This window comes from Nelumbo nucifera, chromosome 2 (assembly GCF_055504915.1).
Source record: "Nelumbo nucifera cultivar China Antique chromosome 2, China Antique-T2T, whole genome shotgun sequence".
Lineage (NCBI taxonomy): Eukaryota > Viridiplantae > Streptophyta > Magnoliopsida > Proteales > Nelumbonaceae > Nelumbo > Nelumbo nucifera.
Genome location: NC_142650.1, coordinates 11,419,800 through 11,480,747, shown reverse-complemented (window position 1 = coordinate 11,480,747; position 60,948 = coordinate 11,419,800). Strand labels below are relative to the sequence as shown.

At 37.6% G+C, this 60,948-nt stretch overlaps 5 protein-coding genes across 8 annotated transcripts in view; 4 read left to right on the top strand and 1 right to left on the bottom strand.

The window, feature by feature from the left end:
• The first annotated feature begins 1,763 nt into the window (after nucleotides 1–1,763).
• On the top strand, nucleotides 1,764–23,214 carry LOC104597286 (protein FLX-like 1). 3 transcript variants are annotated; one of them, XR_016082130.1, is made up of 5 exons: nucleotides 1,764–2,567; nucleotides 3,449–3,621; nucleotides 3,736–3,818; nucleotides 21,408–21,617; nucleotides 21,870–23,214. XR_016082130.1 is itself a non-coding variant. In XM_088897201.1 (4 exons), the coding sequence occupies exons 1-4, from the start codon at nucleotides 1,978–1,980 to the stop codon at nucleotides 21,513–21,515; spliced, it is 954 nt and encodes a 317-aa protein (XP_088753327.1). In that variant the 5' UTR covers nucleotides 1,764–1,977; the 3' UTR covers nucleotides 21,516–23,214. The 3 variants fall into 3 exon arrangements, 2 of the variants coding, with proteins under 2 accessions (XP_088753327.1, XP_010257048.1); XM_088897201.1 differs by having other exon boundaries at nucleotides 21,408–23,214; XM_010258746.2 differs by lacking the exons at nucleotides 21,408–21,617; nucleotides 21,870–23,214 and adding an exon at nucleotides 16,295–16,736 and having other exon boundaries at nucleotides 1,766–2,567.
• On the bottom strand, nucleotides 21,772–29,675 carry LOC104597287 (O-Glycosyl hydrolases family 17 protein). The gene is made up of 2 exons (XM_010258748.3): nucleotides 29,172–29,675; nucleotides 21,772–23,139 (listed from the first exon to the last, which is right to left on the bottom strand). Exons 1-2 carry the CDS (start codon nucleotides 29,510–29,512, stop codon nucleotides 22,023–22,025), a joined length of 1,458 nt encoding a protein of 485 aa, XP_010257050.1. The 5' UTR covers nucleotides 29,513–29,675; the 3' UTR covers nucleotides 21,772–22,022.
• A 12,265-nt stretch (nucleotides 29,676–41,940) lies between these two features.
• On the top strand, nucleotides 41,941–45,056 carry LOC104597288 (ferritin-3, chloroplastic). Its single transcript, XM_010258749.3, has 8 exons — nucleotides 41,941–42,541; nucleotides 43,064–43,147; nucleotides 43,242–43,302; nucleotides 43,494–43,581; nucleotides 44,035–44,096; nucleotides 44,445–44,510; nucleotides 44,627–44,690; nucleotides 44,834–45,056. Exons 1-8 carry the CDS (start codon nucleotides 42,234–42,236, stop codon nucleotides 44,881–44,883), a joined length of 783 nt encoding a protein of 260 aa, XP_010257051.1. The 5' UTR covers nucleotides 41,941–42,233; the 3' UTR covers nucleotides 44,884–45,056.
• Nucleotides 45,057–45,195: 139 nt separating this feature from the next.
• On the top strand, nucleotides 45,196–54,726 carry LOC104597289 (mitochondrial import inner membrane translocase subunit TIM22-4-like). The gene is made up of 5 exons (XM_088897202.1): nucleotides 45,196–46,871; nucleotides 47,021–47,645; nucleotides 47,972–48,174; nucleotides 48,250–48,322; nucleotides 54,242–54,726. The coding sequence occupies exons 2-5, from the start codon at nucleotides 47,474–47,476 to the stop codon at nucleotides 54,325–54,327; spliced, it is 534 nt and encodes a 177-aa protein (XP_088753328.1). The 5' UTR covers nucleotides 45,196–46,871; nucleotides 47,021–47,473; the 3' UTR covers nucleotides 54,328–54,726.
• Nucleotides 54,727–60,701: 5,975 nt separating this feature from the next.
• Nucleotides 60,702–60,948, top strand: part of LOC104597290 (NAD(P)-binding Rossmann-fold superfamily protein) — a 6,298-nt gene continuing 6,051 nt past the window's right edge. The window contains exon 1 of one of the 2 annotated variants that reach the window (XM_010258751.3): nucleotides 60,702–60,948. This exon is cut by the window's right edge and continues 49 nt beyond it. In XM_010258751.3, coding sequence (XP_010257053.1) covers nucleotides 60,871–60,948 — 78 coding nt within the window. In that variant the 5' untranslated portion in view covers nucleotides 60,702–60,870. The other variant, XM_088897200.1, reaches the window with a different exon arrangement.

The window sequence follows — 60,948 nt, the reverse complement described above, 5'->3', positions numbered from 1 at the left end:
TTCGAATTCGATTAATTAATTATTTTAGATAATTAATAAATATATAAAATAAATATTTGATTGATATAAAGTATATAAATATATAAATTATTTATATAACTTAATTATTATATATATTATATAAAATATTTTATATATCATATATAAGAATTAAATAATCGGTCGAATTAAGATATTTATCGAATCGAATCAGGTCATATCTGAATTCGACCAATTAGATATTCGAATTATCCAAATTCGATTCGATTTTGTCGAATATCGAATTCGAAATCGGATTTTCGAATACCGTTGACACTTCTAATTATATTATATACTTGGTGATGCTTGGTGATAGGGGTGGCAATTTTTAACCCAACCTGCTAAACCCACTCAACCCACCTAGTATCTAACCCACCCAACCCGCCCATTTACTTGGCGGGTTGTGTGATCAATCCATCACCCAACCCACCCACTTAAATGGGGTGGGTTGTGGATAACCATTGGGTTAACCATTATAGACATAAGTATTAATTCCTTAGCAATTTTTTTTTTAATTTTCTTCATTTGTATTAATAATTTATAATTAATGCATTAATTTTCTATTAATAATTGACTAAATTTAGTTTTGTCTTGAATCAATACACTTCACCCAACATAAATCCAAATCAAATTGACTTGAGTCTGGACCAGTTCAACGCGGTCCAACCCCGATCCAGCATATACTGATCCAGGTCGACCCGAATTCGAAATAGACTATGAGTGGGATGGTTCGGTGCCGCTTGCTCTATCCAATTTGGGCCATCCGGTCCAACCAATATTCACACGCTCCGACTCGACTCGGTACAAGTCGATCCAAGTCGAGCCGAATCCGAAACGGTTTTGGGTGGGATGATTCGGCCTCTGCGTGTTTTGCCCAAATTGGACAATCCTTCTGACCGATATCCACACGACCCAAACCGGATATGGACCGACCCGATTTTAGTTACATGGACCCGGTTCGAGTTAGCCAGTCCAGTCCAGAACCCGTGCACAAACCTGCTATGGCCTGGTCCAAGCCAATCCACCATTGCCTAAACTGGTCCGATCCGACCGAATTGATCCAAATCTAAATAGTTCAACCACCCTTGAACCTAAGTAGTTTAAGTTGGTTTGGACCTAAATGGTTCGGTTAAACCCAAAATCCGAACATTCAAATGGCTTCGTCACTTATGTAAAAATAACATGCATATAATGTGATTTAAACCTTTACCACTTATGTAAATAATAACTACAATAACCACCAAGCTACAACCAACTTATTTATTAAGAGAGAGAATTTGTTTTTTAAGTTTATAAATATAAGATTAATGGATTTAGGCGGGTCAAATTGGGTTAAAGCGGGTTTGGGTTAATCCAATCCATTTAATTTTATATAAGTGGGTCATTAATAAATTGACGGATTAGATGATTTGATTGAAAGTCAACCCAAACCCAACCCGCCCAACCCCCAGGTGATTCGAATTCGATCTGGTTATTGGGCGTTAAGAAAGTGATCCATTTAATTGAATATGGGTTCATACTTAAATTATATTATATACCTAGTAAAATTCGTATAAAATACTAAATAAAAGCAAATTCGGATCTGCCTGTACCTGTTGGCTGTTTCGATTCGATCCGTTTGCGGCCTATTACGTATTTGTGAAGGATGTACGGGGACCGATTGGGGGGAGGGGTGGTTTTGGAATAAAAATCTCCATTCAATTTTGTCGTTTAATGTATAAAGAAGAGATGCGCGCATTGCATAGCAATTCGCAATTTAGCATCCTCATTCCCAATCCCTTGATTCCCTTCCCCGTTCTGGGTCCCGGTTGGTAATATGAAATGAACCAGAAGCTACGAGTCCCGATAGCTTCCTCTTTCTGATTGGTGGCAGGCTGCCGCTTAAAGGACACGAGTGACGCAGAAGAAACTAGGGACTGAAGGAGTGAGGGAGGGACTAAAGGAACGAAGCCGTCGGACATGGCCGGAAGAAATCGGCTCCCGCCAAATGCCCTAAAACTTCGAGAAGCGCCGCTCGCGATGGGGGGCCACCTCCCTCCCCATCCTGCCCTAATCGAAGATCCTCTCTTGCCTTTACCCATCCACCGCGTCCCTTTGCCATTACCTGGCGCTGCTGCTCGCCCCCACCCTGTCATCATCGAAGAGCGCCTTGTCGCTCAGCACCGGGAGATCCAATCCCTTCTCCTTGACAATCAACGGCTTGCAGCTACTCACGTGGCCCTCAAGCAGGAGCTTGCCGTCGCTCAGCAAGATCTCCGCCACTTATCGGCTGCTGCGGCCGATGTTAAGGCCGAGAGAGACGCTCAGGTCAGAGAAGTCTACGAGCGGTCGTTGAAGATGGAGGCCGAGGTCCGGTCGATCGACACTCTGAATGCCGAGTTGGCTCAGGTCAGGGCTGATGTACAGAAGTTGACTGTGGCCAGGCAGGATCTCACTGCCCAGTTGCAGGCCCTCAACAGCGACTTTACACGGTCCCGGGCCGAGTTGCAGCAAGTTCCGGCTATCCAGGCCGAGATTGAAACCATGCACCAGGAGCTCCAAAGAGGAAGGTTTGCCGCATCTTATTTTATTTTTCAATTGTTCTCTTTACGCCATAGAAAATGGGTAGTTCTGTACTCTCTGGTATTTGATGTCATTCCCATTATCTCATGATATTAATACGATCAAGCAAGACTGGTAGCTAATGCAAATTCCTGTTTGTCATTGATGATTAACTAGTTGGTTTAGTCATAGGATGAAAACCAGCACCACATCTTATCTGGGAAAGAAATGTATTGAAGAAAACATGTAGACGGTGCCAAGTATTCATCCAAGCAAAGAGTCTTTCTTTTTTATCGTTACCAACTAGATGATTTATGCAATTAGTGGCCAAATCTTTGGTCTTTGGAAATTTCCCTAGAACATTGGGTCTTTGGAAGGTTTATTCTTATTCCGTATAGTGCTATGTTTGGACTTTGAAATCCATGTTTGTTATCCTTTTTATCCAACTATTTAAAACCATGGAGGTCGCAATTATAATTCCTCCGAACAACTAACCCTTATAATTTTCCGCCTCCACATCTGTGCACCTTCCCATCCAAAATAAATATCTTCCAACTGACAGTTTGATTAGTCTGGGATAATAGTTTTGTTGATTTGAAATTCTTTATAATAAAAATTGGTATATGGTCTCACGTGCTTTACACTTTGTTTTTCTTTCTCATTAAAGAGACATTGGAATACTTGCTTGATTGCAGCAGGCGATAATTTGATCCTTTCCCTGAGTGTTTACCATCTAGCTATCCCATATTTTATTGCATTGTCAGAAAATGTGAGATATTTTGCTTCTGATATGCATGTTCAATTTGTTTAGCTTAGGTATTTTTGTTGTTGTTGATTATGTTGGTTTCTTTTGGTCAATGTTACACTTTAATTACTCTATTTTGATTAGGGCTGCTGTTGAATATGAGAAAAAGGCGCATGCTGATAACCTTGAACACAGTCAAGCAATGGAGAAAAATATGATTTCCATGGCTCGTGAGGTTGAAAAGTTGCGGGCTGAGCTCGCTAATGCAGAGAAGAGAGCACGAGCAGCTGCAGCAGCAGCAGCAGCAGCTAACCCAGGTATTAACTTCTTATTGTTCTCTAGAAAATTCCAACTGTCTGCTACCTTCAAACATGTGCAGATCATGACCACTTGAATGCTTCTCAATCTTAATATATGTTTTTCCTCTCTAGTTTCTGGATATGCTGGAAGTTATGGAAACCCTGAGATGGGATATGGAGGAAATTATTATTCTGATCCTTATGCCATGCATCAGGTATTTATTTAACTATCCAAGTTTTTTCTTCTAGATCTATTTTCTTCTGATGTAATCATTATAAAGTCTTTACTATACATGTTATGGGAATGCCAGAATGTACATCTCTTTGGCAGAAGACTCTTTCTGTGCCTTGAAACTGTTAAGGAAACTAAACTTGGTATGCTGATAGCCTAGCAAATAAATTGTACCATGGAGGTAGTGCCTTTTTTATGCATTATATAATTATACTGGTTAGATGACTCTCTAAATGTTATATTGAGGAATGGTGAAACAGGATTCATGTGGCCAACTGCAAATGGTTAGGAGTTGGGACAAGGCTTAGATGATGATGATATCTAGGAAAATTTTGAATGATTGTCATTAGTTCTCTTTCATGCTTCAATGTGGCAAACAAATTTTTGGCCTGCCAATTAGAAGAAATATACTTGGAGCTGCAAACCCATATTGGAAAATTTTGAATGATTGTCATTAGTTCTCCACATTCAATCTGATTATTAATTGGATGCAACTTCTAACATCCAAATCCAGGGTAATCAGATTAGGAGTTGGAATTATTAAGTGGAATAGTTGATTCCACTTTTTTTCTAGAAGTGCTAACTTCTTCAGACATGTGGCTACCTATAAAAAAACCACTTCAAAAGATGTGGGAGCTATATTAATGTGTTCAATTCAATTTTCTAATTCAAATAAAAGACTCATTATGATAAAATTTTTCAATGGTTTGGTCCCTTTCTTTTAGATAAAATAGGTTCTCAATTACAAATTAAACCCAATTTATTTATTTTTAACAAGGAACTCAAATTAAATATACCATATAAATAGTAAATCTCAAACACACAATGATATATAGGTGTAGTTGCCCTTGTACTCAGTATGGGGTCATTCTTTAGTTTTTATTCATTGGGGAGTGGGAGAGTTTGTTTCTGGATTTGATTCAAGAAACATTGGCATTGACCATTTCCAACTACAAATCACTGCTGTTGAGAAGATTTTCCAAGGTTGAAGGGACAATACCATTTAGATTTGAAATTATGTGGATTGGGCACCCTCTATTTCTAGAATTTGTTGAAAGTAAATGGAAGAGGTATAAAATACAAAGAAGAGCTGGTTTTAAAATGATGAGAAGCTGCAGCTCTTGAAATTTGAAAAAAAGGAGGATCTCGACATTTGAAGTTATACAACTTTTGGTGGTTTAGAATCAAGAAAAAAGGAGTTCATAGGGAAATTGGCAAGATTGGATAGGTTGGAGGATGAGAATAACTTGACAAGGGAGGGGAGAGTTGAAAAAGAAGCATTTGTTGAGAAGCAGCCCAAGATGCTATTTTCCCCATAGATTCTTCACCACTGTTTCCTCTGTTTCTTAAGGCTGCGTTTGGAATCGGAGTAAAAAAAGGGAGAAATGAAGGAAAGCTTTGTGGAGGCAGGTCGGTGGAGAAGAAATCTGAAAGTTGAAGCTAAGGATGCCCTGTTTTAGGAAGAGAAAGGTAGAGGAAAGCCGAGTCTGAAGATAAGGGAAGCAAGGAGGGCTATGGTTCTGTTGACTGGGATGGAAGTAGTGGAATGGCTGCAGAAGTTTGTGGAAGGGGCAAGATGCAAGATTGAAAGGTAAGCAAAGCAACGGGCAAGAGATTGCAGCTGAAGAAGGTAAGAAATATATAGTTGAAAGCAGAATGAATGCAAAGGGTTGCTACATATCTCTGGCTGAGTTTTTTGGTGGAGGAAAGAAACAACTGGTTTGTTTCCCAGCAGTAAGACAAAGTCAAGGTTGGAGGGAAGTGAGTAGTGTGCTTGAGGAAGTTTTGCTCCATGGAGTAAGAGTAACAAAGGGGAGTCCAGGGAGGGAAGAGGGGGTGTATCAGAGGTCCAGTATGTCTGGAAACATGGAGCAAGAGCCAGTGATTGTAGCAAAAGCCAATGGACAGTGCAGGTTGATGGAGCATTCAAAGAAGGAAAAATGGATTAGTAAGTTCATAATAGAGGTAGGGTTGGAATCTGTTGACTGGAGGAGTGTTGCAGATTACTTGATCTTGAATCTGAAGCTGGAGACTGAGTTTATTGTAACTCTCTTTGATAAATGTAAAGCTCTAGTTGATTTTGGGGAGAACAGAGTAAACTTCTTAGCAGTTAATTTTCAGACTGATCTAGGAACTATTACAATCTTCAGATGGAATCCCCTCTCTAATGCCAAAAAACTTCTCTATTGAAGATGGGGTTTTGGTACGGATAATCGGATTGCCTTTCTATCTTTGGAAGCAAGAAGTAGCAGATGTCATTGCACTGATGTGTGGAGGGAGACTGAATGCTGCTTACTGGGGAGACTTCCATTCTGCGGCTATTCTCCTGAGCGAAGTGAGGCCTGAAGATATACCAAGGAAGGTGGAAATAAGAGTGGAGGGTGTTTTCGTTTCAATCTGGCTGGCTTCCTCCATTGAAGCAGGCTTGTGGAAGGAAGCTAGAATGGAGGGAGGTGAGGAGTTTGAGGAAAAGCTGTACGTGGAAGAAGCATATTGGAGGGTTCGAAAAAGACTGGAAGTTATACTAAAATGGGCCAACAACTTTTGGGGAGCCAAAAAGACTTGGGGCATATGGAAAGTCAGAGGCTTAAAACACAAGAAACCCCTTTGACGCATAGCATAACCTTTGCATAGGTGGTTGGCAACACTGCCACCACAAACTTTAATGTTGAAGAGGGTAGTAAAGAGGTGACAAGTGTTAGAAAGCAAGTTGAAGTAAGAAACAAGGTGGTTGAACCGGGAGTTGAGGTGGGTCGAGTTGGTGGGTTAAGTAGTATTGTGGGGTCGGTTAAGAGCACTGAAACCATGGACCCTATTATTTTTCCTGGGCAAGGGTGAGAGGAAATCTTAATTCTCTTGGACCCAATTTTAAGCCCATAGCTATTAAGGATAAGGTTAAGTCATGTGCTCACTTAAAACAACACATGACTGGAGTTGGAGGGGTTCAGTCACATGCTCACTTAAAACAACACGTGACTGAAGTTGGGGGACTCAGTCACATACTCACTTAAACCTTTACTTGACTGAAATTGGGGGGGGGATCAGTTGATGGACAATTCTAATTGTCTATCTTCTTCCTCCTCGAGTTTAGAAAGCAGGGCAAAGTGTGCATTCTAGTAGCTCTTTTTAGTGGATCCTGATGAAGGGTGATTTGGCACGACCTAATAAGTAAAGGTCACGTGGACGCGATTTGCCCGAAGGATGACAACTCAACAAAAGGAACCTAGTCAACAGAATTTAGAGTTCGGGTGTTCAGTCATCTCGGCATAAAGGCACCTCGGCATAAAGTCACCTCGGTACCTAATCCAGTTAGCCCAAGAACCAAAGTAACACGTAATCGACTCTAAACCTCACGGGATCACACCGCGTAAACGGCTGGCATTATCCTCTCCCTGCCTGGATCGAGCGGAGATGATAGACTTCATTAACTAACACGCTACTCCCTGACTAAAGCGGAAACGGATCTCATCCACTCAGGCCGAAGACCCCAAAACTGTTTTCATGGGGTCCATAGCAGTTCAGCTATATAAGGGCATCAACCCCTCCGGGTCCCAGGTACACGCGATTATCTGCTTACTAGTACACTTATCATTCAACTTTCAGCTCGCAATACTAACTTAAGCATCGGAGCGACCTAGCTGGGTTAGCCACCCCGGGTTCTCTGAGCTTCATTGTTTTGTAGACCAGACCAGCTTGCCGCGCAGCCAAGTTCTAGATCATCCTCCAGCTAGGAGCATCCAGATTGCGCACCATTAGATCCCAACTAAGAGTTTGGATTGGTTGTCGCATGAGAGGTGGAATCCTAGATGTGTCAAGCGCATTGATTTAGAAAAGCTAGATTCTGCAGTTTGGCTTGGAGATGAAAGCAATTAAGCAACAACGATGATGACTATGAGTCAAATGGAGCTTCAAGTTTGGGTAGCCCCGGCTTGCAAGCTAAACAAAATCTGATTGAAACAGGGAGCCTAAATACAGAGGTGTTGTACTTAGAAGAAGAAAGGACTACTGCAGATTTTCTCAAGGAAGAACAAAGGGTAGGAGGTGCTGTGTTTGTTGGACAGATTCCACTATCCCATAATGAGGTAGCCAACGAAAAGTCTCAGGGCATACAGGACTTAAATGTAAGAGAACAATTCTCTCTTGTGAGCATGGATAAGGGTGAACTAGGAAGGGGAGTACTGGGATTGGATTTTCAAGAGGGTAGGCTAGATAGTGGTGCTTACTCTACCATGCCTATTCCACAGAAGTCTCCCTGTAAGGAAACGACACCAATTTCAGTTGGATTTGGCAAACAGTCTAGTCCTAGCGTTCCTTGTGCTATCCCTATCCAACCAGGGTACGGATGTCAATTTGTTTTTGATTGCTAACTAGTGTATTATGCCTGAAACAGAGGAACCAACATCCCACCCAGAAGGTAGAACAAGGGTACGATTGGAGGTGGAAGGTGGGGAGGTAGATAAAATTTGGGGACTGATTTGTACAGAGTTTGAGAGTCTCAAACAAAAGGAGGGATATGTGGACGGGTTCAGTGAAATGGTGATGGATAGGGGAAAGGAAGGGGTTGTTTATGATAAAGGAGGACTTCAGAGTTCAGTTTTGGAAGCTATTGGTGAGGGAGGTCAGGCCGAAGAGAGGGTTGAAAGGAAAGGACAGGTGCAAACTTATAATAAAAAGTGTGAGGCAAAAAGGAAAAAGGAAAAGAAGAAATGTTCTGAAGTGGAAAGATTAATTGGTGACATCAAAGGTAATATAGAGTTTAGTGGTAGAGGTGATAGGAGAAAGGGTATGAAGTAAGGATTTGTGCCTATGAGAATAGTTAGCTGGAATGTTAGGGGATTAGGGAGTGCAAGGAAAAGGAGGGTGATAAAGGATTTACTTAGAAAGGAAAGGCCTGACATTGTTATATTACAAGAAACAAAGTTGTTAGAGTTGGATAGAAGATGGGTGAGGAGTGTGTGGAGGTCAAGAGGAGTAAGGTGGACCTCAACGCCTTGTGCGCGTGCGTGCCTTTTTAAGAAAGGCGCAAAATTACAAAAAAAAGCTAAAAATAAAAAAGTCAAAAAATTTAAAAAAATGCAAAAATTTCAAAAAATATTAAACATAATGTTAATAAAAAACATAAACTTAAATTTTAAAATAAATGTTTTAAAAAACCTATTATCTAAAATTAAAATACGTAAACATAACATGTAAAGCGTATTCAAATGAAAAATTAAAAATAAAAGCAAACATATAAAGCATTTTCAAGCATGTAAAACCCACAATCTCTTTTTCTCCTTAATTGCATTGCTTCAAGTAGCTAATGTGATGCAAAACATATTGCATTCTTGATTCTATGAGTCGCCTTTGTACCACACCCCTCGAGGCAAGCTTGAACAAGTCTATGTTAGGGTTTGAAATTCTTATTTCTCACATAAAAAATAATGATTTTATAACTTTCATTGCCTTTTGAAAGGGGTGCGCCTAGGACATGAGTGAGGCACATACCCCAAAATGCGCCTCGCTTGTGCTACTAGGCGCGCCTTCTAAATCATTGGGAGGGATTGTCACATTATGGAAGGAGGATGTAGTAGAAGCTGTGGAGGAGTTAATAGGGAGGTTCTCGGTTTCCATCAAATTCAAGAATGTAGAGGATGACTTCACTTGGGTGTTAACCAATATCTATGGTCCTAATAACTATAGAGAAAGGAATGACATGTGGAGGAGTTGTATGCAATTCAGGGTCTATGGGAAGGTCCATGGTGTTTGGGAGGGGACTTCAATGTAATACGTTTTTTTTGAAGAAACTAATAACTCTCAACAAACCATCACAACTAGCATGAGAAAGTTTAATAGCTTTATTGCTGATTGTGAGTTAAAGGAGATTCTGTTGTTACAAGCTAGATTTACTCGGTCTAACCTATAGGAAACTCCCTTGTGGTTGAAGTTGGCCAGGTTTATTTATAATGTTGATTGGGAGAACTATTGGGAAAACTTGGTGTCTAGAGCTTTGCCTAGGGTAACCTCGGATCACTGTCCTAGAATAGGTATGGAAGATTTTACAGGTGGACCTAGGCCGTTTAGGTTTGAGAACATGTGGCTAACCCACTCGGATTTTGTGAATAAATAGCTTTATTGCTGATTGTGAGTTAAAGGAGATTCCGTTATTACAAGCTAGATTTACTCGGTCTAACCTATAGGAAACTCCCTTGTGGTTGAAGTTGGCCAGGTTTATTTATAATGTTGATTGGGAGAACTATTGGGAAAACTTGGTGTCTAGAGCTTTGCCTAGGGTAACCTCGGATCACTGTCCTAGAATAGGTGTGGAAGATTTTATAGGTGGACCTAGGCCGTTTAGGTTTGAGAACATGTGGCTAACCCACTCGGACTTTGTGAATAAAGTTAAATTATGGTGGAATGAGGAATTGATGGGGATAAAATGGAAAGGGGTAAGATTTCATAAGAAACTGCAAAGGCTGAGATCCAAAATAAAACAATGGTATAGGGATCACTTTGGAAGAATTGAGGAGCAAAAAGTGAATCTAATCTCTAGGATAGAAGAGCTGGATGAAAGAAAAGCTCAAGCTAGATTGGAGGAGGGTGACAGAGACATGGGGAAACAATTGAAGAAGGATTTAGAAGATGTCTTATTGAGAGAAGAAATAAGTTGGAGGCAAAAATCGAGGCATAGGTAGATCAAGGAAGGTGATGGAAATACAAAGTTTTTTCATGATGTGGCAAATGGAAGGAGGAGAAAGTACTTTGTGTCTAAGCTAGAGGTATGGGGGGTGGGGGGTTTTCACTAATCAGGATGATATTGCTAGGAAGTTTGTTGATCACTTTAAATTGATTTATAGAAGACCCTTCCAGGCGCAGATGGTTTTACAATGGCCTTTTACCAAGATTGTTGGGATGTGATAAAAATGATCTTTGTGAGGTTTTTAATGAGTTTGCAGATAAGCATATAGTCAATCGAGGCACTAGTGCTACTTTCTTGGCTCTAATTCCAAAGAAATCTGATGCCATCCATCATTTCATCCTAAAGACTTTAGGCCAATTAGTTTGGTGACTAGTATCTATAAAATCTTGGCAAAGATGTTGTCTTTGAGGATTAAAGAAATCCTTCCCTCCATTATTAGTCAGACCCAAGGGGCATTCATCCAAGGACGACAAATAATTGATCAGATCCTAGTTGCCAACGAATGTGTGGCGGAGATGAAGAGGTCTAAGCAAAGAGGCTTTGTATGTAAACTCGATCTTGAGAAAGCCTATGGTTTGGTGGATTGTTAGTTCCTAGTAGAGGTTTTGAGGAAGTGTGGGTTCGGGGAAAGATGGTGTGGTTGGATGTTTGGTTGTGTCAGCTCTCGTCACTACTCCATCTTAGTAAGTGGGGTGGTAAGGGATTTTTTTTTTCTAGCTAGTAGGGGTATTAGACAAGGGGATCCACTTTCACCTTTCCTCTTTACCTTGGTAGCTGATGTGTTCAGTTGAATTATCACAAGGGCTGATAGGAAAGATGTGATAAAGGGATGGGGAATAGGCACAAACCAAATTCCATTAACTCATTTACAGTTTGCAGATGACTTGATGATCTTATGTGGTGGTGGTGGTTTTAGTGAGAAGGTGGTAAACTTGAAAGAATTGATTAAAGCCTTTGAAGGAATGTCCAATTTGAAAATCAATTTAGAAAAGAGCTGCATTGCTGGAGTCAATATGGACTTTGAGGAGGTTGAGGCTATTGCAGATTGTCTTCAGTGCTCCATTTCTACTTGGCCTTTGTCCTATTTAGGGCTGTTGTTAGGGGCAAACTTTAGGGAGAGTAGGTTCTGGTATCCCAGTTATAGAGAAGTTTGAAAAGAGATTAGCTGTGTGGAAGAAAAATTACATCTCTTTGGGTGGGAGGATCACTTTGATAAGAGCTACCCTTGCAAACCTACCTACTTACTAGTTACTACCTCTCTGTCTTTAGGATACCATCTAGGGAAGCGAAGAAACTGGAAAAATTAAAGAGAGATTTTATTTGGGAACCAGGAGTAGGTAAAAAAGACCACTTAATCAGTTGGGAGGTTGTGGGTAGAAGCAAAGAGGAAGGAGGATTAAGGCTTATGAATGTGCTTAAGAAGAATTCAGCTTTGTTAGGGAAGTGGTTGTGGAGGTGGCCTATGGAGCGAGATAGGTTGTGGCATGGAGTGGTGAAGAGTATTCATGGATGCTCAGAGAGTGGATGGGATGCTACCCTTTCTATGTATTTCTCCAAACTGGTGCTCTCTTTGTAGATCTCATGGTGAGGACTGTTATCACTTATTTTATCTTGTAGTGTCACTGCAAAGCTTTGGGTTTGGTTTCTATCATTGTTTGGGTGTAGATGGGATATGCCAACAGAAGTACAATCTTTAACCGTTCTATGTTCTATTGACCCTATAAAAGAGGAAGGAAAATGTGGAGGTGTGCATGAGCAGCCTTGTTATGGACAGTTTGGGAAGAAAGGAATGCCAGGATCTTCCAAGAAAAGGGGAGAAGCAGTCAGGCCTTGAAGGACTGCATTTTGATGGAAGTAGCAAGTTGTTCCTTCCATTATTGACTGTTGGAGGGATTGCTTGATCACTCTGGATTTGTTTGATCACTTCTCCTTTATTGACTGTTGGAGGGATTGTTTGGTCACTCTGGATTTGTTTGATCACTTCTCCTTTATTGACTGTCGGAGGGATTGGTTATCAGTAGCAAGTTGTTCCTCCTCAAAGATAAAGGTAATGACAAACTGGGTTCCCCCTCCTCATGCTTCTTTGAAGCTGAATTTTGATGGAAGTAGCCGTGGCAACCCGGGTCCCTCTGGTTTGGGAGGTGTACTAAGGAATGAGGCTGGAGAGGTTGTCTTATTATACTCTGGCCCTTTAGGTGTTGGTAACTCTATTCGGGCAGAGCTGTTAGCTGCAATACAATGAATAATTCTTGCAAAAGAAATGGGTGTGGAGCAGATTTTGGTTGAAGGGGACTCTAAGACAGTGGTGAACTGGTTAAATAATCCGGAGAATGCATTTTTTTTTTTATCAATAACACTAGCTTCATTAAATTAAGAGAAAAGAGGGAGTATGTATACAAGAGGGGAGATAAAATATCTTAGCTCCCCAAATACAAAATACAGAGAGAAAAAATAAAAAACCAGCCCAAAATACAAACTCCCTATTCACTCCTTGCTTGGCCAACCCATCCGCAAATGAGTTGGCACTCCTCTTCACCCAACTGTATTGGATCTCAATGTCCCTACACATCCATAAGAACTGCTTCTTTTCATTGTTAAAGTTCCACAAACCACTGTCCTCTTTCTTCAACCAGTTAACCACCACTTTCGAATCACCTTCCAGGATCAATTGGTTGGCATTTAATTCCTTTGCTTTTCGAATTCCTTCAAGCGCTGCAAGGATCTTAGCCCTAAGAGAGCAATAACAACCCCTTCCTCATTCCTGAAAACTCCTTCAATCCCCGAGGGTCTTGGATTCCTTGCACTGCTGCCATCAAAGTTCAACTTAACGAAACCCGAGGGGGGAGGGGACCAAGAGGGACAAAGAGTCCTCTTGCATCTAGCAGTGGAAGCAATCTCTTTCCAGTTTCTTAGCAAGTCATCGACAGGAAAGTCTGAAAACAACTCCAAAGATTTCAGCTAGTGGGCAGCCCTTAAAAGGATTAGGTCTAACAGTTCTTCCAGGGTTCTTTCCTTGTCTAAAAAAATACGTGAATTTCTTTCTTCCCACAATGACCAGCACACTACTGCCCTAATACTCTTCCATATAGTCTTCCATTGCTTCTTAGGCCATCTGAAAAAAGGAGAGAACAACCTTTGGACACTCTCTGGAGGAAACCAAGAACACCCAATGCAGGAGAAAACCCACTCCCAAACAGTTTTAGCAACCTTACAAGAGACCATGAGGTGGTAGCTGGGTTCCCCATCGACTTTACAAAGAGTACATCTATTAGGAACTAGGCAATAGTTGGGTCTCTTTCTTTGAAGTAAGTCAAATGTGTTAATTCTTTCGAAGAAATTTCCCAACAAAAAAAGCCAACCCAAGGAGGAATAGGCCTGTTCCAAATTTCTTTAGCTAGAAATGACAACCCAAAGGGGACAGGAGGCTGAGTTAAGGTTTCAAAAAACAAGGCACAAGAAAAAGTACCAAAACTAGGAGTCCAAAATCTGGTTTCTTCCTTAGCAAGATTTAGGAAAACATTCTCAAGGGAGGCAAGCAAAGATACCAAGCTATCCGAGTCTGTATCCCTAATTGCCCTACGTAGGTCTAGGTTCCACCCAAAGCTAGAAGCGGAGTTTGAAGGAACCAAGAAAGAAGAGATAGGTTCATTTTTCAAATCTGATAGAGCATACAAGGAAGGAAATTGGTCCTTCAGAGGAGAATCCCCAACCCAAAGTTGTTCCCAGAATTTTATTCGGTTACCAAAGTTTAGACCATACCTTATCCAAGGGGAGAAGACGGGAAGTAGATTGTGAATGGATTTCTAAGGAGAAGCAGCTGTAGCCCTTGCCATGATTCCAAGACCCCAACCACTGTCTTCCATCCCATGTATGCTAGCCACAATCTCAGTCCACAATTTATCCCTTTCCACTGAAAACCTCCACAACCATTTCCCTAGCAGAGCCATATTACTTTTCTTGAAGCTACCAATCCCAAGACCTCCTAGTTTTTTACACCTAGTAACCCAGAGAATGCATTTGCTGATGCCTTGGCAAAACTAGGGACAAACAGGGAAACATTGCTTTGGGTGCAACTGTAATTTGTGTCTTTTGTAACAGTCATGCACTTTTTGATGTAGTTTTTGTGTTTTCTGTATGGAAGGCCGCACCTCGCGCCTAAGGGGATTTTCATGTAACTGATCTTTGAATTAATGGAATATGACTCTTTACTTATCAAAAAAAGAAGGGTTAAGAATGGAAATGGAGAGACTAATACATTTTGAGGAGGAATTGTGGAGGAAAAAAACTAGGGTATTATGGCTTAGGTCGTGTGATAAGAACACATCCTTTTTCTATGCATTTACTAGAGGAGAAGAAAATATAACAGCATAATAAGATTGGAAGAAGGGGACAGAATTTTGGAGGATCAAAAGGAAATAGAGGAATTGATTTGGGAATTCAAATTTTATACAAGATTGGATAGAGTTTGAAGATGAAGTGTGGGAGGTTGTGAAAGCTATGAATAGGGATAAGGTGCCAGGCCCGAATGGCTTCAATTTATCCTTTTACCCAGGATTCAAAAAATACGATTGGATTGATAGAACAACTTTTGCTGATATTGGATTGATAGAAGTGGGCTGGACTGGCAGGGGAACAGCATGGACAATGTGTCTTTACCCTAAAGGGTGAAGTGCCCCACAAGGGCTTGGAACCCATTTTGAGATGTTCAGGTGGTATTTCAGAAATGAGTTTAAAATTTTAAAAAGATTTTCAAAAGACATGCTGGTGGTTATGCAGTGGGCTCCTAGATCAGCAAACTGCATTGCTGATCATTTAGCTAAGCAAGGGGTTAATAGAGGGAATTGCTTTTGGGCTTCTTTGTGAGATTAGAAAAATTTTCCGATATTGTTCTAATTCTAAGATGTTCTGGGGTAGCCGAGGCTACTAAAGATGTTGTAAATTTTTCTTCTAATTAATAAAGCTATGTTTTCTGTTGCTGATAAAAAAATATTTCTCAACTAATATATCTGTTAGTTGACAGTTACAGAATTCTGGGGAGGTTTCCGTGTATCATGGTTGTTTTAACCTTGAATTAATAAAAAAATAAAAAAAAAGATTGTTTTAACCATGATGTGTCAGTTTTGAAATATCCAACATAAAATGGAATTCACAAGGTTTTCCTGAACCTATGGTCTTGAGAAAGGTCAGTTCTGGGTTATTATCACTCCAAAGATTTGCTTGACACAGGGAATGACCTAAAGCCCCTCTTTTTTTCCTGATCAGCAAAGGAACTTTATTAAATTATAAATGAGGTAAAATACAACAGGTTGGAACACCAACCACCCAATTGTACAAGGACTAGTGACCTAAAGCCCCTCTTGAGTGAGGAATATGGGAACTCAGACCAAAACCTCCACCGTTCTTCAAATACGAAGTCATTTCTAAACAATCAATGGTTTAGGTTTCATTTGTTTACTCCAATTGAACCTGGACTAAAGAAGAGCACTTTGAGCAGATTGGTATGCCAGGTCAAGAAGGCCTACCCTTGTAATTTGTAATGTAAAAAGCACTTAAGGAGTTTCAAGCTAAGGTTGCAGAGAGTAAATGAAATATTAGTAATATATTTGTTAGACAAATATTCCATTTAGGTTACAAGGTTCATAAATACTACTTTTCTCAGAGCAAGATATATAAATAAAAGCTTTACCATGCTCCATGTTGTTGGAGATGTTTCAGTTCAACTTCTAGAAAGGATGGATATCCTTGATATATATCTTAATGTTACATATTATGCCTTTCAGGTTCAAGGTGGAGCTGATGCTGGTTCTCAATATGGATCTGGAGCAATTTCACACAGTCCATATGACATGCAACGAGCTCACATACATAGATGAGCTGGTTATTGGTGTTACCACCTAATTTCAAAGTTTTTTCTTTGTTTTTTTGGTTTTGGGGCACTTAGGATCTCTTGTAGCTCCACCAGGCCTTTAAGTTCTATCGGAGGCATTTTATTATTAGCAACAGTGTTCATGGGTGTTCTGATGTCCAAAGTTTTGTTTCCATTTTTGGATGGACGGATATTTGATGATCAGCCACCTATATATGAATTACAACAACCTGATGATGGCCTTCGCTTTTGGTTTTCAATTTATGATTTTGTGCTTCTATTCCAGTACTCTATGTATTAATATGTACATTACTTATGTTCATGTGAAATGTGACTGTGATTGGTTTAAAGATTAATCCTCTTTTATAGAGTTAAGTTTTCTTTATCAATTGCAATAAAGCTTACTAATGCAAAAATTTTACAATATTAACTTGCTTTATATTTACTCTTAGAATTTACCTAATTAACACTCAACACATTTATTCAGCTAATAGTTCTCCAAGATGAAACCTATTCATTTTCCATGTGATTGTCCTTCAACTTTTATCTTAGGTAAGGTTTTCAACCTTGTTTCTGTCTAAGCGTCGGTTCATGTAAAAGTGGAATTAATTTGATGCTCACAGAAATATCATAAATTTGTAGAAACTATGAAAATATCAGAAATTTATGATAAACATTTAGAAAAGATAGAATAAATCTTAAATTGCATGGCGCAATGGTGTAACATTACCAATAAAAAATGGTGAAGTCTTAGGTTGACATGTGTGAGAGCATGGGGTTTGAGTTTGAGAGTGGTCACTTTGTGCATAAAGTGCCAAATCTTAGATCCCTATCCTGTCCACCCTCCCAAAACCCCAGATAGCAAGGGGCAATATTAGGTTATGGATCTTTTAGAATAAATATTAATAGACACTTAGATTCATCTTAGAACCAAGACCATCATATTTTTTCTTTTGATCAGCAACAAAAACATTTATTAATCATGAATTAAAAAATGCAATTCCAAAAAAATGGTGAATAAAATAATTAACCTGAGAGGAGATGAGGGGCAAATAACTGATCAAATCTGATTGTCAAATGGAAGCATCAAGGAGCTGAGGAGATCGGGAAAGAAGGGGTGGGTTTGCAAACTTGATTTGGAAAAAAGCATATGATTTAGTAGATTGGTCCTTTCTAGAAGAGGTGCTTCATCGGTGTGGTTTTGGAGACAAATGGAGAAAGTGGATTAGAGGGTGTCTAAGTCCTGTCATTACTCCATCTTGGTGAATGGGAGTGCCAAGGACTTCTTCCCAGCTAAGAGAGGGCTCAGACAAGGGGACCTAAGACCCTTTATCTTCATTACTCTGATGATCATAGTGATATTCTTAGTAGACTGATATTGAGGATAGATAGATTGGGGCTAGTGGAGGGTGGAGGAACTTGGAACCAGGGGGAATATAAGAAGGCTCATTTGATTAACTAGAGAATGTTTTGTATGGACAAAGATGGTTGAGGATTGAGTTTGGGTAGAGTGACACTGGGAAACACTTCCTTGTTAGGCAAATGGTCGTGGTGGTTTCACATCAACTCGGACAAATTATGGCATGAGGTCATTAAGAACATCCATGACTTAAGTCTAATGGTTGGGATGCAGGCGTAAGCTTGAAAGCTTTTTTTTTTTTCATCTTGTGGAAAGCTATGGCTTCTATTTGTCCCTTGTTCCTATCTTTTATTAGATATGATATAGCCTCTGGGACCAAAACAAAATTTTGGAAGGACTTGTGGTGGGGGAATTGCCACTCAAGGATCAATTTCCCACTATTTTTTCTCTTATAATACAGATTGTTTGGTGTCTAACTGTGATATAATCTCTAACAATGGTTTGATTTGGGATTTGGGTCTACAAGGGATTAGGGATTATGAAACTTTAGATATTGTAGCTCTTCTTGATCTTTTGAATGGTGTTTTTATTGAACCCAATTAATTAATCTGGTTCCAGAAGTTGGATCCCATCTACCTCTAGTTCATTTTTTGGAAGAGACCCTTAGCCTCATTTCTTTCTCTGTGAAAGCCATTTGGAGGGGTCCAGTTCCACCCATAATTATTAAAGTTTTTTGTTGGGAGATGTTCCATGATAAAACTAAGACGTATGGGAACCTACAAAGGTGAAAACCTTTTTGGTTTCTATCACCTCACATTTGCTTTTTCTGCAAAGCAAGTGGTGAGAACTGAGAACACATTCCACTTACTAATTTCCTGTAAATTTGCATCTTTATTTGGAGTTTTTTCCTCTTTGTTTGGTGGCAGGTGGAATCCTCTTGTTTTTCAAAAAATCCTTCTTTTCACTTCCTTAAAAAAAGGGAAAAGTCTTTTGGAGATACACAAGAGCTGCTATTCTTTGGTGTATTTGGGAAGAAAGCAACACTAGATTATTTAATGACATAAAGGCTAACAAAGGAGATGATAGAGAACATAACAATCAAACCGATTCATTGGATCAAGTCTCTAGATTTATCCTCGCCTTGTACAGTAGATGACATTTTGAGAAATTGGAAACAGGCGGTAGATTCCTCAGTTGTTAAAGTTTTGATCAAGGCTGTTTAGACCCCTCCTAATCTCATAAAATTAAACATTGATGGCTGCAGCATTGGGAGACCAGGTCAGTCAGAGATTGGTGGTGTCTTCACCAACGAAGAAGGAAATATTTTGGCATTTATATTCAGGGTTTATATGGAGAGGAAAGTCTGCCAAGGCAGAAGTTTGGGAAGCTCTCCAAGGACTTAGATGGGCCAAATTATTTAACTTGAGTAATGTTGTTGAAGGTGACTCACGTGTGGTAACTGGGTGGCTTAGGGGTAAACAAGGATGGGCTATGGAAATACAGACATATTATAAGAGAATTGCAGAAACTAATTCAAGGGTTGGGAGCAACTATAAATTTGAGCAGATGGTTTAGTATTTGTAGTAGGGCTTGGGTGATCAAAAGGGACATTATTGCAATCTCAATGTATTGGGTGGTTGGCTACTGTCCAACCCTGAATAATGTTTTTGACCTTTTAATTACACGTCCCCCCTCCCCCTGGAAACCATCCCCATTGAAATTGATTTCTGTTCACTCCTTGTCTTGCCAAAACAAAAATTTTAAATGGGTGACATGAAATATAGAATGTGGTGCACATCATTGTGCATGCTTGATATTCTAAAGATCCAGTATACTCAAATTAATAGATTGTAACCATGATCATAAAGTTTATCTTCTGTTACAAAATGTTGGCGTCAATTTCATGATGGGGTACACTTTAGCTTGGCTGAACTCATCGTTTTCTAGTTGTTAAATCAACACCTTCTCAAAGGGAGTCATCAAGGATAATTGAAACAAGTTGTGATGATTGAACTAAGTAAACTGGCTTACAAGCTATCAAAAAAAAAAAAAGAGTAAACTGGCTTAAAGACCTGCAGACAATAAGATTGTGATAGGCTGATACACCATTGTAATTTACAAGGAGAGCAATGAACCACAAACAATGATCTTTTGACACCTGTTAATATGGACGAATTTGTTTGCCAGTACCTGGAATGGACAATGTGGTTTGGAGGTTGTAGAGGCAAATTCTAATGAGGAACTTTGTGAAATAGGACAGCAAGTCATGATTTTCTTTTTATGAGTAAACAATTCATTTCATTGCACAAAAAAAGATCACCCAAAGTTCCCCACAAAAGAGCTTCAGGCGATAAGGGTACAACAACTGATTCAAAACAAAGCAATACAGAAAGACCCAAACTACAAAAGACAGCATTACGGTTTGACTCTCGGGCATGGACATCCCCACACCAGGTGATCCCTTACTGCCCCTACTCTACCTAATGGTTCTGCTACAAAATTTGCACATCTAGAGCTGTTCATCCCGTTGCCTAGGAAATGAGCTTGTCTAAACATGACCTGAAACTCCAAAATGCCTTGCTGTTTCTGCAACCGAAATATCACTACTGTCTTGCAGTCACCCTCCACCTCCACATCCTTCATCCCATGCATACTCATTAACTTCAATCTTTGAATCATGGACATCATTTCTGCCCTTAGGGAGTTCCCTTGTCCTATAGGGCCAGAAAAGTTAAGTACTATGGTGCTGTTATGATATCTCTGAAGTCTGAACTCTAATTACTCCTCCCACTCCAAAGTCCAGAGATCCCCGGATTACCCAAGCTGCTACTGTCAAAATTGAACTTTAGTTTTCCCGTGACTGGGGCAGCTAACCATCCTGTGTTTCTTCACAGCTTGGTAGCCAGCTATTATATTTCATCCCCTTAGCTTGGTATCCAGCTAACCATCATTGAGGGTGAATGGTGATCCCCTTGAAATCTTCGATTGTCATAGCCCAATGGGCAACCCTACACATGGTAAAGTCAATAATTCTCCAGAATCTCCACAACTTCCACTCTGTCTTCAAATATTTTTGCATTTCTTTCATCCTGTACATTCTGAGTTCTGGCCGGCCGAAGGCATCTCCATAAAATTGTCTTTTGAGTTTTACAAGCCATCAAGTCTGTGGAAAAGCCCCACCACTTGGATGGAGCATACCACCTGCAACCAGCACTTGAGAAAAAATAATTCCATAGCTGATAAGCAAATACAGTGACCAATGTGCCGCAGCATCTTGGTAAGTTGGCATTGGCCCAAAATTATCCTCAATGCAGTGATGCACTAACACAAATGGCCATCATGAAAGAAACTTTGTCAAATTCAGCATCTTACTCATCAACCCATAGAGTATAATAGTCTTTTTGCTTTGTGGCTGGCAGTTAAGGCACTACCTGACTGGTGAAACATGGATAATATACCATTAATAATTGCGGAACTTCAGTTCACCATTAATTGGAAGAAAATGGTTAGGTTTGGTGTTATAAAAATTTTTAGGGATTTTTATTGATTCCCCATATAATAAATTTTTATAGATTTGTACGGTTGGAAACATGGAGAACTATCAAAATACAATAGAAATAGCATATGCACAAATACTCATTGAGATTTTTGTTCTTTTGTGATTCAGAGATTCGTGGCAGGCGCGAATCATCATGGTTGCATTGGTCATCTTCCTTTTTTCCGAGATTGTCTCCTAATTTGTAAAAGATTGCCTTGTCTACTCAACTACCATTAAGATGGTGTATTGTATTCCTCCGGTTAGAATTAAAGCTTGAACTTGGGAAAAACTTGGGAGTGGGCTGAGGCCTGAGGTAAGGTGGTATTCATTCAATCCCAGGTCAGTATCTACATTCTCCGAACTTACCAACTCAACCAGAAGGCACCTCATTGATTGATAATTGAGTCATTGAGTGGAAGTTTTTATTTTATTTTTGATTTGGTTCCTTAATATTTCATTAACCTGAGTTTCATCCAAATATAAAATTATAGACTGAGGATGAAATCTTAATTTCCATATAAAATATTATGATTATCTTTTCATTAAAAGAAAAAAAAAGCACAAACCAACCAAGCGTCATTTTTTTTCCAGGAGATGGAATAAAAGGGACCTAAAAACCTTGTACACCACGGTGAGGTCCTACAACAATATACTACTCGTTATCTACCAATAAGGCTACAAATTTTTCAGGGGCCTCTGTACTCGTGCCAAGACAGATTGCTGAATAGCAGTAGCACTTCCCTTCTACCAGGCAAACTCAACCAACCATAATGAAATGTATAGTGCTGTAAGAAGAGCTGTGCGGATAAGAATGGTACTTGGTAGAGAGGTTGAAATCGAAGTCAGTATCTCCACGGCAAATCTACAACTGCCCACAGAAGGATCAACGGTTGTGATCAAGCCCAGGCCACCAAAATCACAGCTATCTGCACTTTGGTCATGTTGCTGGTAGTAGCTGTTAAATGCATAGGATATATTGCCAGGCCAGCTGATATTGAAGCAGGAACCTCCTGGAGATAATGCAGTGCAATCAGCAACAGCACACGCCTGTAGAGAACTGGCAGTGACATTTGACATGTCTTTGTTGTTGTTCACCACACACCATCTGGAGGGAAGGTATTCTACACCCTGTGCATTCACAAGGTTCCTTGAGCCTTGACCTAAATCAATGTGGTACTTTGCCTGGCCGTCGAAAGTGAAGACACCCCAGTGTCTCTCAAAATTTCCAGCGGTTATGCTCCTTTGATCTTCATCTAAAAGGCTGAAGATATAAGTCTCCATGGGAGGTTTCTGGGGTCTAAGTGGGGTTCCCACTTTGCCGTGAAGATGGTCCAGTAGACCTTTCATAAAGGTCTCTGCAATGGAGGAAGAAGCATTTATTGCTCCATCTGTTGGCCATCCAATCTGCCCAACGACAATATCCATGTTCGAAAATCCAGCCTGGGATAATGCTGTGGCCAGAGTATCAAAGCTTACATCAAAACTGTTCTTGTACTCTTTATGGTTGTCTTTACGAGCATGTGCACCTTCTTCAAAAAGAGCGAAATCAAGTGATATATTCTTATTTTGGTGAAGGCTCACAAATGGAGAAATGTTGACAAAGAAAGGGGAGCGATTCTTGCTAAGAAATGTAAGGAGCTGAGTCATGGTTTTGTTGAGATCTGGCCTGAAATGCCCTTTTGACGGCAGACCAGATTCTGACAGGTAGGCATCAGAATTGCATGGAACCACAACTTTCACCTTGTTTTCTAACTTTGCTCCAATCAGAGCTATTTGAATGTTGGTCATCGCACCGATGACAAAAGGCTGGAATTGTCCTCCATAGCTTTGCAGAAATGGCTCATCTCCAACAGCAATGTACCTGGAGACAAATCAGTTACCAATTCATACAGAAGAAAAAAAAAATCAATTTATAAGCAAAACGTAATTCCTTCTACCTATCCATGTATGCAACAACCAATTATTTAATCTGCCCCACCTAATTTATATTGTATGTCAAATAAATCAAATATCAGTTTATTGCAATCCTTAAGTAGATTAGAGAAGCATTAAAAGTTTAAAACCCTTGAAAGTATACCGTGGTGTTTAAAAGGCACACCTAGGTCTAGGTGGATAGACAGGGTGCATTTTAAGGCATGTGTGCAAACCTTTCAAAAGGCATGTGCCTGCTGGTACACTCTGCACCTCAGCCCAAGCAACACTTTTCTTTTAAACATGCCTTCTTTTGTTATTTATTGTAGATTCTTATGTGTTTCACACCTTTGTGATGCTTTATCAATTTCTAAATTTCCATCATTGCTGTTTGTACACTAATAATGGTCTATTAACTTTTAAAATAGACAAAAAACAAAGACATTTCAAATACCTGAAGCCCTAGTTATTGCAAATAGGACCTCAAACAGAAAATTTTCCATTAAAGAAGCAACAATAGTACAATTAATATCTGATTCCTGATCCTAAAATAAAATGAACTGCAACTAAAATTACAAAAGCAACCACTTTACATATAAGGCCATTAGGCCTATTACCCAATGTTGGTTCCAGCTATATGGGGTCTTGGGAGGGGTAGGCTGGATACAGTCCTAACTTTTGGCATTTTTTTGGGCACAAAGTGACTGCTCTCAGACTCTAACTTGCTTTCTTAAGCTTGCCGGCCCGGGATTTTACCATTACACCAAGCAAATGGCCCCTTTAACACCACACTAGCAATTTAAGTAATGCAACTAAGTGATAAATAATTAACAGATTAAAAGTCTCGTATGCTCAAATTGCCAAATGCTTAAAGCACTTGGGTATGATCCATATATGTTTGCTTCTGCTTCCACTTCCACATTTTCACTTTGAATATGGAGAAGGAACAAGTTATGTGCCTGTTCTATAGTCAAATTTATAGTATAACCAAATCCAAAAACATTACACAGATGGCAGAAATGGGAAAGCAGCAATGTGCATGCACAACACACATAACATAAATGTGTGTGTGTGTGTCTGTAAAAATGGGATGTAGAGATTGCAAGCAACATGGATGGGACTAATAAGATAAGATAAGCTTAACCATCTTGAAACCAAGAGCTCACCGTGAATGGAAATATGTAATCAACAGTTCGAGCATGCCCTATTGTCTTATTGAAATTAACTGCATCAAAGGAAAAGATCTCAGGTGCTAAGATGGTTATATTTCAGTTTGATTACATCCAAAACCATGCCCATCAAAAAGTTCTTGGGAACCAGCCAAGAGACCTTAACCAATAATGAGAGCACCAAATATAATCTAGAGTTCTTGGAACTAATAATTTCTCTCCCTCTGCAAGCTCCAATTTCTGTGAACAATGTTAGATGCCTTCTAGCACACCTGTCAAAGCCACAACAACCCATACAACCAATACTGAACCTTCAAGAATGTTTTATGTTTACTCTCAGTGGTTCAAGGAAAGAGCAATGCAGAAAAGGAATTAGGTCGCTGCTTATCCACCTAAGAAGACATCCCAGATGACAAAACTGATCCTAACCTTAGGCATGAGTGTCATCATCTTCTAGAGAAATAACAGGAATGTTATTTACTAGTTTATGCAGGACAGAAAACAGCCCATACTCAAACTAAAGGGCCATATGGTAAGGAAACAACCCAACCCAGAATCAAAGATGATCCCAGGTCTATCATTTTACCTGTGACCTCAGTTGTCTACAACAAAACTTCTAAGATGCTTACTTGGTTAACTAATCAAAACATCTTAAGGTATGGAATTCAAATGTAAAATAAAGGTCATTCTAACATATAAAAAAACAAAACCCATTTGTTTATGATAGAAATATCATGTTTTGGGTTACTTGAGATTGTAAGTTAAGGGTAAATGGTTCTGGTTTATTGTAATAGAAGATATTTAGATGTCATCTTGGCTTTAGGAACTTCACCTGAAGAATGTACTAGGTCTATTAATGTGTTTTGGAACACCTTTCATAACTTAGATATAAAGACAAATAATAATTCAGAATAAGGATTTTGTATTTGGATTTTTGTTACTATGGTGTCTCCATACAACATAGAACCTCAACCTTTTCTGATACTTCATGCTGGTGCAACTCCATCAAGGATTTGATTAAAGAAAATGTGTAACCCGATTCCAATTCTATAAGAAAGGTTTAATTCCTTTAACCTATCTGGTTCCAGTTATTATTCTTGCCATCTTTTTAACTATTCTATGCTTCTTCATTCATTTCTGATATCCGATCTTGAGTTTCCAAAGCCATAAGCCCACAACTGCTTTTGATTTCACTACTTGTTTCTTTACACACCCCTAATTCTTTCTTTAAACTCCTAGACTGGAGAAACCCTATAATCTTTGGTTTGTCTCATATTACTCTGCCACTTATATAAATCTAGTGAATTTGCATGAGGAAGAATCATCATCTTTGCAAGGAAAAGCTAGTTCCTATTTTTTTCTTGTTAAGTATAATGGTGTACCCATTTAAGAAGCAAAAAGGAGAAATTCACCGTATAAAATGTATTGGCTGGTTTACTATGTATGAGTGATCAGCTGCATTATATAGTAAAAGTGGGATCATGGATTTTTATTTTTATTTTTGGAAAAGGGTAAGGGTTATATTCATTACTAGAAGAGAAACAAAATTATTACAAGATAAAGCCCCTGTACACAAGAGTTCGTAACCTGATGCCATTGACTGCTAAAGCAAAATACCAAATAAATAATGTCCTTCATGCGCTTTTTCCCAAATATTCCATCTCTAATTCCAAAGAGACCAACATAAATTGATAAAAAAAAGACCAACATAAGGCAGCAAAAAGGTCAAAAGGGTTTTACCCCCTATAGGAAAAACATTAATAGGCGGTCTAGGCAGTGCTGTAATCAACTTAGATAAACCATATTGAGTGCCCCAGTTAACACCAGAACTTCTAAAATGTAAAACTACATCCTATGAGAAAAAGTGCAATGATCTTTTGGGGAGATGGGGGTTTAGCTATTTTTGCAAAAAGTACATGTTTGAGACAAGTATCCTTCTCAATTTAAACTGTATACTGGGAGATTCATATTCAAGTATGTCATCCACCAAAAAGAAAGGCCTCAGTTTGGATGCATATACCCCAAATAAATGGTACAGGGGAAGGAGCTCCTTTCCCCGCCCAACAGGAAATAAACAAAGGATCTTACAGAAAAATACCTACAGGGTCATCCTCCAAAACTCATCTGTCCTCCCTTGCATAGTGAAGCTAGTTTAGACTTGTATGGTTCTTCGTCTTCCACCTGGAGAAGCCTTCTTTTGTTCCCACCTCCTCTATGGCCACATTTTTTTAAGGGGTCCTCTAGTTTTCTATTTTCTTCTAGTATTGTCCTTGCCTTTGGAATCCATTGACATAACAACCTCCATGCATCAAGAATGCCACATTCCTTTACCCTGTGTTTGGTTTGAAGGAAAAAGTAGGGAAAGGAAGGGAAAAGCGGGGAAACCTATATCAACTTTGTATAGGTTTCCCTACCTTTCCCTTCCTTTCCCTACCTTTTCCTTCAAACCAAACATAGTAATAGAGATTGGACATATGGAATGGAGTGAAATAGTGGATTATATGTCACAGTTTTCCAGGAAGAACCTAACTTTCTTGAAAGCCAAAAGAAAAAGGAATTTGAGTTACTGAGGTGTGATGACTGATTTAATGATAAGACCGGGTTACTATTGCTAGTCTCACCCTTTTAAACCACAGAATTTCCAAATTTGGCTACTCATAGTGAGCAATCCATTAAACAGAAGATAATTCAATGCTCCTTGGTAAATGCCAAGGCCTGAGGTGTAGGGAAAGCATTCAGGACTAGAATGGAGAGGTATTTATGTTCTACTAGGGATCAGTTGGATCAGATAATTCCACAAAGGCAGTCTTGCTTATTAGATGCTGAGAGTATCCTTTTCTATGGGTACCAATGGCCTGTTGATGAAAGAGATCCAGAGATCATAATAAATAGAGTACACCAAGAGTTCTTGGAGGTTACACCATCTAATTAGGGGTGCCAGTGCTCTGATCTCTATTCTTGGAGGTTACACCATCCTTCCTCGACTTGCCAATCATCTGTCTCAACATCTCCATTCATGTCTGTTCTTAGATTGTACCATTTTAATGTTTTTCAGGTTCACAATATTTTTTATCCATAAAAGATGACTCGAATATGGCCATTTTGTGAAATTACTGGTACATGTACATGCCAATGACATATCTCTACTTCATTAAGCATTTTAGTGTAACTAAGACTACTCAATCTTTTTGCTTTTTATGAATGCTGAGTTGTTGCCTGCAGTTCTTGTCATGTTTCTATTTATGTATGGCCCATTGCACCATCATGCCTTCTACGGCACTAAGACATGCTAACAGTTGGTACTGCTTCAATTCAAATTATAGTTATTTCCATGGGTTCAACTATGCCCCAGAAAGTTCAGCCCTTGAGACATAGCTTCCCCAAAAATATAGTTGCCAGCTCATCTTAGCAAAACCTCTTCACCCAAGGAGCCAATGTTGCACGATCCAAACTTAAATATTTATCTATCAGTTCATTAGATGCTTTGATCATCACTACCATTTTAGGAATTAGAGGTTGGTCCCTGCCAGAGCAATATCCATCTCTAAAAACTTCTTAAAATCCCTAAACCATGTAATAGATATAACTCCACATAAACAACCAATAAACAAAGTTCCTCTTCTTTACTCTCTAGCAGTGATATCCTCTGATGAATTCTATGGCATAAACAATTTTTTATCAGTAACAACAAGATTTATATTAAGGGTTTAAAATATAAGTACATGAGGTACAAACATGTTCTGACGCCATTTTGTTTTCTGTAAAACCACAGCTTCCAAGGCCAAGTAATTGGTAGGTTTTTGAAACTAACTGGAATGAAATCAATTGCATTTTAATTTTCCTTGGCGTTTCAGCACATCCATCATCTAAAAGGAATACCTTCTCAGAATCTTAACAAAAATTAGAAACAATTCAATGGTTTAAATTCCTAAAATGCCATCATTTCTATTTCTATTTTCATATTTATGACGAATCCATATGAAATGAAGGATATTCAAATGTTAAGGAAAAAATGGATGAGTAATCCATATCAAACGCATTCCCAATGACCTGTTACTAGAGAATATCAGCAGGATCTATCTTAATAATCTAGGATAGGAGTGTTCAAGAGAAAGAGGCAGGTTGGAACACATGATGCTTAGTAATGGTCTAATGGACAGAGTCTAATCATGCAAAGATTTCTTTATTGTTTTGCTGAAATCAAGACAGTGGGCCAAAAGGCCCTTTAAGTGACGGTCCATTCCGAGTCAAAGTGGAATTTCCATGGCATGTAACTGATGGATTTAATGCCATGAACTAATTCACAACAAAAGAGTAAGCCCGAGATCCTCCGATATAAAAAGTGAATTAGAAATATCCTATCATTAGAGCCTAGGCCATAAATAATAGCATATGAAAATGAAGGCGAACTTATTCCAAGTTCTTAACGAACTAAAGATCAAAGAAAAGGCATAAAGTTCTTCTGATAAAGAAATACATTGTCTCGGTACAGTGTAAAACCAATTCTAGTCTGCAGCTGATAAAACCCATCAAGAAAAAAAATATATACAACCCAAACATCAGAAGATAAAATAACATCAAATAACTAGAACTTAGAAAGTTAACGCAAGATCCACTATAAAATGAACAACCAATAAAATAACCCACTTAAAAAAACCGTCTATTCAGAAAGCACACTTTCACCCTAAAGAAGTAAAATGACCCAGAACTCAAACATCTAAGAGTAAAGAGAGATAAGAACAGAACAGGCGGGAGAACAAAATCATAACCCCCTAAAACAAACGAAGGAAAGAATAAGAAAAGAAATCCTTACTCGATTTGAACCCCTGCGCCACCATTAGAAAAATACCGTGTGAGATTATCATGCACCCAGCTCTCTGCAGCTTTCTTAGATGAACTCAAGCTCTTGAGCATGGAATTAGGAATGCCGGCAATGACATTGATTCCTGAGCCCGAGAGAGACTCGAGAACAAGAGGGTCTGCATCGAAGAGCTTTACTTTACTGACATTGTTCGATTTCAACAACTCCACCACCTTGGGAGGTGGTAGAGGGTGCGAAGCAGAAGTGCCCCAGTTCACTCCTATGCCTTGTACCCCCAACTCCAAGCTCGAAACGGCAAATAGCACCAAAACGAGAAAAAGCCTCGGCGCCATCTGTGAGCTTTTCCTTGCTCTTCTTTGTTCATGCAAGCTATCAGACAGGTGGAGAGTGATAGTGATAAACAAATTGAAAGAAAGCAAAATAAAACAGAGGGAAAGGCAGATACTCCAGTCGCCTTTTATTCAGCGGCTCATACCTTATGATGATCATGGGCCATTGACCCCGGCCTGGGCGAGGTTTTTATACTGTTATAACAGCATTTCGAGTAGAGGTCAGGTGTACGGCCCACATTTTCGTGCCGCCCGCACTGTCCCGTGCAGGATGGGGGTGGGGCTAGGCCACGGGCCGAGTTGGGTTGGCCGGTATTATTTTTTATTTTTTTCACTGTAAAAAATCAAAAATTAAAAAAAATTATTAAAAGATTAACGGAAAATTGAAGGAAAACAATGATAAATTCAATTATTAAAAATTAAAAATTTATTTAATTATTCTAATAAAATTATATAATAATTTTAAAATATTTATTAAAAACATAAAAATTAATTATAATAGATTTAATAATATTCATATTATTAATAATTTTATATTTTTATAAAATTCATCACGAAATTATGCATTAACAATAAAATTGTGGTTTCTGGATTATTCAATTTAAATGTTATTTAAATAATAAAAAGTTTACACTAAAAAATAAAATAGTATTTAAATATTTCAATAACTAAATATCTTAAATACTGAAATATTAAAAATAGTTAATTAATTATATAACAAAATATTTAATATTATGTAGTAACTTTGAAACAAACCAACTAACTATTAGTGGAAAACTAGCCAACTTGGGGTGTATCATTTTGGGTCAGTTTTTAGTTTGGTCGATCAGTTTAAAAGATTTAAACTTAAAAATTTAAATTTAAATTAAAAAAATACAGTGGCATTATTAAAAAAAATTATGATATAAAATATTATAGACTAAGAAATATGGGAATTTTTCATTTTCCTATATTAAAAATATAAAATATTAATATTAATATATATATATATATATGGTCAGGTCGTTCAATTTTGATGAATATACAAATGGCCAAAGCAAAACTAATCCCACTTGTTCGGGTTGGGAAATTGTTGAACCAAAGCTGACTGAAAATACGAGTTGGTCGGGTTAATCAGTTTGACGAAAAAGCTTGACTGAAATTAATTATTATTATTTTTGAATTGTAAAATATTATTAAAAGTAGTATATAAAATATAAGAAAAAATCTATGATGTGGGAAATATATGGTATCACAAGAGTTTTGACCAATTGATAAAAAACACATGATTGGCTAACACGTTTATGATATTAGTTGATTGGTCAAAAAAATTCAGCATATCTTTCCCATATTATAGTTGAACCCAAAATATAAATAATTATTAATTATTTAAAAAATTAAAAATATAAGATAATTGTATACTCTTATATGTTTTCATTGTTTCGCTTTCGCTTAACAAATCCCGTGCATCACATGGGCCTCTGCTACTATATGATATTCTTTGAGGCTTATGCATTTTTCGTCTCTGATACACAACCATCTTGTTATCCCTTTAAAACCTCAATATGAATATGATATATAATTTATGTTATATGTGGTATTTTAGAGGGCAAATCTATGATGTGGAAAGACATGATAGTGAATGAGTTTTGACCAATCAAACACCTCCCCCCCCCCAACCCAAGTGAAGGTGGGATTCAATCCCAAGTATCCACTCCAATCAGCCAGAGACAAATTAAGATCTATTGCAAGCAAAAACTCCATGCACACAGTATCGAGTTGCACATTGGGAACCCTACATGTGTACGAAATTTCTGAGGAAATGTTCCCAATGTATGACAGGATTATATATTTGAGGAATTTTAAATGTTTGGAATTTGTATTATCAGCCAAGCTGAGGCCCAATCCATGTTCACCCTTATTTTGGAGTATATTGGCTCCAGTTGTTTGGACCTATATGGATATGATTAACCGTTTGACATGAAATGTGGTAGGGATGTGAGAAGAATTTGTGGGTAGGAGATTCGAGCTCTTTAATAGGTAATCTTGTGCATTGTCACAAAATGGAGTGCCGCATAGGATGGTACTTTTATTTTGATGGGTAAATTGCAAACTGTCACCATGTAAAAATGGGTTATGACACTTGGCCTCCAAATTTTGTTCTATAAAAAGACCCCTAAACTTCTGCATTTCAGCACTTCGTATAGGTTCATGGAAAAAACTATCAAGGCATGCCGCATGCTAAAGCACAATATTTCTTTTCGATTGGGTTATTATACCTCCAAAATCCTTGACAAAGAGTAATTAGGGTTTATCATCCAGGGTTTGAAAGCACAATTAAGTAGCCCAAGAGAAATATTGTGCTTTAGGCTTTAGCAGTCTATTTTCATCATTTCGATAGCTTTTTCTCTTAATGTATCGAATCTTGAATGGACAGTTTTATAATTTTACCTTTGCCATTAACCCTGTTGATGGAATAAGGGAGAGAATTTTGAAATCCAAATGTTGATGGGAGGGGAGTCTTTGTTCCAAAGGTTGCGTTTGGAAAAAGTATAAATACAAATATGTATAATACAAATGCATATAAAATACAAGGTTTTGTGTTCTACATATTTGTATTTATACTTTTATATATATATATATATATGCAAATGCACAAAATGTAGGAAGAAATAAATTATGTGCCACCAAAGAACACATAAAGGGCAGTTGGCACTGAAAAATGGATTTAGGAGCCCTTTTAACCTCACCCGATCCAATGGAATCCTAGTCTCCTCTACTCTTCTTGCACAATAGGATGGAATTCATTAGAATATAGTAAATTGCCGAAACCTCTTCTGAAGCTTTTCATTGTTACTGAGACCTTCCCTGCAAGTAGATCCCTCTATTAGAATTTTCTAAAAGAAGATATAAAAATATCCAAAATACCCGTACCATTTATTATTGAGGCTGCTTTTACACACACACAAACAAAAAATACAAACTTAATAAACAACAAAAAAAATAAAAGATAATTTAAAGTTATAATTTTACCTTTGAGTGATTGATATGAAAGGCAAATTTAGAAAATAAATCAATTTCAGGAAAGAGATTAAAAGAGTTTGAGCTAACAATTCATATGAACAGAAATTTTAGAAAATAAGCATTTTGGTCAAAAGTAACAACATAGGTATTTTAAACATTTTCATGCCTCTTTTTAAAGGATTCTAATATAAGGGATCTACTTGCAACTATGTCAAAAAGTATAGGGGAGGTGATTGCAATTATCAAACTTAAAAAAATTTTAGCAACAACCAAAAACTATAGGAGAGGTTTCAGAAATTTACCCTAGAATATATAATTATCCCTCTCATTCAGTTATATACTTTTATATTTGATAAGGGATATATTCGTAAATAAAATTCTCTTTTAACCCTAAAAGATATCAAATGACCTCTCATAAAATTCTCCTTCCTACGGTTCTCTCCTCTCTACAACCTCTCTTTCCCCTTTCCCTCTTCCTCTCTTTGTTCTAAAATCGTATAACACACACACAAAGGCTCCAAATTGAATTCGAATCAGCATATTTTAAATATTCGATTGATGTCAAATCAACATTTAGTTTTTCCCACACTTAACTTTATGCTTTTAATCATAGAATGAGATAATGTCTTGTTACGATTTGGAGAGTAAAAGAAACTTAATTCGATCATGTTTCTCTTTCCATTATGGTAATGACTTCAATTCTGTTTATCAACTTCTGTGTTTTAAAGTAAGCAAAAAATTAGCATGGGATGTTAGTATGTAAGGTTCCAAGCTATGTGTAAAGGCAATTGATGTTGTGTATTCTGGAAATTCCTTCGTGTTTGATGATTCGGATTCTGATTTAAATGTTTTTTTGTCAGGGCCGAACTATACTAGGCCAAGCTAAAAGGTGGCCGAGTTGTTATGTACTGCAAGAATTAGAGTGCCCAAGTGTTTTTACACTGGGAGGACACTCCGGTGCTTAAGTCAAAGAGTATTTGAGAGTTCTTTGAGAGATTGAGAGAGTTTGAGAGTATATGATTATGCGTACCTCTTCAAGTAGAAATGAGCACCTTTTATAGGCACTAGTGGTCGGGGCCCTCTTGTAACGGGCCTGAGCTTATCGCAAAACTGTTTCCGCTTTGTTGGGTGCATTAATGTGTCGGTTGTGAGATCTGTGCGGGGTTACGATCTGCCTAAGTAACTCTGAGGCGTGCAATGCGGTAAATCATTCTAATGGTCGAGATATCAATGCTCCGGGGATCTCGACTTCATAGTGTATTGCCGAAAATGGTTAACGGGCTCTTCCTCGCAAGTCGCCTTGAACTTCTACAGTTCGGCCAATTCTTAAAACAGGTTTACTAATTCGGCCATGCCGAGGTGGAGATCAGCCTGAACAAGGTGTTCCAAGCTAACTTACTGAACTGGTTTGCTTACTCAGCATCGAGATATCATCCGAAGGCCACGTATTGCTATATAATTGGGAGGGCCAAATTACCCCTCATCAGCAATATGGAAAGAAAGCAATTCAATGCCCCCTGAGTTCAGATTCTAATGATTTTACATGGGCCGAACCCTACAATGTTTTGAATATGGTCCATAAGATCTCTCCATGAGGTTGAGTGGGTCTTTAGAAATGATAGGAGCTGAGTGCATCCTAAGTTAGTTGGGGCTTGACTAACAGGATTCTGTAAGCAGCGTATGTGAGTGATATTAATTGATATTGCCAGCGAATGGGTTTTATTTCTAGCAAATGATCAAAAAACACGTGGGGTGAAACTTAAGAATACCAATAGCCACGTCTTCCTTTGGGATAAATAGAGAGTTGCCAGCCAATCGGTTTTAATTTTCGTAACCGACATTCGCCCTAACCTTTAAAAACTTGGAACAAGTGATTCTCTTGGGCCTTAAGGTTTTCAAAGCATCGAATTTAGGAGAGAATCCTTTTAGGGCTTTGTTGTTTTAAGAGGAGATTTGAGGGGAGAAGTGTGAAACACCATTGACTAGGGGTGCAAATAGATCATGATCCGATCCGACCGGAGATTCGATTTTATTTGATCGAATTCAGATCACCCCTATTCGGATCTTCGGATCGGATAATAGGATCGATCAGAAATCGGATCAAATTCAGATCATCTCTATTCAATTTGAGAATATCCGATCCGATATATGTTATATATTTATTTATATAAATATATAAAATATATATATATATGATATTTATTTATAAATATATTATTTATATTGTATTTATATAAATTTGTTATATTATTTATTTATTTTATAAAAAAATGTATATATATATGTTGAAAATAATTAAAAAACATTTGTATTTTTTGTTTTTCTTTATTTAAATTGGTACATTACTACATTTTAATTTTCTTTCGATAATTTATTAATTTTTAAAGAAAACAAATCGGATAAGATCAAATATGAAGATCGGACTTACTAATAAGATTCGAATTCAAATTGAGGCCTATCAAATCCGATCGGATATACGGAATGGGTTGGATCCGACATGATAGTGTTGGGTCGAATTTTGGATATACCCTGATCTGAATCCGATTCGTTTGCATCCCTACCATTGACTGTAAGAGACACCATGGATGCGGCTACCATTCATCATTAGACACCATGAGATTTTATTTTTGCACCTCTATTTCATCTTCTCGAGGAAGAAGATGATGAATAATGTTTTATTTCAAAAGGGTAATTTTGACATTTTCATAAATTTTAAGTCACATATGATGTCATGTGATATACATAACTGACAATTGATTAATGGTAGATACTAAATTGGCATGTTTTGAAATTTTAAATACTTAATTGACACATTTTAAAATTCCGGGACCAAAGTGACACTAGACCCAAAGTAAAGAATACTAACATGGAATTTTTCCTATTTTAAAATATTAACAAAAATAAACGGAGGGTTAATTTTGAGATTTTAAAATTGTGAGGGGGTTAAAAGTCAATTAAATAAAATTGAGACAACAATAACATTTGAAACGGAATCTTAAAGTTTTAAAATCATAAAATGTGGTCCCAACTTCATTATAGTAAACACCAAAAGAGCAGAAATCAGGAGCCAATAAAAAATTGCTTCCACTTATCCAATGTAATATCTGAAAATTATCCAATCGGTTTCAAGCTGGCTTTTGTGCCTTCTTAACACGAAAGGGCAATTGAGGCGCTTCAAAATGCAGCCAAAGTGGATGAAGTAAAAAACTAATTGTTTTTTGTCTCTGAACAAAATTTTAAAGGAGGTTAAGCTTTCCTTAATATCTAAAGCCGAACTTTGATAGAATACCATATTCTTAAATATTTTATCATTTAATCTTTATAACTAATAAGGTTGTGTTTGGTTTGAAGGAAAAAATAGGGAAAGGTAAAAAAAATTTATACAAAATTTGTATAGTTTTTTCTATCTTTTCTTACCTTTTCCTTCAAACCAAACATAACCTAAAAGAAAAGGCAATAAGTCATTCAATGTAACCACTTCAACTCTTATCAAATGGTTCTTAAATCCAGATATTGTGTGGTCCTTGAAAAATCATACCATACATAATACAAAACTAAACATGTCATCTCATTCTTCCCCCATTGTTTTGTAGGTAGGGCTGTAATTGGAGTTCAAATTAATGTGGTCCCAACAGCTATTGCAGCCATGCATCGGGAATATCTCTCTTGTTCTTCGTGGTGAGATGTTCCCGATGTACAGCTACAGTGATGGTTGGGACCTGTGTTAGGACCAGATCAGATTTGGATAAGATCTACCCACATCCAAATCTGATCCAATTTTTTAACACTAGGTTTAAATATGATCCAAAATATAAAAACGTCGGGATTGAATTGATCCAAATCCACATTATCTTATTTAAAATAAAGAAGAATCAAAAAGTAAAATCTAATAAATTTTCTAACTTATATAATAAATTTATGTAAGTATAAAAGTATCGAATTTATTAATTATAAACTTTATTCGTTGGTGGTTGCATAGACTTGGGGTCAGATCTTACCTCAGTACTACGTAGGTGTTGGGTTTTCTTTTGCCAAACTCTCATTTATACGAATCTTGATGATGATGATTAATTCTAAATTATATATTATATAAATATCTGTTATGATATTTTTTAGGAGTCTATTGATATCCCAATTTCTAGGGTGAATTAGGGTGAATAAGGGGATGTTTGGCATCAATGCTAATTTCTCAAAAATCACTGCAATGTCAGAGCCACATTAGCATTAGAGGAATCAGTGTTGAATTTTTTATTTGATTGGCCAATTTTGATGATTTATAGGCAATCAGTCAGAAATCGATTCTTGAAATCAGCACCTTTTTAGGGATCACCATTTTGGGTGATTCCTTGATTTCCAACTGATTCTGATTTTTTGAGGATGGCATGACATCTGGCATACCATTGGATAATAACTCCCATGAAAATTAATTGACCCTTGAAAATCAATACCAAAAACTCAAAACTGATTTCTCAAAAATTAACTTACATGACAAAAACAATACCAAATATTGAAAGACCACCGATTTCAAAAATTATTGATGTTTGAAAAATCAGTACGGAAGAATAGCATCAATGCCAAAACATCACCTAAACCTAAGACTTGCATAAAAGCTTTTATCCCATGTTGGTTACATCTAACTGTTGGGAGGGATGAATTGGATATGGACCTCATCTTTCGCAAATTTAACAATTTTTTATTTTTTAAATCCTCTTCAGCCATGTCAATCTGAGATTTTATGGACATAGCTAGGAAAACCTATGAAAAAAGAGAGCACTTCTTTTATTCAACAAGATGAAATATAGAAAGAAAAGAGAATTTGAACTCTGTTTATAAACGAGGCAATGCTTGTTTCTCTGTTGGATATAAATATCAGGTCCCTCGGGCTTCATGTTTGAGACTTGGGGGGTTTTTTAACTTCTCATGATAACGATTGCAACATCCACAGTGAAAAAAAAAGCATTTCATGGTTAAATAGGTGTTTGGCATCAGTGTTGGGAATATCACACTATTTTTATGAAAAAACGGTGTTGAATATGTGGAGTTGTAAGTACAATTTATTTTTTTGTTTGGAATCGGTGCTGCCACAGGCGTTTTCCAAGAAAACAATACTAATTTTGTTTGGTACCATGTTGGTAGCAACGTTTTCAACATTGATCTATATTATCCAATATTCAACATGATGCCACATCATTGCACTGTTAGTAGAAATGCGCCATTTTCTCTTAAAAACGGTGCTAGACATGTGGAGTTGTAAGCACAACTTATTTTTTATTGGGAACCCGTGCTGCCATATAGACGTTTTCTGAGAAAACAACATTGGTTTTGTTTGGTACTAGTTCTGGCAACAATGTTTTCGACATTGATCTATATTATCCAACATCTAAGATGATGCTACATCATTGCACCTCTGGCAATACTACGCCATTTTCTCAAAAAACATTGAATTTGGCATTGCGCTAAATCACACTTTCCCGATTTACAAGACATGGTCTGCAACAACGTTTTTTCTAGAAAAAAAAAACAGTACCAAACAAGAAGGCGTTGTTTAAAACACTGCTTTCTCTGATGTGGCACATTTTCTCAAAAAAATGGTGTCGATGCCAAACATCACCTAAATGAACAAAGTGAACCCTGCAAAAATAGATGATGAGACAAGTGTCTTTTTATTGGTAGAGTGGGGAAGTGGGTCAGGAGGTGCGGTTCATTTGAGCGCAGGTCTCCTAGAAGTAAAATTGTTGTGTGCACTGAACATTCAACTAAGCTTGTTCAGGTGTTCAGCTGCTTGGAGGCTTTCCGAATAAGCACCTCAAAGCATGGTTTTTAAAACTGAACTGGTCAGGGCACCATTTTCCGGTTTGGTGGTTCAACCGTTTGGGTCGAGCGGTTTGACCCGTGACATTATAAATAAATAAAAAACAAAAATACTTATATATAATAAAAAATACTAAAAATTTAAATAAAATACAAAAAATACACAGAAAAATATAGGAAAAAAACAACATATGAAAAAAATAAAAAATATCTAAATATAAAAATAATAAAATACAGAAAATTTCCAATAAATATAGAAAAAATATGTAATGAGCACTTGTTCTTTTGAGAAGAAAAAAGCATATCAGTTCAAAAAAATTATCTGAACATATTTTGAGAAGAAAGCATAAATTTCATATCAAAACATATTTTGAGAAGAAAAAAAGAAAGAAAATTCAGAAAAATATAGGATGAGACCCTGTTTTTTTCATAGCAAAACGAAGAATAAGAAAGATAGAAGAAGAAGAATGTGTTGATTTGATAAAATTTAAGATATTCCTTGCTTATCAGTTCAGATTGAAGCCTTCAAGGGTATAAGACTGCATACATCTTGTGTATTGAGTCAGCAAGCTTGTCCAGTGCCGAGTGTTGCTGTAAACTTGCCATTCGCCGCTGCAAGCTCACCGTCCGCCGCTGCAAGTTTTCCGAGTGCTTGGGGTGAGGGTGACTCTTTTCGCTGCTGCAAGTTCGTTGGTCGCCATCGGTGTGTGTCGCTGTCGGATGCCGGAATTGATGGCCGCCAAAGGTGGTAGGGTGTGAGGGTTGAGACTTGAGAGGACTGAGGAGTGAGAAGGGAACTCGGGAAATAACCCTAAAAGCTAAACCGAATAAGGGACTGGGATTCAAAAATCAAATTGGTATTTTATTTTTTATTTTTTTATTTAAAACATTAAAAAAATATTAATCCACGAACCGCTGCCCAGGTCGAACAGTTTAACGGTCCGAGCAACTGGATCAGCGGTTTATTTTGACTTTTCAACATTTTTTTTTCAAATTTTCGATTTTTAGTAAAATTGGACCCGGGTGACTAACCGGTTACCGGTTTTTCCGGTCCGACCGTCCAGTCTGGTCCAGTTTTGAAAACCATGCCCTAAAGAGGTTTAACCGCTGAAATGGACAGTCCAATGACCGACTGACTAACAATTAATATAAATTTTGGGGTTTTTTTCACCAAACATACCAATCTGGAGACACCTCAATAAAATGCAAACACACCAATGTTTGAGAGAAAAAAACAAAACATCGCATCAATTGGTATTTGGTTTAAATCATTGGTGTGTTCACATTTCATTTGTCGTCAGTGTTGCATTTGTAAGTGCCTGTTTGGGAGGGCTAAGTGGACAGGTGGGTTCTATTCTAACTCTCAGGAACAAGATTTCACTGAAAGGATTTTCAATTTCCCCCCGAACAGAAGAACAGTGAGTGAGTATTTAAGCTATACTTAATTGTTAGAATTGGTTTCAGAACTCTCACTTATAAATAAATACAACACAAGGAGCTAGAGATCTGGGCATCCAGGTGAAGAAAGAATCTTTTCTGTTCAAGTTTTAATGGAGGTCCAAAATGACATGTGCTTTCTGCATCACCTTCATAAATAAAGTATTTTTTTTCTCTTTATCCAACAACAACTACTATGGCAAATCATGAGAAGGGCTAGAAGCCCATCTTCAGATAGAGATTTTCTTTTTTTCTTTTTTTTTTGGGTAAAAAATCCTCAGATGGAGATGGAGTTGCTCTGTCTCCTGCATATTTGGTAACAGACTCTAATCTTTATTCACAAACCCAAAACTATGTGCGCCCCCATTATTTCCTCCACCAAAAGATGAGGAAAAGCATTAAAAAAAGAAAAGAAACGAAAAAAAAGAATAGGCATCTTGGTTGTCGTTTGATTAGTCTTTTGTTGAATTATCTTTCCGACGAATGTCTCCTTGTCAAACGTCCCCTTGTTTCTATTATTTATTTTTCCAGCTAACCATTATAAAAAAAAAGCCTCAAACTCAACAACCCCCCAAAGAGAAGACAATGCCAACTTGTTCAAAGGATAAGTTTGAACGAGTCACTATTAGTTCACTCTATTCCCCTGTAAAATTCACAGACAATAAAAGGAAAAATACTTCTTCTCTGGTCTTGTTCTGCAATTCCATGCCTCTTATAAATTCGACTTTAAATGTACAGCGATGACTCTATTCCATGCCTCTTATAAATCGAGTAATCACCGACGTGTCAATGGATCGATTTTGGATCGGACCCAGGACAAATTAAATTGGACTCGTCTAGATTTAGATTTAATGATCCAAAGTATTTATTGGTTTGAATTGGACTTGATTCCTTCATAATGAATTTATATAGAATTAGGTTCGATTGAGCTAATATCTGATCCATTGATAGAAGATAGGAATATAGGTGTTAATGGACTAAGTTTGAGTTAAAATTAATATTAATTAAAATAAAATTGAATACATTAGACGGTTCAGGCATTGAATTGAACAAATTCAAAATGGTCTAAAATATTCATTGGATTGGATTGGACCCAATTTATTTATAATGGACTTACATTAGATTGGATCGGATTGGGCCAAATCCAATCCAATTGACACCCAAAAGACATATTGACCTTTTGGAGTCTCTGTCTTTAAAGATTAAGATGATTTGATAAGTATTCTGGTTTGCTGTAGTGTAATCTATTGTACCGTTAAATAAAAGATTTTAGGTGCAGAAAAACAAGAATTTTCATTAATTTTTGACCATTTTAAACTTTCATGAACTTTCTAAGTGCTGACCTTTCTGATTCCCCATCTTTCATTGCCAAATAAGAAAAGAAAAAAAAAATCAAACTTCGATATTCTGAGCTTTCAAAAACCCAAAATACCGAAAAAAAAGATTTACCAAACACACCTAATTTAAGTTGGATGACCAAATTTATTTTAATAATTAATAATTCACCTCTCTCCAATCTTGTATTGGACTATTAAATCAAAAATTTTAAGTGCAGAATGACAGGAGTTTTCATAATTTTTGATCACTTTAAACTTCCATGAGCTTTCTAGGGTTCCGGTCTTTCTGATTTTCCGTCTTTCGTTACCAAACAGAGAAAAGCCAAATTTTGATATTCTGACCATTGAAAACCACAAAAGACTTATAAACACCCTTAATTTAAGTTGGATGGATAACCGGCTAAGTTATTTTAAGATTGGACTGTTAATTATTGTTGTATGTCCGATAAAATAATGGACTCTTTTGATTGACCCCGACAACTATCCACCGTTGGATCAAGGGATTGAGTGGTATACAACTGTCAAAATCACATCTTTTCCACATAATAATAATATAATACTATTCTTCTTATTATTCAACCATGAAAATAGTCAATAGAAAATTTAAAAGTGATCCAAATTTCTTGGCCACAATATATTAATTAAAATATGTATTTTTAATCCACAAATATTAATTAATAAATAAGAGGATTTTAATTTGATGATATCCACCCGTTAAAGGTGATACCATGACAGACGCAAACGGACAAAGGACAAATAGCGCAGAAGAGAAACCCTAGAGTCCAGACGAGAGAGAGAGAAGTTCAGATATTTCGATACGATTCCCAGAAGCATCTCCACCGAAACCACGAGGCCGCCACGCGCTTCTCTTGTTCACTCTATCCTATCCATCCACGTGGCTGACATCTAATGGTTGAAATGAAAAGAGCCACCCCCAACAGTTTCCCACCATTTCTATATCTTTGGCTCCTGACCACACCCGTCCCTTCATCCTTCACTCTAGCCCTCTTCCTCTCTCGATCTTCTCTCTCACTGATTCGTTCTTCCCTCCTCTTTTCTCTCTGTTTAGAAGCCAGAGGTAGTGATCTTTAGCTCTGTGTTTCGATCTTTCTTTCTCGTTCAATAGATAAGTAAATATGCTTCTCAGAGCTGCTGCTTCATCTTTGTCCATCCCGACCGCACAAGGGGAGAGTCTCGTCTCCCATTTTTCTTCCTCTGCTTTTTCGTCTTCCCCATCTCTGAGCTTTTCTCGGAGAAGAGGAAGCGATGGATTTGTTCTTTGTGCATCAAAGGACTCGAATCATCGACCGCTTACTGGTATTGTTTTCGAGCCCTTCGAAGAGGTGAAGAAAGAGCTCGTTCTCGTTCCGACTGTTCCCCAAGACTCCCTTTCTCGTCAGAAGTACACCGATGACTGTGAGGTCGCCATCAATGAGCAGATCAAGTGGGTTTTGTTTCTTCGACCTTTCTTTTTTTTTATTATTTCTCTTTAGTAGTACCTTTATGATATCTTTTCTTGTATTCGTCCTATTGTATCTTCGCTGTTTATTCATTTTTCTTTTTTGTTTTCTTTCTATACGTTTTAAATCATCCACGTGCATATGTTCGTCTTTTGTTTTGCTTACCTTTGCTCTGGGGTTTGATGTTTGATGACTTTAATCTGTCTGAGCTATTCTTCTGTTTTTTTAATCCTTTCCCCTGTTCTCTTGATTTGCGTTCCTTTCTTTTCTTTTGCTTTATTGTTGTCTTTTTACTCTTCTGAAACCTTTTGGGGTTTATTAGGACCCATTTTATCTGTGCATTTTACTTTTGGCTAAGTGACTTACTTGAATTTGTGGGTTTCTTTGCCTCTGTTTTTCGTCGAGATATCTGCGAACTCCTCTTTATCTTCGATCTTTCGTTTTAAGATAGTCGGATCATTTAGGGTTTTTGCATTTCTAACTAACTTGTGGTGCTTGATTAACAGTGTGGAATATAATGTTTCATACGTGTATCATGCCATGTTCGCCTACTTCGATAGGGATAATGTTGCTCTGAAAGGGCTTGCCAAGTAACTACTTAATACCCAATGTACTTTTTTACATTTGGTGTTCTTGATTTCGTATTGGGTTAAATTGATTTACGAGTTGTTTTCTGACCGTCAGATTTTTCAAGGAGGCAAGTGCAGAAGAAAGGGAGCACGCTGAGAAATTGATGGAGTACCAGGTGTTTGCCCAGTTGTCACTCTCACTCTTCGTTTACTTAAATCAGTTCTGTTTACATTGGGAATCGAGTCTTTGATGTTGTTGTTCTGATAATTGCCCGACCCAATTGTCACTCTCACTCTTCGTTTACTTGAATCACTTCTGTTTACATTTGGAATCGATCTTTGATGTTGTTGTTCTGATAATTGCCAGAACAAACGAGGAGGGAAAGTGAAGCTGCAATCTATACTGATGCCTTTGTCTGAATTTGATCACCCTGAAAAGGGAGATGCATTGCATGGTAAGCTTTACTGGGTTGTGTTCTGTCCTTACAATCCTTGCAGAGTTAATTTGGCCCAAGAATGGAATATTAGATAATTAGATTTGTATTTTGCCTAATTTGCTTTGTAGAATAGCTATTTTCGTGCTTTTTGGTTGGATTTATTATCCATGGTTATCTGCTTATCGTAAACATGTGCATAATTTCACAAAATTGATCAAGTTAATATCTACAATCATCTAGAGCTTTTTTATAATTTCACAAAATTTATCAAGTTAATATCTACAATCATCTAGAGCTTTTTTGGATGTTCATGCCCCTTATTTATTTTGTTTTCACCCTTTTCCTTGTTCCTAATAATTCCGGTTCTTTTCTCCTCGTCACATACAGAACTATGTTACCTCTCCCTGATTTACAAGTGACACTAGTTTATCCCTTTTATTGGCATTAACCATCTGTCCTTTCTTGATTCAGCAATGGAGCTTGCATTGGCTTTGGAGAAACTGACAAATGAGAAGCTTCTGAAATTGCACAGCGTAAAACAACTTGAGCCCTATAAAATTGTAGACATACAGTATAGTTTCCTTGATACTTTAGGATTTTACGCTATGTTTGGTTTGAAGGAAAGAGTAGGGAAAGGAAGGGAAAATGCAGGGAAACCTATACAAGATTTGTAAAGGTTTCCCTTCCTTTTCCTACTTTTTCCTTCGAACCAAACATAACCTTAACTTTTGTTTTTTCCCCATTCCAAAAATGAAATGAAGTATGAATTCACATGGTTCTTGCAAAGCAATTATTGATTAACCAGAATACTTTTCAATATCATAGTGTAAAAGACACAAACGTCTCCCTCTGAGAAATCCTAATTTCTTGATTAAAAACAGGTGGCAGCTAAAAACAATGATGCACAGCTGGCTGATTTCATCGAGAGCGAGTTTTTGGCCGAACAGGTGAATCTCCAAGAATTGTCTTGTTTTTTTTTTTCCTTGAAGAATTGCCATTTTTCTATGGTTTGATTTGACTAGTTCGGTTAGTTCTGAGTTGTTGATTATTTTTCTCTGTTTAGGTGGATGCTATTAAGAAAATCTCTGAATATGTAGCTCAACTGAGAAGGGTGGGCAAAGGGCATGGTAGGCTTCCATTTCAGAAAATACTTGGCACTTCCATTGGTGTTGATAGTCTTTTCTTTCTGATGCATATCTACCCTTCCTTTTCTCTTGTAATTTTGTCTTCTTAATATCTGCTGAGAGTGCTTGTTTTTCTGGGTTTGCAGGAACTTGGCACTTCGATCAGATGCTCCTTCAAGATGGTGCGGCTGCATGATTGATGGTGTTTCTTTGTTACAATTAGGATTGTGTACGTACTTCATGGTTTTGGTGGGCTGTAATCCTTTGTTTCTTGTTTCTGTAGATGGAAAAGAAAACTAGTATTGTTTTGCATATTTCTGTTAGAAAAAGATTAATGATCAAATGTCTCAGAAAAAAAAGTTTGATGCATGCTCCGTTCCACTTCCATGACTAAATAAATAAACGTCTGCAACTTTTTAGCTTCATACACAAGGAACAGCTGATTGGTTGGAGCTGGAAACATGGCTAGTCTAATGGTGCCGACCAATTGTTATATTTGCTCTTTTATATTTTTCGTCATTTTTGGCCATGGAAGCAAAAGGATGTCTGATGACAAACTCTGGTCCAATTGGGTGTAGCAATTATAGATCCCAGCAGCATTCAACAATCAAAATCAATGTTTTCGAACCGTCGTTGACCTGGACAGTCGGACCGTTCATACTGGAAATCGTTCAGGTGACCGGTTCCGTTTTAGCTCAAACCCGGCATTTGGTCAAAAATTATTGAATTAGTTAACAAACTGTTGATCCAGATGGTTTGACTGGTAAACTGGTTGAACGGTTTGCTCTTCCTCTCAGATTTGAGACTGAGAAATCTTGTATCTGTTTTTCTCGCACGAGAAGGTGAGAGAGAGAAAGCGAGATCTGGGATTGAGAACGCCACTGCTGTTGCCGCTGTAGTTCACCATCACTGTCGCTGTCGTCACTGCTGCAAGCCTGCAAGTCCTTCTTCGTCACCACTGCCTGCAAGTCCTCCTCCTAAACTCTTTCAGTTCAGCCAACAGTTTTCTTTCAAAGTTTCAACTTTATTCTCTCTTATATAGTTACCCTAATATTTTGATGCTCAAACTGTTATCGTTTGACCTGAATGATCAAACTGCTGATCAAGAAATCGGTGGCCGGAATGATTCCGTTTTTGAATTAATTTTTAAAACCTTAATCCAAATCTGTCCCGTTGTTAAGTAAGACGGGTTAAGTTAGTGTTGTTGGTGGGCTGATCCAGAGATATGCCATAGCACATTTATTAGGATGCTCTGTTTGAGTGCAAATACAAATGTCTTGTTACTTTGTTAGGATACAATGTGCTTGTATTGTATTATGCACAAATGTCTTGTGGCTTTGTTAGGATGTTCTGTTTGGAGTGCAAATACAAATATATGCGGTGGGAAACTATGCATGCTGTGTATGTATTTGTACCTGTACATATTTGTATTTATACTCTTTCCTAACTGAGCCTTCTTATGATTTTTGTTACGTTGTCACTGCACCGGTGGCTATGGTTCGTTTTTAGCCGATGATGGTATTAAGCCCATGCTTGGCCTAGCTTCGAAAAGTTAAGCTCTTGTGAATTACCCTGGTATTCCATAATAAAGTTACGGTCAAGGACTCAAATGCTGGATATCTATTAGTGTTTGTGTTTTTGGATTTTGATCAAAATCCATCGAGTAAATTTCTGTAAGCGAAATGGTGAATGAAATTGTTGATATGAATTTGTGAAAAAAAATATTTTGTATCCGCGCAATGCGATCTCTCCTACCAAGTATAATGACAAAAAGCAGATTTACTGGGGCCTCTGGTCAAACAGTTGGTTTTTAAGTTTACAATATTTCAAACTGAAACCAGTCGGTTTGATTAATTGCCGGTTTTTCGTGTAAGTTAACCGAAATCAAACCGGTCCTTCACTTTTTTGCAATTTTCCAAACTTAAGTCGAACTGAATCAATCAATTAACCGGATTTTTCAGTTCGGCTCGATTTTTCGGTTTTTGATTAGCAATGAACAACTCTTGAATAAGCAAATCTGCTGTCTATCGAGAGATTTCTCAATCTAATCTACAAACATTTCGGAATGTAGTAATCAAACAAATGAATTTGTCTCTGTCAATTATAAATTTTGTTCCTCGCTCTTGTAACAGAGTTGCACATCTCTTTGCCCGTCATTCTGTAGGCTGTCTGGTTGGACAGAAAGTAAGTGGTCTTGTTTTTAATCAAATCGAACATAGAAATTCCACCCATTGAAATGAACGGTGGCATTGCACTTGGTTTTTCTACATCCAGTCATAGACCGGTTCATAGTTACGTTATGTAATTTTTCCCCTCTTCTTTGTGGACAGCAGGGATTCATGACAACATCTGCATAGAAAAGGAAAGCCAAAAGTAATTTCATGAACATAGTAACGAGCTGATGACAAGATTTGAGAAGTTGCAGATTTCAGCTATTCAGCAAGAAACGTTGAATATAGATCTGAATTGAGTCATCATTATTCATGTCAGTTTTATTTTCTTACTGGTTTTTAAACGCGGAGCAAGGAAGAGGAGGGAAGAATAGCTTTTTGGTGGGATCGAGCAGAGAAGGAGGACGGCTAGAGGGGAAAATAATCAGAAAAGAAGATTCTGCAATTTTTTTAGATTTTTTAATGGTTGTTACTTTCTTTAGTTGCTTTGGCCTTTGCATCCACGTCTCACGTTATTTACTTAGACGGTAAAACCACAATTTTCCTGCGGCGGTAAGGCTAGGGTTTATTCATTGTTCGTTTGTACTCCGTGCTCCCTTCAGTCCTCGAACTACCATGGCATCCACTTCGGGAACCGAATCCACCGAAACTCCAACGTCTTCGTCGAGATCAAAAGAAGCAGAGAAGCCTCAGATAGAGCCGTTGCGGCTGCCCACGGTTGAGGAGATCCGTGGCCAAGACATTTGGAACAACTGTGCTGTCCGCAGTGTAGTTAGTGGAGTAATGGGTAATAAAATATACTTTTTGATTAAATTATTCTTTTCCGTATATCGTTTGAATGCTAAGCGTTTCATAGAATTCCTGCAAGATTCTCAATTGGAACTTTGAAGCTTTGGTTTGTCAACCGGTGTTCGTTTCTCTCCCCTTGTTGATATTAAGCTGCCTTTTGTTTTCATTTTCATTTTCATTTTAATTTATGTTCTTTGGTCTTTGTGAATTCTATTTATCGTCCTTGGATTTCTATTTGCATTTGGAGCTATGGATCGTGGATTGGGAGTTTTGAAGTTTCAGGTTCTAAGTTGTATTGGTTTCTTCTTGTATGGAAATTTGTAGGAGGTGGGTTAGGGTTTTTCATGGGCCTGTTTTTTGGGGCGCTGGATAATCCTCTAACGAATCCCTTGGTGCAAGAGGAAATGACCGCAAAGCAACAATTCATCTATACGGCAAAGCAGATGGGGAAAAGGAGCATTAGTTCAGCCAAGACCTTTGCATTGATGGGACTAATCTTCTCGGCTGCAGAATGTGTTGTTGAGAAGGTGAAATAAATAAATGATCGAGGTGCTAATGGTTTATAAGATTGCATTTGAATTAATTGATGATTTTGTGTTTAGGCACGAGCGAAACATGACATGACAAATACCGTTGTTGCTGGGTGTGTAACTGGAGGGTCATTATCAGCAAAGGGTAACTTTATCTTCTTCATTTCCAGAAAATTGATATAAGACATTTATATTTTATAGATAACATAGGCAGTTGAGAGTTAACTGTTGTATGGCAACTGGCAAATTTGTAGGATATATTATGTCTTGAAGTTATAGTGTTGTAAAATCAACTATTGTATATGGTATTTGGTTGGCAAAGAACCTTAAAGCATCACAAAGACCAAAGAATAATATGCCAAAAAGTTGGAGCACCACGGCTTCATGGCAAAATATAGCATCTTGTGTGCATTTTGTAAAACTGTAATAGATTTCTTGTGCTTTAGTTTGTAGTCAGGATCTTCAACTTATTTTCTTTTTCTCCTAATTTATAACTCATATACTTGTCATATAAGGAAAACTTGAATGAAGTTCAGGATTCATTTCTAGAAAACAAGACAGGTAGTACATTGTGGTTTTATTTTTCTCTGCATTCTTCATGCAATGCAAAGAGGACTCAAAATAAGATCTCAGTACAAAATGAGTGCAGCAACTTGTAACTCTTTTGATCAATTAACTTGATTAAATGTGCTTCTATCGATTCTGTTGTAACCTGATAATCCATCCAGTTGATTTAATAGACACTTATTGACTCTAGCTTGAGGAGTGCATTTATAATCTATTTGTTGGATTGAAGTTAAAGTGTTTGGTTTTGGAGAGGCAAAAGAGTGTATAAGGCTGTTGAAAGGTAGGCATGTCTTGTTGGATGATTAATATGTTGCTGAATGGGTGATAAGGAATGGAATACTGTTGGAGCGGTGGAGGTTAGAAAACTAGGAGGAAATCTTTTCTTTTTTATGTTGTGCTGTAAAGATGAGGTCAAGAGAATTCTGGAATAGGAATTGAAGGCAGCCCTCCATGGGTGCCTTGTTGCCTGGGCCTTGACAACTATGTCAGTGCTTTCAAAGATTCACTGTGATTGGTAATGTATGTGATACAGTCAGAAAGATCAGTTCAGAAAATATGGCCCATGACTGATTGTGTGCGGTAAGAATTCTCATTGAAGTAGAGGAATGTTGTGTGGTTCCCTTCTTTGATTTGGTCTTCACTACTAAGACATAAAATCAGAATTTTTATTGAAGGAGGAGGCCTTAACATTGCTGAAGAATCGGAGGAAAGGGGGTGTCTATATGCAGGTGGAGAGAAAAAGGTTAGCATTGAGGGCACCTAGAGGTTGAAAGGTGTACTAGTCAGTTCCTTAAGGAAGGAGATTGTGATAGAGATGGATGTTAATAATCATGATTTGGCAGTAGATAGGAGCAAAAAAGGAAATGACGCAGGGGCATGGGACATCTGGAAAGGGACAAAGAAGGTGAGATGGTGTTCAAGGTTCTTTAAATCTCAAAAATAAAAAGACGGGTTTTTTTAGGGGAACAGGGAATACATTAAAGGGGGAAGGGAGAAAGTGGGTTTTTGGTAAAGGAGCCATAATTGTTCTGGGTACTTGAGTGGAATAAGAGTTATTTCTATCTGAATTGTGTGGTTAATAGAGGAAGAGAGGAGGGGCCTGGGAGGCTGGGACAAGTCAAATAAAGACTTTCTCATTAGTGCAGGTGGGAGGAGTAAGAATTCTAAAGATTCCAATCATGTGTGCCTTTGGTCTCTGGCAATAATGATAAGGGGATGGAAGATGAGGGATTTTTGCATTGTTACTAGATATTATCCATGAGAAATTTTAAGGGGTGTTATCACTTCAAGGAAAGAAATGGGGTATGGGAGTTGGTCAAAGTTGTCAATGATGATTCTAATGGGAGAGTGTGGAGTTCTTAATCATTTGCTTGGTATGATTGAGAAGACTAGAAAAAGAAGTTTTTATTGTTGTAGTAAGAAATGATGCTCAAGATCCTTAGACGAATCAATTAGATGTTCAAGGGAAAAGAGAACAAGTTTTTCAAGCTCAGCATATATGGCTTTCCTTTTCATCGATTTCCTTTGATGAAGTGTGTGTGTGGGGGGGGGGGGGGAGTATTAAGAGCAGAAAAGTGATTTGCCAAAGTAAGTCATCTAGAATCAGCAATGACATTGTTCAATGTTATGATGGTGTGTGAAAGTGAATCAGTGATCAATGATCAGGTTGATGTTAGTGAGCAAGATTCTGGGCAGGGTATTTAGAAACAATCCATGTTGGCTGGAAAGTAAACCTATTTGGATTCATATTTGTTGGAAAATGAACCAATTTGTCCAAAGAAGTCACAAGCGATTGAGGATTTTCATCTGGATCAATTAGGTTGTTTGATTATTGGTTGCCAAGACGATACAGCTGGTCACAACTCAGCTGTTCATCATTTGATCATTGACTCCATGTCTTCTGGTGATCCATTTCTTTCAACAGATGTTATTTATGCTGTTAAACATAAGTTGGAGATTTGTTTTTGAGATCCCTATTGGCAGAGTAGAGGTGGACTTGTAATACGGATGATATGGGACTTCTAAGAATCATTGTTTGGTCCATCCTACAGAAAGCTTTTTGAAATTTAGAAATGGGTTCTGTGGGGATGGGCCTAGAAATAAATAGAACCTTCTTTCTGTTCTTTTTTTTTTTTTTTTTGATAGGAAATGGTAACTTCCATTAGATTAAACCATAAGAAACAACTGTCACCTTCCAAAGTAAAAGGTGACCCCTGAATAACAAAAATCTTACAACACTGCACAAAACAAAAACTCCCGATTCACCCCCTGTTTTGCTAGGTAGTCAGCTAAAGCATTTGCTGACCTCCTAGACCAATACACTTTTGCATCCAGCTCCCTTGTGAGGCTCAATAATTCCCTTACCTGTTGTCTAAGGGACCACGTTCCCAAACTGTTTGATTGCAGCCATCCTACTACAAATTTTGAATCCCCCTCCACTTCCAACTGTTGGAAACCCAATTGCTTGGCCCATCTGAGCTCCTGGAGGAGCGCCAAAACTTCAGCTCTAAGCGAGTCCCCCACACCTATTGGGCCAGAATACAGAGCTAGGGTTTTTCCTTCCGCATCTCTAAACACACCCCCTATTCCAGAAGGTCCGGGGTTCCCAATAGAGCTGCCATCAAAGTTCAATTTGACATGACACTGCAAAGGAGGGGACCAAACTGCTTTGTATGGTAGGTGATGAAGTAGAAGATCTTGCTAAAATATTCCGGCCTCTAATCAAATCATCTGTAGAGACATCCTTGAACAAGTCAAAAGTTTTCAGCCAATGTACTGCCTTGATGGTGATCCCTTCAATAACTTCAGGAGCTGATTTTTCTTTCCCTTGGAAAATCCTATTGTTTCTCTCTTCCCATACTGCCCACAAGATAGCTGCCCTCGTTGTTCTCCACATCACCCTTCCTTTCTTCTTTGGTTGTTGGAAAAAGCTAGGGTCAAATAAATCCGCTAACACTTGTGGGAGGATTCCACCTACAATCAAAGAGAGAGGAGAACCAATCCTAAATTAGAGCACTAAAAGGACAAGAAATTAATAGGTGATTCACCGTCTCACCATTCCTCAAACAAAGGCTACAGACATGAGGTGACAAGCACCAATTTGATCTCTTTCTTTGAAGCACCTCCAAGGTATTGATTTTTTGGAGAATCACTTCCCAACAAAAAGTCCTTACTTTTGGGGGGACCAGAGCGCTCCAAACTTCTTTAACAGGAAAAGAGGAAATCGGGTTAGAAGGAAGGACCAAAGCATTGAAAAACGAAGAACAAAAAAAACTACTTGTAGAAGTTTTTGCCCAAACTCTACTGTCCGGAGAGGAGTGGTCTAGAAAAACTGAACTTAGAAGAGAAAAAATATTAATTGCTGACTCCACTTCTGAGTCCCTTAAACCTCTCCTTAGTCCCAAATCCCAAGAATCCCCAGAAGTACGAAAAGAAGAGATAAGTTGAGATTTTTTCAAAGAAATGGAATAAAGGTTAGGGAATCTATCCTTAAGAGGAGATTCCCTAATCCACAAGTCCTCCCAAAAAAGAATTTTATTACCCACACAAGCATCATACCTGATGAAAGGATAGAAGAAAGGCAAGATACCAACAATATCTTTCCACGGGGAAAAACGCGAAGCCCTTGGTCGAGTCCAGCGTCCCATCCATTTGCTGCCATTACATAAATACTTCTTATCACCTTATGCCATAGACTCTCTTGCTCCTTAGGAAACCTCCATAACCATTTGCCTAACAAAGCTGCATTTCTTATTCTAATATTTCCAATCCCTAAACCCCCTTTGTCTTTCAAGTAGATTATAGTTTTGTTCTTCCTCTATATTAGCAGAAAATGATTAGAGTGTTGATTGTTTTAGGTCTAGTGTTGAAACAACGGTGCAGATAAGTGTAAAAATTTTGTTCAGATATGTCCCAAGACCCCAGATAGTCAGGACCAGCATTGGGTAAGTCCCTTATCTAATGATGATTATGCTCATCAAAGAAAGATATTTTGGAACATGCCAACTTCTGAAAGCCCAGAAGAGAATGGAGTCATGGATTTGATGAACATATAGGATTCCTGTTTTCCTGTTGAATTGAAGCTTGTGATTTAGTTTTAGGGGAAAATGCCTGTTAATAGTTGGTAACAAAAATAAAGTGGCTGACAGTATCGTTGCTATAATAAGGTCTTGACATCATTATGTCAGTTAACATAACTCATTGACCCACTATAACATTTAAAAAAAAGGCCATTACCCAAGGTTGGTCCCAACTATCTGGGGTCTTGGGAGGCGTGGACTTGATAAACCTAACATTTAGTATTTCTTTTTTGCACAAAATTAAGGGACTTGATAATGTAAGAAAAAAATTGGAGATGTAGTCCTCATAGAAAGAGAGATGCAATTCCGAGGAGGCAACCCTTTAGCTTCCAAATATTTTTGGGCTAGATTAAGCATGTCACGGGATTACATCAGCTGTTGAGCAGCAATGTCACTTTGTGAGTTCCAACCATTTGTTTAATCAATGCAAAATGTGCAGGATCTTGTACATATTATCATAGTACAGCAAACATGCAGCACCATAGCTTCTAACCAGTTTATTCTTACAGTTATTTTTACACAACTTGTGAGGGTCATTTTAGCTCTATAATAATCTATAAGATGATTTAATTATTTTTTGAACTCTTAGAATTTTTACAAGTTTTTACCAAATTGGACATTTTTATGATCATCAAAAAAAAAACAGAGATAAAATTGCCTGGGACATTGTGTGATTACATGGTATTTTGAAAGTAATCCAGTTAAAGAAATGATTGTGCCATTTTAGTTGGTCCTCACTATGACAGTAGGTTTGTAGGTGGATTAACTAAAAAGAAAGGACAATTGACTGCATATTATGCATTTCATACACACACACACACGCTTTTAACATTATAGAGATATTTACCTGATTTCAGAGCATCATCTTTAAGGTTATTGGATGAGTTTCTATTTCAAATAAATGAGAATGCATCAGCTTTATCAGTTTTTGATGTGGTGGGTTGCTAACCTTCAAGGGTGTAAGATCCTGCCATAAGTTCACTCGCATCTGTAACTTTTTTAGATTTTTTATCCCTTTAGATATGCTTCTATGGGGTTGGTATCTCTTGTTCTGCCTAAAGCTGTATGTATGTACCAAGGATACCATTTTTCATTGTTTGTTTGTATGGTTTAATTAGTTATATTTTATTGGGAAACATGCAGTTTTGCATCTTCTCCCTATAACCTGTATATAGTGCCTTCTTTGGGAAGCCAGATCACACAGTAGAATATGGCTTTTAGGCTTTCATCCATGTTGTTTGGCCATTCACTTTTTTCTGGGGGGGGTATTTGGTGCCTTGCACCATTTATAACTTCCCCTTGACCCCTCTATTCCCCAAAGTGCTGGTTGCAAAGAAAAAGTTTGGTCATTCACTTTGGCTGCTCCATCTTCCTTCCTGTCGATTGTACACTGACACCTTTAATATCTGTGCTTCTAGGTGGACCAAAGGCAGCATGTGTTGGTTGTGCAGGTTTTGCTACGTTTTCAGTTCTAATTGAGAAATTTCTTGACAGACATAACTGATTCAGTACGTATCTTGTTGCAACTTTGTATACTGATTCTTCTCAGCTTATATAGTTGAGCTGATCGGAGAAGGTGCAGATTTACTCAGTTTTCCAAATCTGAGAGGATATTAATTATATTCAACGTAATCATGATTCATTTGTTTCCCTGCTTTTTAGAGGGAATATCACAAGCAACTTATTACAGCCCTTCTGATGTGGTTTTTTTGGTCTGTTGAGTGTTTCTAAAGCAAGCAAAGTGATATAATGTTATAGAAACTCCACATGTAACAATTTAATAAAATTCATTGAGAACATGTCAAGAATTTGTTTTGTTTACTCTATGTCCATGGAGACAGGCTGAAACTGGTATGGAATTACCATTTGAACTACTTAGTGAGACTCTTTTTGATTGTTCGAACTTACTCTTTAAATTTAGTTTTGGGCATGGAATTTTGCACCCATTAACTCTTATTGTTTGATTGGCATTTATAAGATTTGTCGAGGTTGAAATTATCCTTTTGATTTCTCCACTGGTTCATGTTGAAGGAATTTCAGTGGCCAAAATCATATATGTTTAGTGGTTTTTGGTTTGTATGGTAGGCTTATGATAAGTTAGGCTCCTTTTGGGTAAGCTTTTGCTTTTGAGTTTTGGGCTGTGGAAATAAAAAATAAGCCGAAAAGGGTTTCTAGTATTTAGTAAGTGTTTCTTTTAAAAACATAATCTCAAGCCGAGATCCTGAAGCTTACCAAAAAATAACATATTAAACACGTTACCTGTGGTCAGTTATTACTAAGAGTATTGCTATTTTTTAGATGGAAGCAAAATGTGCCTTTTCACTATTTTGATAGTCGGTGGATTTCTGAGAAATTACTCATCTGTAGCAAACAAAACGCGTTTGGCATCAACGCCGGTTTCTTAAAAAATGGCGTTACATCAGAAATCCGTTTTTTTAGAAAAAGTCTGCTGTTTGGTTAGTTGTTTTCCAAAAAATATTTTCTCAAACTATGTCATAGAAATCAGGAAAGGTGTGGTTTAAAATAAGAGTATAAATATATCAGATTAGATTTGAATCAAGGTATATCCGAATCTAATCAAACACTGTTAATTGTAGATCTGCTGATAGACAAGGATCCATCAAAAGGAATTCGAACCCGATCAGGAAGTCGGATATTTGGGTATGATTCGATTGGATCCAATTTGTTCTTTTTTTAAATTAAAAAAAATTATTAAAAGAAAATTAAAATATACTAATTTAAATGAAGAAAACTAAAAAATACAAATATTTTTTAATTATTTATATACATGTTTTTAGAAAAACAAATAATATAACAATTTTACAAAAGTACAATATAAATAATATATTTATATAAATAAATATACATAATATACATGGGATCGGATAGGGGTGATCTGAATCCAATCCGATCTAAAGATCCGAATTTGATCAAACAGGATCAGATTATGATCTCATCCATTTTCACCCCTAATTTGAAAAAAATGCATTTTTTAGTATTTTCCCGTTTTTTTTTTCTATTGTTATACTACTATTACGTTGACATAGTATTAAAAATATCTGTCATGGGGACAACAATAGCACCAAATAGAAAATCTGAATAAATATATTATGAGGAAACAGCATGCTTATACAACATCCTTTTATAAGAAACGTCTCTCAGAAAACGGCACCAAACACCGCCTTAGTGACAGGTGGTAACATGTAAGGTACGGGGACTTTAGTAAAATTGTACTTTCTAATAAGTTAAGGGATTGTTGCCACCTGTCACTAAGGCGCTTAGCATGATGGAAATAAGATGCTCAGAGTTGAAACAATTGGTAAACATGGAGTCTATGATCTAGTGAAAACTTTTAATAGGATTAACTCTTTTAGCAAGTCTGATTACTTATTCCACTCGATCTTTGAGCGCTTTTGTTGCCGGTTGCCGCGCCTGGTTTTGTTATATTGCTGGAGTTAATTAAATGCTGGGTCCAAGTCCTCTCATAATTGTCTATTCTATTAATACAGAACTTTTTCCATGTCAATATCGATAGTCAAGTTATTTCTCCAAACAAAAGAGAACGAGAGGGAGATGCCTGAATCTTCAATCAAGAATCTTACGTCTAGTCTAAATCCGTTCAGGAAAAGAATTCTTTTGAAGTTCGAAGTTTGAACAGAAAAGAAGTAAAACAGAGATCATCAGGTTTCGACCTCCATGCTTTTGCGTTGCATTGTGATCTGCAGAGATTTTACTTACTCCTTAGTCATGGATGATAGAGTGAATGAGAATGGATGCCTCATCAGTCGCTGGCACATGATCATCTGGGCGGGCGAAAAAAAGGCAGTGTTAATCCATGCTTGCAGATTCGGAGTCATGATTAATAGCAGGATAATAACTCCAACTCCATATAATTCATGGTAAGCGGGATTAAATTTCCCTGAACCATGCAGCTTAATAGAAAACTGACCCATTAGCTTTTTAAGTTTTTTCCCCTACCAATCCACTCCCTAGTCTCTAACCCCAGAAGCCAAGGCTTCGGGTTGGGTGTCAATTGGGTGGCTGTGGGTTGAGTAACTTGAGTTGCCACTGGCACTCAATCATTTAAATTAGCCATCATCAACCCATTTACCACTCATCTGCACAGAGATTAGAAAATGCAGAAACAATGGAGAAGGTTAAGTAATAACAGCAGCAGCAGCAGCAACAACAGAAAAGTAGCTGGAAGAATAAAGGTCGAGTAATAACAGCAGAAGTACCTGGAAGCGAGGGCAAGTTGGAGATGAAATTGTTGATGAGCCCAGTGCTCTCTGCTTCTTCTAATTTACCCACTTCCTTCTTATTCTCGTTCTCTTCTGTTCCAGTTTCACTTTTATGGAGAAAGGTGGAGATGAGATTGTTGACTAGTCCACCACCCGACTCTACCTTCACATCGTGCTTTGTTCCATCTTTTTCTTCCTTCCCTTCATCCTTTACTTCACCAAAACATACCTTGTCGTGATCAATCTCTCTTGTCTTAGGTAAGTTGGAGAGGAGTTGGTTTATGAACCTCCCATCGTCGCCTTTCCTTTGTTCTTCTTTTTCTACTTCTTCTCCGAGTTCTCCTTTAGCTTCGCTAGTACTCGTACCTTTCTCTTCTTCTGGTTCCATCTCTTTCTACTGTGTGTTAACTGTTTAGTTCTGCCTCTTATCATTTATACACAGCTTAATTAGCAATTAGCAAATATATAAAAACATAATTTAATGGTTCTCCTTCCCTTCAGTTTCGTTACACGTACTCTAAAGGTCGGTTAGAAAATGTTTTCTTTTTGCAGCATTTTAGGGGCGGTGGAGTGGAGACCTGAAGCCCGTTTCGGGCACTATTAATCGTTGTCTGGCACATGGATGGTAGACGTTACAGTCAGATACCACTCATCGAGATTCGAGAACCTTTCAGCTATACATGATTAATGTTCTTATTTTGCCTTGGCTTCACAAGAATCCTGATGATGATTTGATATTTGAGTTTTATAGCTATTTCATAAATTAGCGTTCTATATATTTTCCTTGCAAGAAACATCATTTAACATACAGATAATCCCAGTGATGGTTGGAATTTAAGCCAATCCAAACATCATTTACCCTTTTCACCTGGCTGTATCCATAGATGATCATCCTTTTTCTTTTCTTGCTTAAAAGACCCAACAAGATGAATCGGCCACTGCTTTGGTTTTTTTTTTTTTATCTCTACCACCATCACCCACCATCTCCATCAAGGTTTTTAAAAATGAATTGAACAACAACCGTTCAGGTCCAGTTCTTGGGTCAAATGATTCGATCGTTTGAACTAAATGAATGGTGTATTCTAACAAAAAAATAAAAAAAAAAATTAAGAAATGATCAAAAATTATTGGACAGTTCGAACAGTTTGACTGTCTGGATCGATGATTTGCTTATCAAATCAACAGTTTTTGACCAAAAGATAATTCTGAGATAAAACAGAACGGATCTGATGTCTAATTCCCAATTTTCCGATCCAACTATCTGATCCAGTCCGGTTTTAAAAACATTGATCTCCATATCTACCACCCAGAGCAGCAAAGTTTCGACCATATGAATTGTGATATGCCAACATGCAAAGGGAAACCGCAAGCCATGCACGAGAAGCTATTTACCTATACATTGGACAAGCCATCAAACAGTCAACAAGTTGACTATTTTTAGTCAGTGAGCCATTGCCCAATTCCACGGTTTTTGGGATAATAATGATTCGGCCAATGTTAGTTTAAAACCTTTCTCAACACAACAGGTTATTTCAGTATTTTTAAAATTGGACCTAACCGAATGCTCAGACTGGAAAAATAGGGATTGGTCACCTGGCTGGTTCCGTTTCACCTCAAAATTATTTTTTAACAAAAAAACTGTTAATTTGGTCAATGAATCGTTGATTTGGACAGTTGAATCGTAGAATCAGATAATGGTTTTTTGCCATTTTTTGTTTTCTAAATTTTGATTTATTTGTCAAAATGGGCCATTCATTTGGACTGAACGGTCGGGTCGGACTGTTTAATTTGGGAACCAGAGCCCAGAACGGTTTCTTATCTGGTCCATTTTAAAAAACCTTAGACTGACTCTATCAATTGAGACTAGATTTAGTCCTCACACCATCCTGGCGATATTTATAGTCATACATTTGGAACATTTCCATTCTTGCAATTTTTTTAACATGAATTTTCCTAATACAAGGCTGCAAGTGTTGTAAGGACAGTACCAACAAAAAATTTGTGTAGACTGAATTTGGATTCTTAGCAATTACATATATAACTTCAAAAAAATCTTCATCTTAGGTTACAGCATGGGTGATAATGATGATGAATTATTTAAATGTAATTATTGAGAAAAAATATAAAAGACAGAATCTCATCAGAGTAAGAGATGGGATTCAGTCTTCACATGACAGGAATTCGGCTTCGGTCAGGGCAAAGCCCATTTGAGCAACTTTCATAGCTTTGCATTGAGAAGATTTCCCTGCTTATATGCTTTATTTCATGGAGAGATATTCCCAATACAAGGTTAAAAATGGATGGTCCGAATGGTGTGGCCACAGGCTTGCCCTGACAGAAGCCAATCTCACATGACAGTGCTCACAGGGTAATTACAGCCACTTGCAAGTTGCAATGTTTATTGAAAATATCTCTTTAAATTATTTATCTATTGGAGATATTCCCAACACACAGTTGCAAGTTACTGTGAGTAAGATGTGAGCATGTCTTGTAAGGACTGAACCAAATTCTCAGATGTGAGCATGTCTTTTCAGCCTTGTACTGGGAATATCTCCGCACTAATGCATCTTATTTCATAGGGAGATATTTCCAATGCAAGGCTCTAAAAGCTGTTCGAGCCGGCCTTGCACTGGCTGAAGCCAAATTCGAAAGTAAGGGGGGGCAATCATCTTGATTCCTGATCTCCTAACCACAATAGACTATCTCCGTGAATTGGGAACATCTCCCCCTGTATAATACTATATAGGAGGATGAGATGTTCTCCATGTGTGGCTGCAATGTTATATGAGTAGACATGGGCAGGAGATGTGGACTCAGCCGTCTTGGGCAAAACTAAAGGAAAAGATAGATGAGCCCAACCACATTTCACGATGAGTTGATTTCTATTCCCAAAAAAGATGTTCTACACGCTTCCAACATATTTGATAATGCACATCTCACCATGAGCTTGGGATCATCATGTAATATGCGGCGTCAGATTTTGTTGGATGTGTACTGGAGCGTATTTAGTTCGGAGAAGATCCAATCTCCTTCCCACAGTACAACACTACAGTCCCACATCTCACAATACAAGATGGCGTGGCTACAATTCACGACAGGTAGAATGTGGGCAAGAAATCATGACACGACTTCCATTGCTGCAGAGTGCAAGTAGGGTTGCAAGTCAAGTCGGGTTAGGTCGGGTTTGAGGCCAACCCTAGCCCAACCTTAAGTTCTAAACCCCCGACCCTAATTAAATTCCTTCAACCCTAACCTAGCCCAACCCAACACAACCTTCTTCTCATCCCTTAATCTCAGATCTTAACTTAACTTTCACTACATATATTAATCATATGTTTTATTAGTATTTGTTTATTGATATTTTTATTGGTTCTTTTAAGTACAAAATTCAAAAAAAAAAAAGTGTTTGAAATGATTATAGTTTATTATAAGTTATAGCTTAAGCTATGGGTGACAAACAACAAGAGGAGATAAATAATAAAATATAAAAAAAATATTATTAAGATTTTGATATTTCTAATTAAGATTAAGTGAAATAATTATCTTAAAAAATAAATGATAATATGTAGTAAGGGTTATACAATTATATACATAAATAAATCAATATCATATATATTATATAAATATATATATGCACTATAGAGTCAGATTTGGATTGAATCGAAATGTCTGAGGAATCAATTTTAACTCTAATCCGATCATCAATCCGACCCAACTTAGTGCGAGTGCGGAAGTAGTAAGGTAGCGTCTTAGTAAAGAGAGAGATCGCGAGCGAGAGAATCGACGAGCATACAGAAGGAAAAGCAATGGCAGAGAGCTCGAAGGAAGAAGGGGCGGTGTGCGTTACGGGGGGAAGCGGTTTCATCGGCTCGTGGCTCGTTCAT

Bases quoted from the DNA above. Each gene is read 5' to 3' on its own strand.
- LOC104597286 (XM_088897201.1), top strand. From the start codon at position 1,978: ATGGCCGGAAGAAATCGGCTCCCGCCAAATGCCCTAAAACTTCGAGAA. The intron at 2,568-3,448 runs GTTTGCCGCATC...TATTTTGATTAG, and splicing joins CAGGAGCTCCAAAGAGGAAG to GGCTGCTGTTGAATATGAGA. The intron at 3,819-21,407 runs GTATTTATTTAA...TTTGTGATTCAG, and splicing joins ATCCTTATGCCATGCATCAG to AGATTCGTGGCAGGCGCGAA.
- LOC104597287 (XM_010258748.3), bottom strand. From the start codon at position 29,512: ATGGCGCCGAGGCTTTTTCTCGTTTTGGTGCTATTTGCCGTTTCGAGC. The intron at 23,140-29,171 runs GTAAGGATTTCT...ATTTGTCTCCAG, and splicing joins GGCGCAGGGGTTCAAATCGA to GTACATTGCTGTTGGAGATG.
- LOC104597288 (XM_010258749.3), top strand. From the start codon at position 42,234: ATGCTTCTCAGAGCTGCTGCTTCATCTTTGTCCATCCCGACCGCACAA. The intron at 43,303-43,493 runs GTGTTTGCCCAG...GATAATTGCCAG, and splicing joins AGAAATTGATGGAGTACCAG to AACAAACGAGGAGGGAAAGT. The intron at 44,511-44,626 runs GTGAATCTCCAA...TTCTCTGTTTAG, and splicing joins GCGAGTTTTTGGCCGAACAG to GTGGATGCTATTAAGAAAAT.
- LOC104597289 (XM_088897202.1), top strand. From the start codon at position 47,474: ATGGCATCCACTTCGGGAACCGAATCCACCGAAACTCCAACGTCTTCG. The intron at 47,646-47,971 runs GTAATAAAATAT...GGAAATTTGTAG, and splicing joins TGTAGTTAGTGGAGTAATGG to GAGGTGGGTTAGGGTTTTTC. The intron at 48,323-54,241 runs GTAACTTTATCT...CTGTGCTTCTAG, and splicing joins AGGGTCATTATCAGCAAAGG to GTGGACCAAAGGCAGCATGT.